Source organism: Zeugodacus cucurbitae, chromosome 2 (genome assembly GCF_028554725.1).
Source record: "Zeugodacus cucurbitae isolate PBARC_wt_2022May chromosome 2, idZeuCucr1.2, whole genome shotgun sequence".
Lineage (NCBI taxonomy): Eukaryota > Metazoa > Arthropoda > Insecta > Diptera > Tephritidae > Zeugodacus > Zeugodacus cucurbitae.
In genome coordinates this window covers 47,927,587-47,999,675 of record NC_071667.1, presented here as the reverse complement: position 1 = coordinate 47,999,675, position 72,089 = coordinate 47,927,587, and the positions used below count along the sequence as shown (strand labels likewise).

Below are 72,089 nucleotides of genomic sequence, written 5' to 3'. Positions count from 1 at the left end.
TGCTATAAAACGATGCTAATTAATTTTCTGAATTTTGAAACAACTTTGATGACACCTAATCTAATAATCAACTATAAAATGTTGCTAAATGATTGGCAGACGAGTACATAAAATGATAAAATAAATAAATATTGTTATTTCGTTGAATAGGGAAATTCATTGAATTCGCCGCTGAGAACTGTGTAATTTAAAAAATCACCACTATAAATTGTTATTAGATTAAATTTAAAAAAGCCGAAAACTAACATCGTAGCGACGAAAAGTGAACCATTCAAACACATACATCGAAAATAAGCTGACGTATATACGTACGTGACGTATATTTTCTACGAGCGAAGAGAGGGTATATATTGCAAACAAGACAATGGCGAATACAAAAAAGGAATAATGTCAGGTTTGTATTTTTATGAAAGTGTAATACACGAATGCAACAATTATACGCTGTACAATAAAGTAGAAATATTCGGTTACTCCTGAACTTACTTTAATTGTTAAATGTGAAATTTGATTTGCGGCCACCTATGTCCTTTTTGATTTTGACCATGTCAAGTTTTAACTCATCGTATAGTTCTGCTGTTACTTATTTTTTGCCTTTGTTTCAATTCTGTGTTTTCTCATAGCTCGTTTTTATCTACAAAGTAGATTGCTAAAATTTGAGCTCTTACAATTCGTGTGAATATGTAGAGTGTAGATAATTCAATACCCTGAAGGCAATACAAAACAGCTACTGTGCCATGCAAAGAATTTTCAAACTATCGAGTATATCTATTATTGCTAACACAGGTGTATGTATTTGTCAACCAATTTCTGAACTGTTTTCGCCTTATTTCTTGTAATAAGCAATATATCAACCCCAGAATTTCCTTCATTTATATACCAAAAATTATTCTCCTTTTTCGAATATAACGATATATATTATATTTATTTCAACCGTTATTTGCTAGCTCTTTCAGTTGTAAAACCGTTGGTCACATATGCGAGTGGTCATTTATATTGTTAAAGTGTCCAGTTGATTGATTAAGATTCGTATGTGAATTATATACAAGTCTCCGCCACTGCAGACTTGTGCGATTTGCTCAAGGACTATGGCTTTAGTGCTTTTGTGAATGCGGTCAAATTAGTTATTAGAAATTTCAAATGAAAATAGTTGTAGCTCTTATATTATAAAACAGTATTGCGACGATTTTTATATTAGGACCGTTATGGTTAATATAGATGTTGTTCAGTTTTTATTACTTTTCAACACAATTGTGCCTAATTTTTTACGGATCTCTCACACAAAAACAAATATAATTGAAGAGACTTGCAAGTCTTATCATTAGACATATAGCATTAAATCGTACTACTTAGCGCGAGAAATGGCTCGACATCAAGCCACAAAATTATGTATGTATGGAGTATTAAACTATAAGCAATACTGACTGTCATGGACTGAGAAGACTATGGTATTATAATGTAAAAATATTTTTGAATTTAAATATGGCTTTCTCCCTCGACGTAATCTTTATTCATTAACTCAGAAGACTTTTCCTCAGGATTAATGGACTAAACTGGAATAAATCTCCGTATTATTTCTGTTCAAGTAAGTAGTTAGTACAATTTAGTATTTGAGATAAACGCAATAATAACATGAAATTTGGAAGGGTAGTTATTTTGTAGCTTTTGTCAAAGTAGAACAAAATGTAAAAATATGTTTAAAATTAGTTATTATTTATAGTTGTGTAATAAATAATACCTATGTATGTATGTATATTTATCGGTTTCTATGATAGAATAAATTATTTGAATTCCGCAGCTTGACGAAACCATTGGCAAGCCCCCACACCATAGGTAAACATGCTTAATATATATTTTCCATGTGTACATGAATATGAAATTTCTAAGCATTCTTTGACTTATTTTTGGCCAATTACGTGGTTTTATTTTTACACATTGTAATATGAATATGCTGCATTGTGGTTTTCTGTTCTAAAAATATTTGCTTCAACAGACAGCAGACAAAAGAAATTCCAAAAAATGCAAGCCAAAAAAAAATGTTGTCTATGGCGCTTTGTCATAAAGAACGAATTTGAAAAGCAGAAGGAATTTTGTGTGTTTTTTGATTACGGGCATTCAAAGGTTTTCATGTTTATGTCACCACAAGGGCTTTACTAGACTAAATGGTAATATGATACTATACGATATTAATATATTACTATACGATATTAATATACATATTATATATATGTACATATAAATATTGTAGAGTAATAAGGGATGGTATTGATATTGGTCGCATTAAAATTTTTAACATGATATGGGAATGAAGGGAATGTTTTTACCGATTCCTTCTATTTAAGTTACCGAGCCATATTGTACTAGATTAAAACTTCCACTTTCTTTAATTCATATCACGTTGATTGGCCGATTAATACGCTATAAAATCAGCCACTGGAATCTTCATCTCAATATATGAGAAATATGTAATTTTACTAAGAGTTAATTAGAAGTTATATTATGTTAATCAAATTATATGAGATCTAGACGAAGTATTCAACTGATTTTATTTATTTTTGGCGCTAGGGCTCACTATTATTACGAAAGGACGCCTTTTTAATTTTAACCTATTTTACCTATACTTCCGGTAAAAAGTCAAATATGGGCTCTGAGGATCTTATGTTCGATATGTGGGGCCAGGCTAGTTATAGTGTAATTTTTAAGCGCGACCACACTGTCAATGCTGTGTTTGTTCAAAGCTTTATTGCGTTATACTTATATACATACATACATACATAGTAAATTAAAGGATCAGTTAGACTACAAATTTGGGTTATGTAGGAAGTAGCCGTGGTTGAGAACCGATTTCGTCAATTTTAAATATGTGACATTAGGATACCGAGAAAATACTACGCATAAAATTTAATCATATGACGATAAAGTGAAATTTTTCCAGCAAAGTTGGATAATACAGTTTTACTGATATATACAAAAAATATTTTCGGGCGCGGGGCCACGCTCTGTTTTCGAAACTTTTGGAACCAAGGATGGTAGGAAGGCAGCAAAGGCTTTTTATAGCATTAACTTTTTAGAGCTGGAATCAGATTTTATGTAAATCTCCCGAGATCATACTCTTCACCCAGATTTGATACATCCATGCATGACACCGCTTTTTGTACTCGTTAGATTGTCCAATCCTTCTTCATCAATCAATTTCATACATAAAATTATTGGAAAGTGCAACTGCTGGTTATTCTTTAAAATTTATTAAAATATTTCACAAATATTTTTTTATTAAGCCCAGTATTAGTAAGAAATGTTGATATATGTATGAATACATAACAGTTAAATCACTGTTTTAAAAATCAGCGGCACGATTGGCAATTCATATACGTTTACGATAATGTTAAGGAGATACACTTTCGTTACCAACAGCAGTGTCCCTAGGATGTACATAAAAACCAAATATAACAAGATGCAGCATAAGTTTTTTTTTCGCCGAGTGTACAACAGTAATAGATACGTATATATAATACTACATATGCACAATTATCGATCCTTACAGATGTATGAACAACTACACTTTAACGTTATGGAATCGATAGCAAAAAAAAAAAGAAACTGTTTGATTAATAGTGCCACTTTACCAACAACTCATGTTTATCGACACTTTTCCAAACATTTGTATTGAGTTTTTATAGTGCATAATTTGTGGAAATTGTGGCAAGAATAAAAAAACGAAATGACCAATTCGGGGAAAATTAAAGCAATCAAGCGAAATGTCAAGATCAAGCTATAAATGCAATAAAAACGAATTTAATGTCAAGAGTGATAATAAACGATTTGAAATGGTAATCGTAACAAGAAGTAAGTGTATGTAATTTATACCATATTATAAAAAACTATGTTCAAAAAGAAGCATAACTTATTTCTACGCGCGTTTGACAAATTTAAATTATATGCTTTTTAATAAAAAAAAATCAATTATATATGTTTGAGAATTTGGTAAAGAGAAGAAGTTAATAGGAAGTAAAGTATTTTCTATTTATCATACATTTTATTAACGTAACAAATGAAATTATCTAAATGTACATATCTCAAATATACTTTACACTTCATCTTCGCTGTTGAGTATAAATAAGTAGAGTATGTTTTTTGTTGTGATATCTACTATTCTTCTAACCTGAAACCCTTATTCAACAAGTAAGCAAAGGCTAAGTTCGGGTGCAATATATTGCTATATTTTTATTAAGATAACACACAATTTGACTCATATATCCGGCATAAAGTCCAATAGAAAAACGAAAATCTTCATACATAGTATATAGGCTGAGGTAATTCCTGAACCGATTTAATTCATTTTCATCACCAACATACATTATATCTAAGATTATATGCTCATTTAATTTGGCTAAGATATTTCGTTTTAAAAGCAATTAATTGATGCCATAGATCATATTCAGTATTTGTGTAAAGTTTTATTTCGCTATCTTCATTGACTCCTTATGTATATATTATAAAGTGAAGGAATAAGATGGAATTCAAAATTGAGTTATATGGGAACTGGTCGTGATTATGAACCGATTTCATCCAATTTCTACACGTGTCATATTATATACCGAATTTCATTGAAATCTGTCGAGTAGTTCCTGAGATATGGTTTTTGACCCATAAGTGGGCGATGCCACGCCCATTTTCCAGTTTATAAATAAATAAATAAAGTTTTTCGTTAGTGAGATAACCCACTTTTAGAAATTTTCAACCTATCCTTTGTATGGGAGGTGGGCGTGGTTATTATCCAGATTCAACTATTTTCATTGTGTATGGTGGGGTACGTAAGGTAACCGACTGCAGAAAGTTTGGTTTATATAGCTATATTGGTATGCGAGATATATACAAAAAACTTAGTAGGGGCGGGGCCACGCCCACTTCCCCAAAAAAGTTACATCCAAATATGCCCCTTCATAGTGCAATCCTTCATACCAAATTTTATTTATGGCTTAGTTTTGGCACTTTATGTGTTTTCGGTTTTCGCCATTTTGTGGGCGTGGCAGTGGTCCGATTCTGCTCATCTTCGAAAGCAACCTTCCTATGGTGCCAAGAAATAAGTGTGCCAAGTTTTATCAAGATATCTTAATTTTTACTCAAGTTACAGTTTGCGCAGACGGACGGACGGACACACAGACTTTCGGATTTGAACTCCACTCTTCACCCTGATCAGTTTGGTATATATAACCCTATATCTAACTCGTTTAGTTATCACGTTTTATCAAGACTTTCACGAACAGTCATATCCAGACGGAAATCATTAAGAATTAATGACAGTACTTCATACAACATTCTTTCGTTTGAAATTTCGCGATGGTTTTTCGTTACGTTATATTAGAGAATATGAAGTAATATAGAATGCGCATCTCGTACAACGTACACGTTGTATGGCGGGTCATACTGGTACAACCCGCTAGTTTGCTGTTATCTTTACAGAAAATTCAATGCACAGAAGCCATAACTGTAGCCGAATGACTCCTCGTTTCCTTGCTTCGTTTCTCACATTTTTACACGTATAACAAAAAAAAAAAATTATAACAAGTAAGGAAACGCTAAGTTCGGGTGCAACCGAACATTTTATATTCTCGCAATTTATTGAAGAAATTTAACCAATACATATATGCGGAATAAAGCTCACCGTATTTTTGAAAAACCTATAATTAGGTATATGGAAATGTTATGACCCGATTTTAAGAATTTTTGGAACAGAGGCACACTATTAGAAGAAAACAATTTCCTCTGAATTAAATTGAGATATCTGAGAGATTTACCCATATTTTCGATTAAAATTTATCCATAGGCGGTGAGTTCAACATGTTCGATATCTGGGGCCTTGAAAAGTTATGGTCCGTTTTCTACAATTTTTTCACAAGTGAAGCCAGTGATGATATGCACTAATATAAGATGGATTTCAAAATTGAGTTATAAGGAAAGTAGTAGTGGTTGTGAACCGTTATGTGAACAAAACTATAATACTCTCTTTAGCAACTTTTGTAGTATAAAAATGATGGATATGAAGGAATATAAATAAACGTACATATGTATGTGATATGATTTATATGTCAGCTGTAAAATTAAATTTATACATAAATATGTATTAATAGTTATAATCATAATTTTTTAGTCATTGCGACAAAAACGAAAACAAACAATACTTTATTATAAATTTTATATAAATTAATTAATTGTTTCAATTTTAAATAAAAAATAAAATATTAACATCTATTGACCAGCAATAATTTTTAATTTTCTTTGTTTCGAACTTCCTTTTTGCACAGCCCAAATGCAGTGTTTTCTTAAAAGTATTAATAACATAACATCTAAAATTTCTAGTCTATGGTTACAGCACTCCCCACTGAACCATTCGGGAGTAGAATTTTTGCATGATTCTAACATGAAAGCCTTTATGCCTAATTTCTCAGGCTCTAATTTAAAAATTTGTTGAAAAATTATGACATGTTTTACACTAGGTGCAACGAGATTACCGAAATCTGTAAGTGATTGATAGCTTTTGTGAAAAATGAACAGTTCACTAGAAGCAGTTAAAACTTCATCTTTTTCCTTAATTCCTCGCAACGTTTTTCACATTTTAACCTTGGAATGATTTTGTATGCCACATATCCAACAAAATATCTAATTGATACCAGGCGACATTTTTGATACCAGGTTGAAGGAATTTTATTGGAGCCCACCGATTTAAAGTACTTATGTGTAGCAAATTTAAATTTAATTTATTCCTTAGAAAGGAATAAGTTGACTGTGAAATATAAAATATATTTTGTGCCAAATATTTCACATTATCAGAATATTCCTTTGGCCTCGTGCTTACCAACAGCTTGCAAAATGTTTTGGGCTCAGAACTTATATTTTTTAAAGAGTCAATTGAGTTTTGCAACATCCTTAAATTTGCCTTTCTAAATTTCAAAACATGGAGTTCCTTTGTTCTCAGCTTTGCTTTGATTTTTCTAAATTTCTTTAATAAATCGCTGTATTTTTTTCTATAAAAATTAGATATTCTTGTATTTTCGCTTCGAGGGAATATCTGGTTCCACAAGGTCTTCTTCAGAAAATAAATGATCTTCATCCAAATTTAATGTTGGAATTGCATCATTTTTTAAATATTTTTTTCCCGATGAACGTGTTGCTGAAGTATGTGTATGTGATTGGCGTTGCAACCGTTTAGCCGGTTATAGCCGAATCGACGATAGTGCGCCACCTCTCTCTCTCCTTCGCAGTTCGGCGCCAGTTGGAGATCTCACTTTCAGGGCTGGAGCTTTTCGTCCATTCACACACAACATGACTTAGCCAGCGTAGCCGCTGTCTTTTTATTCGCTGAACTATGTCAATGTCGTCGTATAACTCGTACAGCTCATCGTTCCATCGTCTGCGGTATTCGCCGTTGCCAATGTTCTGAGGACCATAAATCTTGCGCAAAATTTTCCTCTCGAAAACTCCTAGTGTCGTCTCATCTGATGTTGACATCGTCCAAGCTTCTGCACCGATATCAATAGAGAAGATCAATGTAGAAGATTGTACCTTCTCTATTTAGCTCTGCAACTCTTATAATTTTTTCCAGCATCAGGTTAAAGAAGTCGCACTATAGTGAGTCACCTTGTCTGAAACCTCGTTTGGTATCGAACAGCTCGGAGAGGTCCTTCCCAATCATGACGGAGCTTTTGGTGTTGCTCAACATCAACTTACACAACCGTATTAGTTTTGCGGGGATACCAAATTCAGACATCGCGGCATAAAGGCAGCTCCTTTTCATGCTGTCGAAAGCAGCTTTAAAATCGACAAAAAGGTGGTGTGTGTCGATCCTCTTTTCACGGGTCTTCTCCAAGATTTGGCGCATGGTGAATATCTGGTCAGTTGTCGATTTTCCAGGTCTAAAGCCACACTGATAAGTTCCAATCAGTTTGTTGACGGTGAGCTTTAGTCTTTCACACAGTACGCTTGATAGAACCTTGTATGCGATATTTAGAAGGCTGAAGTGATTATGACAAATATAATGTTTTTTGTCATAATCTTCATTTGCAACATTGCATTTTTCCCGCCAAATTTGATCGAAAATAAGATCGGCAGCGTGAAATTTAAATAATTTTAAATTGGGCCAGTATCTTTTTGATTTTTGGCAACTGCGCACACAACATTTAATTCCCGACCTTGCACTATTTTTATTTGTCCATGTAGTATTTTGAATTGCGGCCATAACGTTGCAATTTCAATATAAATACAAAAACAATTAAAAATTTGGAGTATGTATACAAATAAGTATATTTGGAACAAGCCACGTAAAAATATTTGTAAAAATTTTAAATTGGGATCAACCACGTCAAAATATATGTAGATATGTATACAAACAAAAATCAAAATTTGTTTCAAGCGCAAGGGAGCATACATCCATTCACGTAGAAGATCAATCGCATATTAACATATGCACACATGCTCTAACCAGAGCATATTCAAAAACGAAAGTCAATTCAATGCTAAAATTCTTTTGAAATATACACTGCAAAGCGTCATTGCTTCTGCATTTTTGTTTTTACTCGTAAATACAAAAACAGACTTGATCGCAAGTACAAACCATTGCTTCTTTCAAAAAGCCAAAAACAAAAAACACGACATATTACGAATACTCAACAAGAATTTACGAATAGGCGCGACGTCGGGGCAATGTAAAGAATATGAAATTTAACATAATTCCGTTGTTCAAGTTCTGCTAACCAAATTCCCCCTGTTGCTTACCGCCCACACCCGAAACTGAAATTTTGTCATTTGCCATGATGCGCATTCTATATTACTTCATATTCTTTGGTTATATGCTTTCTTCAATTAAAAATAGGTGAAGTCGAGCAGAATGGAAATCTATAAATAAACTGTGGAATTAAGTCTTTAATTCCAAGCATTGCTTTTAACTGTCACCCTTATGTTGTTTACTGGCAAGTATAACGCGGTTTATTTACATATTAATAATATTATAATTTTCCCAACTAACCCCATATTGAGACAATTTAGTGCTAATTAAATTATTAATTTTTGTTGTAATACAAGTTATGCGAAGTAAATCATATTGCACTATTTACATTATTTATTTGATTGCTTTTAATTTAAAGTTTAGATACCACCCATTTGGATGTTAAATTCCTTTTCTATGTGTCCTGTAATTAAAATTAAACAACAGATGCTTTGCCTTTTTACTATACGTGTCTACTTCACTAACCGTCATTACCACAGGCTTCATTAAAAACTTTAAACTTAATGTGAATAGAGTTCGGTTATTGCGAAGTTAAGCTGTTGCAGTTGGTAAATTAGTTCAAACCGAACATTAGTTAAATATGAGTTGGATAATCTTTATTTTTGTAATTGAAGTGGTATGCATACATTAATAAAATTATATATTCTAGGGTTAACATTAACCCATTACAGAGATCATTATCAAATTAATCATTTCATACTTATCACATATATAAATATGTGCCAACACTTCAACAAGGTGAAAATATGCTGTCCTCGAAATTAAGCAGTGAAGATGTTATTTCTCAAGACTTAAAAGATTTTTCTAAACGAACCTTTCACTCCACTTTGATTTAATAAATACCAAAATTGGTTCCTAATATGTATGTTAGCCTGATGAGACTGAGAGCATTATATAATTTAATGTTTGGTCAAAATGCGAGACCACAAGTTATTAATAGAAGAATAACTACTTTAACCCAGATCTTCTTCATTTTGAAATTCAAATACATTTTCGATTCGGAATATTATTTTATAGAAATCTTATGCCAAAAATTTTATCAAAATGATTTGTAAAATTTTGTTAATTATAACCGAAAGTTTGTGTCACCAGGAATATTTCAAATATGATAACACGATTGCCGGATTTTATTTAGCGTATATCATTAAAGAAATGTAAAAAGAAAGAAAATATTTAATTCTGATAAGATGCCACAATAGCAAATGTAGAACGAATTGTGAACCTGGTATTCAATAAATAGTTTCTGATTTTTATTGAAGTTTAGTAAAATATGTTTAATGTATATTATCCATATTTAGTTGTTGATTGTTCTTTAGATAATGTTTCATTGCACGAAGGTTTCTTCAATATCCATATTATTGCTTAGCAATGATATTGCTATACGAAGTTCGTCTCCAATATTATCCCTTAAATCCCTTATGGTACTTTCGACACTTTAGGACAATGTGACACGTTGAACATAGGCGCCAGGGATGAAATGAAATACATGTAATTAATTCTAACGTCTGATTACTGCCATATACATATCGCTCATTTACATGAATAGTAAAAAAAATCGATTTTTGAGAAAAGCGATTTAAAGTTTTCAATTGTCCCCTATTTAGCAAATATAGAAAAATGCCATCAGTTTATGGACAAATCTTATGGCGCGTAATATATTAAATACAATGCTGACATAAGTCGGAATGAAAATTGTATACAATATGTATGATGAAATTGTGCACATTTCCGCATACTCAACTCTAAAATCGTGTTTTTGAGTTATGGCACTATTCATGTAAAGGAGCGATATGTATATAACCGAAATCGGTATAAGAAATACCTCAAAAATCATAGTTCGTTCAAACCATTTTAATTAACTCTGCATTAAAGACAATTTATTGCCTTTAAAGTTCACACACCTAATCAAGCGTTGGTCGAAGTATTCAAATAAAAACCGTCTGTGTACAGTTGGAGTCGTGCTAAATGAAAAAGGATTCAACGTTTAGAAAAAGTCGTATCACTACATATGGACGAAGATTTTGATAATACGGACTCAATATGGCGTATACTATATTTATGATATACTCGCACAATATGCTTGGGTCAGAGATGACGCAGCCACAAAATTGACAATATGTTACAACTTCGTCATATATATCATATATAAAGACATATATTTATAGTTCGTATGAGTAGATAAACCTTTTCGGCAAGCGTTTCGTGACAGTTCGTGTGAACGTGTCCAAAGGAATAGTCAAAGAAAATGGGTTGTGTCTAGACATAAAGCAAATGTCAACCCGTCTAAAATTAAATATTCTCAGTTTCAGTATTTGTTTATTTTGGAATATATAAATAATATATAAATAGTAAGTAAATCAAATTTCCTTGAATCCTTCATTAAAATGAATGTCCACAAATTTTTAAGCAGGTGCACAAAATGTCAAGGTTATATAGTACAAAGATACGCATAACACAACAGGCATGCCTTCGAGCCCACCAAATGTAAAAAAACGAAAACAAAATTTGGTACAAAAGATCATCCTAGGAAGGAGCATATGAAATGAAATGGTGAAAATTTTGTGGAAAAGTGGTCCCGCACCAACTAAGTTTTTTTGTATATATCTCGTAAACTGCTAAAGCTATATCAACCAAACTTTCTAAAGTCGTTTCCTTCAGGCTCTTCATTAAACAGGATAAAAATTGAAGAAATCCGATTATACCACATCCCATACAAAGGTTATGTTGAAAATTACTAAAAATGCTTTAATTCAGTAAGAAAAAAACCGGAAACCTTTAATTTCATTATAAAGATGTTACAGAAGAGCTGTACTCAAAATGGTATACATAATTTTAAATGGGTATGGTTCCGTCCACTTATGAGTCATAAAACCATATCTCAAACTTTAACTCTTTCAGTCACGCTTTTAGATTAAGAATATGTTGAATGTTTCGATTATTGTTTTGGCATTATCTACATCTGAAATATCACTGAAAGTATCATCATCGAATATGACGCTAACCGGTCGCACCTTGTCAAAAAAGGTACAAACATTCATGATAATTCACGCGATTGTCGGTAGATGTCGTGGATTTTATTATATAATTCGGAAAGAGGTGGTTATTGACACTAACCACCACGACAGAAAGAGTTAAAATATCTTCCCAGCTTCCCAATGATATGTTGTGAAAATAGGCCAAATCGCTTCACAACCACGTCTACTTCCCACATACCAGAACTTTGAAGTCGATCTGAATCGTGTACTCTACAATATATAAATATATAAGCACTACTGAAGATATCGGAACAGAACTTTACACAAATACTACATTTATAATGTGGCATCGCTCTTCTAAAAATCGGTGAAACCGGGTTATACTTTTGCAAGGCCACATATATCGAACATAAGGACCTCGGTGCTTCTAAAAAATATTTACCGACAAGTAAGAAAAGGCTAAGTACAGGGGCAACAGAACATTTTATATTCTCGCAATTTTTTCCTATATTTTTATTAAGAGAACACACAATTCGCCCCTATAATCTGCGTAAAGTCCAATAGAATGACGCAAATCAACATATATAGTATATGAGAGCTGAGCTAATTTCTGAACAGCTTTCACTCATTTTCACCATCAACATACATTATATCCAATATTATATGCTCACTTAATTTGGCTAATATATTGCACATATTAACCGTTTTATAGGGTATTATGTCCATCGTATTTTTGAAAAACCTATAATTAGGTATATGGGAGCACAAATCTTGCGCAAAACCTTTCTCTCGAAAACCTTGACTCATCGGATGTTGCCATCGTCCACGTTTCTGCGCCATATATGTATCAGGACGGGAATGATAAGCGATTTGTAGAGTTCGATTTTGGTTAGTCGATAGAGGACTTTACCTTTCAATTGCCTACTCAGTCCAAAGTAGCACCTGTTGGCAAGAGTGATTCTGCGCCGAGGGTGACATTGTTGGTGTTGTTGAAACAGGTTCCTAAGTATACGAAATTATCTACGACTTCGAAGTTATGACTGTCAACAGTGAGGGTCCTACATAAGAATGCTCAGGTCTTGAATATCTCTTTCGCTTACTCATAATTTGTCTCCTCTTTCCTTTATCCGTTATCATGAAATTTAACATGAAGAAAATATAACTTAACTTGGTGGACTCTCAACTTCGACTGTCCTCGTCAGTTCGGCACTAGTGGGTTGTCTATCTTATTTTGGTCAGGGTTGTATTATTTAGTAATTAGTACTATGTTCTGGACCTGGTTGACCGTACGGTCTAGTGTACCACCGATCCCACATACATATGCAAATTGGGTATATATATTAAACTGATTCTATGTTAATAACCATTTAGAGTAATTTGTTGCCGTTATTTAAATTGTAGAATTTATAAATTGCAGCTGTTTGATGATGAATTTAACCTATGCGATTTTTAAATAAAAAAGTAACTATATATACATGTATGTATGACAATAAATATATTCATATATTTATGTAACAAATTAAGTGGCATGTAACAAAAATGTTTGCTATAAAAGTTAAAACATAATATAAAGAAATTTTGAAGAAATCAATCAAACGAATGGCACATTAATTCTGATTTGTGGAAAAGCAATAAGTCTTCGCAAAAGGACACTTTGTGACTAATGACGGTGCCTACAAATTTTGAGTCATAAAACATATTCATCAATCAATGGCATAATCATCGGTGACAAGCAAATTTTTTCTGAAAGGTGATAAAGGGTTGTTGTCATTTATAAGCAGCTTACTGTAAGAGTTCATAGAATGACGAAAAATGTCGTTTACCTTTGAAATAGCTCTTTTGTATTGCATTGTGTATAAGACGAACCTGTACGAAAATGTAATGTAAATGAAAATGAAATGTACTGTTCTTTTCTAATATACCATGAATAGTCTGCACTACTTTTTAAACTAAATTAGTGACAGCGATTTATTTCCAACATTGTATTTGTACCGTCAATTTTTATGGATGACTTGCTTAAGTCATAACAAGTTAGGAAAGGCTAAGTTGGAGCGCACTATATATTGCTTTCAACCTTTCTGGTATATATGTATATGCAACAGTTTTTGAAGAAAATAAGTTTATGGAGTTATAAGCGAAAACGACCAAATTTTAATATTAGGTACCAAAATTTTAAATAGTTTAAAATTATTCAGATAAAATTAAAATTATTCGAATTAGTATTCACGATAAAGTGTAATCAAACACCTCAAATATTAAGGATACTATAATTAATATTTGTGGCACTTGATATCTATAATTTCGAATTTAACTCTCAAATCAACTGTTGAACTAAACAGATTTGACATTTAATGTTCAAATTTGTCATTCTTGGAGTGCAAACAGTCCTTCCAAGTTAGCAATACAACGCCGAATATGAAATGGCATTCACCATTTTTATTTAAATTATTCGAAACTCAATTAAAATCGTTATCAATGAAAACATTTTTGCCGACAATAATATAAAACTTCCAAAAGGATTCTTGAAATAAGAAACCGCGGATCGTTAACGCATAACTGCCTTCCCTAAATAAAACAATTTGTATGGCACATACCTAAATAACGCGACGGCGACGCTGAGCGGTTGAAATTTTCTATTTTGAAAGAGCGTTCCGAAGTAAAGTTGGCTTCGAAAAACGAAGTTTCCCTGTACAATAAAATTTCACAACAAGAATTCAAGTAAATATTTTAATATTTGACGTAAAGTAGCCTCTTCTATTTAAGTATGACGCATCGACGTTAACACTGAGCGATAAAAAACGTTCCGCCAACGCTTTTATTTAGGGAAGGCAGTAAAGCTTTATCCTTTTCTGGTTTCAAATTTTCGAATAACATTGTTACATATTTCTATAACTGATTATAGTTTATTTAATATATTTTGAAGCTTATTACTCAAGTTTAACCGTATGAACTACTTCTAAAAAACTTTTCCTTACTACTCGAATATTTACTAAAACATCTTTGTATGATTTTTCCTCACTCGATCTTAACCATTTTTAACGAAGCTTAAAATACAAACATACTCTCAACTCAATGATGAATAGCTCTCCAACGAAATTCTATGAAATAATCTTGAATATAAGGTGCTCACTATGGGCCACATCGTGGCGCTAAGTGAAGCACAGCACTAGCATTAATTTATAACACGACATTGCATCAAATATGTCTTATGATGGCAAAAAGCGAGTAAAAGTCGTGCGGAAGACTGATAGTTCCCTTTTACAGAGCATGCAACTGGAAGCATTCTTGCATACCTTTGCTATGTGTCCCGCGCTTCCGTATCGTGTGCATAAAGAAGACCGATCAGTCGGGTTGGAGCAATTACCTGCCACGTGGCCCAGTCGAAAACATCTGAAACAACGGGAATTTGAGTGCCACTACGGGTTTTTCGTATACTTTTAATGTTGGCTTTGTCCATATCATGGATTCCAAACTCATTTCTCAATGCCTTGAAGTCTTGAGTCGTTATTTCGTCGAGGTCTTTGCACACCCCCTCTAGCGCGCTTTTGAACATTTCGGCTCTTTTATCTTGTTCTTTAAGTTCGATTAGTAAATCTCCTTTGAGAGTTTTCCGGATATGTGTTACATTTGCTCCAACTTCCTCAAGGCCGCTGTCAATTTTTTTTCCGAAGAATATCCACATACGGCGAACTATCCTTTTTGGTTAATATGAAGGCGTCTGGTTTCGACCTTATTTTATTCTCGTTTTGTCTCCTTTTTTTACAACTTCAACAACCCATTTTCGCTTGTATTGGGTTCAGCTGTAGTGTGTCCTGGTGTTATTTCCACAGTCTCCCTATAAGTTACTTTCACCTTTTCAATCAGTTTTTTTTGGTTTTTTCGTGGGTGGTAGATTACCCGATTACTATCGCAGCCTTTTTGGGGTACTTTTCTCTTTAAAGATATGATATACTTTGGAAGCTCTTCCCACCATAGTCTTATTCCGCATTATTTTATTATTATTTTCTCGCAGCTTCCGCGCATACTCATTGTGTTGCTGACTATATCACGCATAGCTTGGTTAAAAATGCATTTGTCCAGTCATCATATGTTCCAGCTCTTTTATTTTACGACTCGGCTGGCTAAAAATATTCATTGCTTCCGAGTTATTCGGTGGTTCGGCTATTTTTAGCTCTTATTTGCTCGATTAGAAATTGCACAAGTTGAAGTTGATCCAGCAGCGGTGGATACTTCAGTTTTGCCATTAGGAGGCGTTCTTGAAATTTTAGAATTCCTTCTAAAAAATTCTCTGGCGTAAGCCCTAAAAAAAGAGGCCTTGTTCTGGCAGGAAAATAGTTTAGCACACCTGTCGGTTTGTGTGTTCAGTCACCTGTCGCTAAAACCTTACTTATATTTTAGATAATTGGCAACGCCAAATCCAAAAAGGAAAACGAAAACGAAAAGGGGAGCAGCTGTTCCACCAAAACAAAACAGCAGATTAGATGGAACGCACGTTTGTTACAAATTGCTGTTTTTAAAGGAAATTATGTTAAACAAAGTGTTAATTTTACTAAATTTGCTGAAAAAAGACAGGTAAGTGCAAATGTATTTATTACAAATAAAACGATTTGTACTTATCTATTTCAGCAAGTTAGTTGTCCCCGGACAACGTCAGCATGCCTGATGATTGGAATCTCAGTGTTCTCTGCTCAATACACAAAAAGGGAGACCCCACAATTTGCGCCAATTACCATGGGATAAGTCTCCTCAACATCGCTTATAAGGTTCTGTCGAGCGTATCAACAACAGACCAGATATTCACCATGCACCAAATTTTGGAGAAGACCCGTGAAAATAGGATCGAAGCACACCATCTCTTTGTCGACTTTAAAGCTGCTTTCGACAGCACGAAAAGGAGCTGCCTTTATGCCGTGATGTCTGAATTTGGTATCCCCGCAAAACTAATACGGCTGTGTAAGCTGACGTTGAGCAACACCAAAAGCTCCGTCAGGATCGGGAAGGAAGGAAGGAAGGATCTCTCCGAGCCGTTCGATACCAGACGAGGTTTCAGACAAGGTGACTCACTCTCGTGTGATTTCTTTAACCTGATGCTGGAGAAAATAAGCTATAATAAGCAGAGCTAAATAAAGAAGGTACAATCTTCTATAAGAGTCTACAGCTACTGGCGTACGCCGATGATATCGATATCATTGGAAACAACATCCGCGCCGTTAGTTCTGCTTTTTCCAGACTGGATAAGGAAGCGAAGCGTATGGGTCTGGTGGTGAACGAGGGCAAGACGAAATATAACCTGTCGTCAAACAAACAGTCAGCGCATTCGCGTCTTGGCTCCCACGTCACTGCTGACAGTCATAACTTTGAAGTTGTAGATAATTTCGTCTACCTGGGAACCAGCATTAACAGCAATAACAATGTCAGCCTGGAAATCCAATGCAGAATCACTCTTGCCAACAGTTGCTACTATGGACTGAGTAGGCAATTGAAGTCCTCTCTCGACGACCAAAAACCAAACTCTTCAAGTCTCTCATCATTCCCGTCCTACTTTACGGTGCAGAAGCGTGGACGATGTCAACATCCGATGAGACGGCACTAGGAGTTTTCGAGAGAAAGGTTTTGCGGAAGATTTATGGTCCCTTAAATATTGGCAACGGCGAATACCACAGACGATGAGCTGTATGTGTTATTCGACGACCTAGACATAGTCCAGCGAATAAAAAAACAGCGGCTACGCTGGCTAGGTCATGTTGTTCGAATGGATGAAAGTGCTCCAGTTTTGAAAGTATTCGATGCAGCACCCGCTGGTGGAAGCCGAGGAAGAGAGAGACCTCCACTCCGATGGAAGGACCAGGTGGAGAGGGACCTGGCTTCGCTTGGTATAACCAATTGGCGCCAAACTGCCAGAAGGAGGGATACGTGGCGCGCTGTTTTGGACTCGGTTATAACCGCGTAAGCGGTATCTACGCCAGTCAAGAAAAAGAAGAAGAAGTTGTCCCCATAATAATAAAGCCACGTGATCCGAAGGCCTATAAGCTAAATATGTGTATTTGCTAAGAAGCGAATGCGAGGGAACACGTTTTCGAGTGACTTTGAAGTATCATAACGCTTCCAAAAACTAGGTATGTAGTTAACCTAAAATACATACAGAAATAAGTGTGAACTAAATAAAGACGAAACTGAAAATTTAATTGTTAATGTTAATTAAATATAGCTTTATGAAAGGAAGAGTAATTATATAAGAATCGCTCATCTTCAATACCTACACCAATGAGAAACTACACATAAATAAGGGACATAGTTATCGCTTTTAAAAGCATATTCATTTAAATAATATTTAAACATACGAAGTCAACGATATTTTTTCTACAATTTTAAGTTCATTCTCTGGTGTCATAATTTGTAATAAAATTCAGCTTTATTGATAAAGTCATTTACTCACCGAAAACCCACTTTGTGCTAGTACCCGTCAAACTACGCGCCAGGCAAAGGTGGTGACAGGTGGTAATCTACCAAATTCGGACCATTTTAATTTCTGAAATATTCAATTATTTTATGTAATTATGGAGTGGATATTTAGGGGATTTAGATGCCTTGGTGAATATTATACTAAGTAAATATAATAGAATACATATAGGAGCTATGTATTTGCTTTGCTCAAATGTGTACTATAATTCTAGGCGCGTACTAACATAGGTATAATAAATGAAGTCTTTTTGGGCGCACTGTTTCATTTATTTTCTACAATTGATAAGAAATTTGGTATCATAATGACCAATGATGTTTTTAAATACGAAAATAATATTGGTTTTAAATACATAAATATATTTTCATATACTCTCGCAACAAATGTTGCTAAAGAGAGTATTATAGTTTTGTTCAATAACGTGGCCAAAACTAAACGAGTTAGATATAGGGTTATATATACCAAAGTGATCAGGGTGAAGAGTGGAGTTCAAATCCGAATGTCTGTCTGTCCGTCCGTCTGTGCAAGCTGTACCTTGAGTAAAAATTAAGCACACTTATTTCTTGGCACCATAGGAAGGTTGCTTTCGAAAATGAGCAAAATCGGACCACTGCCACGCCCACAAAATGGCGAAAACCGAAAACACATAAAGTGCCATAACTAAGCCATAAATAAAGCTATATAAAATTTTGTATGAAGGATCGCACTATGAATGGGCATATTTGGATGTAATTTTTTTGTGGAAGTGGGCGTGGCCCCGCCCCCTACTAAGTTTTTTGTACATATCTCGCAAACCAATAGAGCTATATAAACCAAACTTTCTGCATTCTTTTTTTTTAGCCACTTCCTAATACAGTCCAAAAATGAAAGACCACTTCCTAATACAGTCCAAAAATGAAAGAAATCGGATAATAACCACGCCCACCTCCCATACAAAGGTTAGGTTGAAAATTACTAAAAGTGGGTTAACTCACTAACGAAAAACGCCAGAAACACTAAATTTCACATAAGAAATAGCAGATGGAAGCTGCACTCAGATCTTTTTACAAAATGGAAAATGGGCGTGGCATCGTCCATATATGGGTCAAAAACCATATCTCAGGAACTACTCGACCGATTTTAATGAAACTTGGTTTGTAATAGTTTCCTTACATCCCAATGATATGTTGTGAAAATAGGCCAAATCGCTTCACAACCACGCCTACTTCCTATATACCAGAAATTGGAAGACAATCTGAATCGTTTACTTTACAATAGATAAAGTAAGTACTAGTGAAGATATCGGTACAGAACTTTGCACAAATAGTTACTATGTTAATAGTGTGGCAGCCCCATTAATAAATAAATTGCGAGAGTATAAAATGTTCGGTTACACCCGAACTTAGCCCTTCCTTACTTGTTTTATATACTTATAGTTAGTTGTTCAGACACCAAAAATCAAAAGCAATGTTCTACAAAAACAACAAGCGCCAAAAATTTATGTCGATATGTTTGCATGCTCATACATATTCATACATATTTACGACAAGCCGATTTTCTACCAACAACGCGATGTAGCGTCGAGCAGGCGGCCTTCAATTTTTCGACACATCGAATTTTACAGAGTCGATGTAATTATAAATGCGCAAAATATGTATTGGATAGTATTTACTTACTATTAGCAAATATAAATAATTAAATGTATTGAAATATTCTACTAATATATGATGCCAAATATTAATGTACTACAATTGATTTTAGTAAGAATCAAGACATAAAACATTCCATAATAATATAAGTCAAGTACATGGACCTCTTTGCCTGCGAAAACGGAGTTTCTTAGCATAAAAAAATGTTTATCAATAATGTCATTCAATTGTCAAAGCTTCGTGGTCATATTGATGATTTCTCAGATAGAGTGTTTAAACAGTCAAACATCTTGATGTTATCAAAAACATTTATGAACGGCAACGAGCCTCCAGTATCCGTACCAAATTTTGATTTCGTTGTAAGATTTCAACGAAATGAAACAAGAAATTCGGGCGTTGCTATTTACCACAATGAACAAGACAAATGTCATTTAGATATAAAGGCTTCGTACGCGAGTGATGCTGATGTGACGATATCAACATCAACAAGAATTGGCGATTTGTGTGCGGTAGAATGCAAAATGAACCCTAGCGATAATCATAATAATAAAAAATTGAATTTAATTGCCATTTATGTATGTATATCACCAAATTCATCGATGAGAGATATAAAATTGTTCATCGGTAAAGCTTTATTACCGTTGTCAACTGCAGGTTCGCAAGCTTTTGCAGATATTATCGTAGAACCAGTAAAGTATAGCGAACAACCGGTATTCCTTGCGGGAGATTTTAATGTAAATTTCTCATTGCCAGAAGCTGAACCATTACTGGCATTCCTCAGAGAGAAATTTTTATTAGAAATGATCAATGGAAGAAATGATCCTTCGACAAAAGGAGCTACGACTATTGATGCGGTATTCGCGAGAAATATAGATAAAATAGATGTAAGACATTTCATATCGTATTTTAGTTATCATAATCCAATTGTAAATACTATAGATATCAATCCGTCAGAACCCAGAAATGATAATTGATTTGGACTTTGGTTTATAAAATGTGCGTAATAATATGTGAATTTAAGAAAGTGTCTCCCGCTAGTTTTCTTTCATACAAAATGATATGCATTTCTTGGAATATCACTAAGAAGTATAACTTCATCCGCGCGTAGGGACTCCACTCACTATTTTTAATTTTGTCTCCAAAATATTAAGTCTAAGTATATTTACTGCTGGCAGCTGCTGGCTTTTTTGGGAGAGGAAAATGTCAAAGTTACTCTCACAGCTAGCAAAAGTAAAGAAACAAAAAACTAGCGGAAATTAGCAGATAGACATATGTAAGCTTTTTTAGCAACTACATCAACACAGTGTTTTATTTTTGATTTTTCGTTTTTGTTTTTGTTTATTCGCTATTTATTAGCAGATGTTTAATTTGTATGAGTTTTTTTTATAATGGAGACAAATCTTTTAAGCTGTCCTTAATGGCTTTTATGCCATTCTCTATTGACTCTAAGCAACAGTATCTGTTTATTAACTCCTCCTCTTGTTGCTCTAGCTTCGGACTTGTTGTGCACCACTATTTTTTCAACTTCACTTCAAATATTCCTTCAAACAACCGCGTCGTTTCTATGTCGCTCTAAATTATAGCAACGACAAAGAACGACTGTTTTTATGTCGTTTCTATACTCGATTTTAATTGGGGAATCTCAATTTATTTTCGATAACGCCAACAGGAATGCCAAATAGGCGGTCTTATGTCGTTTTAAAACGATAATGACAACGGGAATAGGGGCGAATTAATTATGATAATTGTATAACTAAATATATAAATTTTTTGATGTATTTAGACTTTACATACAAAAATCAATTATTGATTGAAGTAATGAAGATGATAAAGTGATCAGGGTGAAGAGTGGAGTTCAAATCCGCCCACTTATTGGTCGAAAACCATATCTCAGGGACTACTCGACCGATTTCAATTAAACTTGGTTTGTAATAGTTTCCTTACATCCCAATGATATGTTGTGAAAATAGGCCAAATCGCTTTACAACCACGCCTACTTCCTATACACCAGAACTTTGAAGACGATTTGAATCGTTTTCATTACAATATATAAAGTAAGTACTATTGAAGATATCGGTGCAGAACTTTGTTACTATCAGAACTATGTTTAAATACTATGTTATATTGCTTGCAAGGCTGACGGGAGATGGGTTGCAGTGCAGTTGTTGTTGTTATTTTTGATTAAAATTTTTAATAATATGATAAAAAAGAGATAGAGCGCATCAACTAAAAATTTATTATGTTTTCAATACTTAATTGATGTTGCATTTTTATTAATAACTTCAAAAACACGATTTGGCATCGAGTTCACTAATTGTTTCAGTTTCGTATGATCAAAATCTTCCCAAGTTTCTTTAATGTCCAATTTGAGCTTGCATTCGGTCCAATAAAGGGACTAAAAGGAATAAAGGTGTCCTTCAATTCAATCAAATCAGGATTGCAATTCAAATCAGGATTGCACGCTGGGTACTTGATAAGTGCAATATTATGCTCCTCAAACTGTGAATGGCAGCGTTATCCTGTTGAGAAATGGTATCTTCATCCATTTTGTCATCCAAAAATTAAATGAGAGCATAGTCCAACATTTCGGGGTATATTATGAGTCCATTTTCGGCGACACAAAGCATAATTTTGTAAACCCCTCGATTAAAATGCCTCCCAAACCACAACCACCAGCAAAGTTTATTTTTGAAAATCGTGTCAGCAACAACTGTAAGAGTATGGACTATCTAAATTTAATATTTTTGCCTCCCAAACCACAACCACCAGCAAAGTTTATTTTTGAAAATCGTGTCAGCAACAACTGTAAGAGTATGGACTATCTAAATTTAATATTTTTTCATCGGAAAAAACAAAATCATCCAACTCAGTTGTCCACTGCATGTGTTTCCGGGTGAAGTCTAAGTGCACTTGTTTGTATTCAGGCTTCAACCAGGCTTGCATACCGGTTTCTTCCATTTTAACTAATTTCTGTTATGTAAAATCTGAGCACTAAGTTGTCACTGAAAATTATACATTTTTTTTTTGTGCAGTTAAATTTTTTTTAGTGGTTTGATTTTTAATTTGAAATATCTAGCGAATATTAAGTTTTACATGGCCCTTCGTTGGATTTTTCACGCCATTAAAAGGTACTGCACATATTTTTGATTTATTGCATGTATCGCAATTTGTTTCATAATTAATGTCTTTTTTATTTAGTCCACGAGCCATATCCATTATGCCACATCATATTGTTCAACATATTTCCTGGAACATTCATTTGCGCATAAAAAATAAACAACTTATTTTGCAACTGGGCTCTCAATAGAATTGACCCTTTCGTGTTTTTTATTTCAACACAAAACTCTTTGAATAACACCGAGTATCTATATTTCATCGCTTTGCTCACTGAATAAAAGTTAATTTTGAGTGAAGATACAAATAAAACCTCACGTAATTCTAAAGCACATTCTTTTGTCCTTACCTTGTCACCGTACCAACACCTTGCGAGTAAATTAAATTGTCTGCAGCTAACATTATTTTTTCTTGTTTTTCGACAAAAGAAACAAACATATTTTAATCGCAGCACATATCGACGCACCAAGCATGTTTATCCTTTTTAACTCCACTGTTGCTGCATACACAGTATACGAAAGCTCATTATCTCCTTCATATTGTTTAACACCTTGATTGGTTTGTTGTTTTGCTTTTCGCTTATTGCGCTATTGAATGTCCTCTCATATCCTTTGCATTTGCCTTTGAATTCATTTGATTTTGTATTAGCTTTTGAATTTCCGAATGCTTAGTTTCTACTATGCGCATATTCTTTTACACGTGCGTAGACCGTTTGCGCCGATAGCTCAAGATTCAGTTGCCGTTCTTTTCTGGCACCTTCTTCACGCTACTTGTGGCAAAAATATTCTGCCAAATTTTCCAGACCGTCATATTCCAAGCCATCAAAATCTTTGCGAGAAAAACATTGATTGTTGTGCAAATTATTCCTAATAAAAATATTATTATAATCGTAATTGTTATAACTTTTGTTTATGAATTACCAGTGAAAAAAGGCTGCGAGGAATCTAAGTCAGGTGTGTCATCGATTTCAACATTAGCCGCATTATATATAAGGCCTTCATTACGTCCCAGTATGTATGACCTTAGGCGATATTTAAACTCCAGCTGGTCGGGGTGATCATTTAGACCTCCCTTAGCGCGTATTATACCAAAAAAATTGTATAATACATCCTTAAATGGTGCGTTAGAATGTACTTTAAATCGTAATGCTCTTATAAGTGCGTAAATAAGCCTTTTAGCGCATTTTTTGTTTGTATAATTCCTGAAAACAAGATTTTTATTTATGAATTATAAATACATATGCATATGTATATATTTACTTCAAATATATTTACCTCTTTGAAAATACAGCATACTATATTTCCCAATAACCCTCAAACTCATGATCATATCCGTCATTTCAGTTATTATTGGATTTTGGACATCTAAGGCGAGTCCATAGGCATGACATCGCGCTCTAGAATCTGGACGTGGCACTCTGACGTCCAAATTTGTTAATTTTATTTCATATAACTTACCAGTTTGAAGAGGTGATGACATTGTCTCCAATTTTTTCCATTTAAATAGTCTAAGCTAATGAAAAAAGTTGTGTAGTCACGTTTAAATGATTAGCGGGGATCTTGTGAGTTATTGACATCTCTCACTGACTCACTGACAGTAGCACCAATATCCTTTTTCACAGGCTCCCCATTTAACAAAAATCCTTTAACAAGGAAATGATTTCGTCAAAGTTTTATTAAATATGTTGAATTATAAAATAAGTGATATTTACCTGGGTTTGTCTTCGTTAACGTCTAATTCTGAAAAAAAGTGCTCTGTTGGTACTTGCTAAATCACTGGCGATCCCAACCACGGTATATCCACACCGCTTTGTTTCGGTTAAAATTCCCTTTAATATGGTGTATATTATTTTACAATTGAAATCATAAAATATTGGCTGCTTCTAACGGTACATTAGACCTGTGGACAAAAATTAATATATCAATTAATAATATAAGCATATTATTAAACTTCTCTTACCATTGCAAATTGTACATACATAGTTGACAGGTTTTAGTGTTGAGGTCTAATGACTTATCGTAGCAATACGACCTTTTCACTTTCATTTTATCGGAACTTAATATGAATAATTTTTGGATATGATCCATCCAAAATTTTAAATACAGGTTTGATTAAACCTCTGCTAATTTCAATTTTTTTAGCCCATCTTTGTACTGTACGCACTGAAGGTAAGGGAAATCCATTGCGGTACAGCAGCTTTCAACGGTATACTTTCGCACTTGAAGCATACAATGTTTGTTCCATTTTTGTAACTTTAGATTCAATTTAATTGATTTGTCCAGTCATGAAAATTATTTTTAAATTTTCTCCGATGTTTTCACATTCTTGTGATTTATCTTTCAATTGCTTTTGTTATATAACAATTTTATGATTATATTTGCTGTCCTTCTGCTCATCTTTCTTTTTCAAAATTACTAATCTCTTTGAAAGTTTTTTATTAACTACAGACTGGTATTCTCCTTCCTCAATTATTTTCTGTTAGGATATCATACAAATTAATTTAATTACTTTTATAAATCCCCATTATTAATACTTACACTTCTCTACGTAGGTATTCCACTTCCTTACAATAATAATTATACATATTATGCGAGTCTTTAGATGTTGGGGGTGCTACGGATATATTAGTGTCTTGGCTAGAACCACTTGTGAATGTATAATTTATTTACAATAGCCTCAGGATCAAAAACATTATTTCTAAGAATGAGATCAAAATTATATTAATGAAAAAATATTTATTTTTAATTTTCAATAATAATTACCTTCAGTTTCCATATGTTCTCCTTTGTTTATTGGTTTCAAGATGATCAGGTAGTCGTTTCACAGTAGGTACTACATCGCGATTCTGCAACAGTCTATTTGCAAATCCTTAAATTAAATAACGTTTAGTATGATCCCCGCAAATAATAGAATATTTATAATCAAAATTGTCTGCATTATTTGAAAAAGTTAGCCGTTTTCTGGCCTGTTTTTTGTTGGTTGGAAAAGTGAAATAATTATTTTTATACAACTTATTATTTTTACTGTTATTACAACCAGGCACTGACTTCAACGCTTTGTTTTGGGTTTATTGTTTTGTACTACCGTGAAATGCGTCAGTTTTTCTTTCGCTGTTTGTTTCGTTCGCGTGTTCGGGGGTCTTTATTGCGTCACGTTACAGGTCATTAACCCAAAAAAAGCTAACTGTAAACGAATGGCGTAATCTTGTATTCTATCATTATTGTACCAATTCGAAAAACGAAGTAAAAAAGATAACGCGACATGCTTTGATTTGCCGACATACTGCATCCAAGCAACTTTTTATACGATGAAATTTTTTGTAATGGATCACAAGGCATATGCACTTTTCGAAGTTTCTTCCATACCTCCGCCGACGTTTTATAAGACTTTATGTTCGTAATTTCTGTTGGTTTAATACACAGAATTATGTATATTTGAGAGTTCTTTTTGGTCAACATCACAGCAAAAAATCAAAATTAGTAGAAATAAAGGCATAGAAGCGGTGAGTGTTAAAACACTTATAAATATTCATATTCACGGAAAAGGGAAATCGCGAAGAGCGCATTATTTTTCAGCTCTCCCTTTGATACCTTCTTGGATCCCACGATCCACAATCCACTCGTAGAGAAATTCCTGGGGATTTCATCCTGAGGAATTTCCGAGTATAACATGTCCAAGTGTATAGCTGTAGAATTAGCTGAGGAAATATTAGCTAAATCCAAAGCAGCGTACACCATCACTGGTAACAAGGAGGATTGTAGCCCGTTTACAAGGAGCAACAAAACCCGCCGATCGCCTGATCGACAAGGCACCACTAACAATGAAAGTGTAAGTGTAAGCGAAGGAGATAACACGCTCTCTGCCCTAGGCACTCTCTTAGACTAGTTAATCTTGCTCACGCATGGCCAAAAGCAAAGGCACGTAAATCAGCACATGAAAAACATAATAGATAAGATTTCGCAATTGCAAAAATAAGCAATAACAGAGGTTAGAGAGTCGGCAATTCACCCGATCGTCCAGGCGAAAAGAGATCGCACTACACTCATTAATGAACCAATGACGGAAGAGCAGGCCCTACATCAAAATAAACGATCATGTATTAATTCGCCAAAAACACGAGCAAGAACAAACTTAATTGGTCAGTTTAAACGATCAATAATAGCAAATGATGTCGCTAATACTGAAAGGTTTGAAGGCACTGCAAAGTCGTCATTAAGCACGCAGCCAACGAAAGGGCCCGATAATAACAAAACAAAAACAAATCCAATGGAGGAACAGTGGAATATAGTAGCTAAGAAAGCCAATAAGAAGACCGTAAAACTGACAAAAACAAACCCCAAGCGATATTTAATGGCAATCTTACATATGCGGAGATTTTACGGAAAATTAAGTCCGACTCAACTCTCAGCGGATTCGGAAATATAGTCACGAAGATACGTAAAACTCAAAGTGGAGAAATTTTGCTACAACTTAGCTGAGCAGTGATGCCAACCGACCCTCAAGACAACATGAGGAAATGCCTTGGTGATCAAGCCAATGTCAATCTCCTGACCCAAAAGACTCTACTCGAGTGCAAAGACTTGGAATAAGTCACAAGCAAGGAAGAAGTTCTCTATGCCCTACAGAGAGAGTTAGGAAATTCAGCACTGACGATTTCGGCAATCAAGAGCTTAAGGAATTCCTACGGAGACACGCAAACAGCGCTCATTAAACTCCCTGTTGAGGCAGCTAGACAGCTTCTGCTGAATAAGAAGCTGAAAGTTGGTTGGGTAAATTGCCGTATACGGGAATATAGACAACCGCAACGATGCTTTTAATACCTTGATTTTGGACACACTGCAAAAGCGTGCAAAAACGGAGACAGGTCCGGACTCTGCAGAAGATGCAGCGAAGGTGAGCATAAGGCAAAGGACTGCAACAGCAAGCCCAAATGCCTGCTCTGCTTGAAAGCAGGTGCAAATGAAATTGATCACTTCACTGGAAGCGTCAGGTGCCCAGTTTACCACAAAGCGGCTCAACAGGTAACATGAAGTTTTTTCAACTTAACGCAAACCACTGTCAAGCACATGACTTGTTAAAAAAGTCGTTTGCCGAAAAGCAAATCGATGTGGTCCTATTAGGCGAACTATATAAAATCGGACAAGACGTAACCTGGATTAGCGACATGCAAAATAAAGCAGTTATAAGGAAATGTAACCCTAACTTCCCACAATTGGAATCACCCTTCTCTTCCGATGGATTTGTTCGAACAGCAGTTAATAATATTAATATATATATGTAGCTGCTACCTACCTCTCAGCATCAATGATGAAGAATACAAGCGCATTATAATCTGGTGGCCGTTGCTCGATGCAAAACAAAAGTAGTAATAGCTGGCGATTTTAATGCCTGGGCTATCGAAGGGGGAGGCAAGAGAACCAATAGCAGAGGAAAGACCTTACTAGAAGCCTTTGCCTCTCTGGATCTTGAGCTCTAACGCAGGTAATCAATGCACATTTAACAAAGGTGGCCGAAAATCGGTGATAGACCTAACCTTTGTACACTCAAGTCTAGTTCGTGGATATCAATGGGAAATTAGTGATCATTACACCTTTAGCGATCACTATGCCATTATATTCGAGATAAATACTACACTCGCACGACAGTGTTTACCGACTATGAATAGAAGTATCTGGCGACCTAACACATTCGACCCAGACTTCTTTGAAGAAGTATTTACACCCACTTCTCTTAGCGATAATTTGTTAAATACACAACCAGCAATTAAAAACTTGGGTATTATTCTTGATAAAAGGATGTCCTTTAAGGAACACTTAGCTTATACATGCGAAAAAGCCACAAAAGTGTGCAGAGCTTTGACTCGTTTAATGCTCAATACTCGTGGGCCAAAGCAAAATAGAAGACTACTACTAGCTGGGGTTTAAGTCCTTCGCTCTGTTCGACGCCCAAATATGGGGGAAAGTCCTCGAAATAAAATCATATCGTCATGGCGTTTTTTCTATATATGTCACTTGCACACTGAGAGTAAGCTCCGCATTTCGTACAGTATCGGAAGACGCTGCTCTAGTAATTGCGAGCAACCGTGGAAAATGTAGAACACACATTCTTCCATTGCCCGAAATATAACCATGACAGGCAACATCTCAAAAAATCGCTTGGTACAGACCTTACTCCTGATAACCTAGTAAACGAAATGGTCAAATCAGTAGAGAATTGGAAAGCTGTTTGCGAAGCCAGAAACATGAAATCACAACTAGCCAGCGAACAGCGGCGGAGAAGTGAGCTGTTAAATACAGCGAACAACTACGACTTGAACACACTAACATTGTCGTGACGGGAAGGGTTAGCGACGAACAATGTACGAGACGGGGTATTAGACAAACAGAGATGGGGCCAAGCAAGTGCAAATAACGGTATTGGACGGTAGGAGGTTTAGTTCGGATTAAAGATCCACACTGACATGGGTTTCAGGCTTTCGATGCTTCCTTCTCGAAAAAACAAAGTCTGTCAAATATTAAAATACACATTAAATCAAATATTATGGGCACAGCTTTTTAGACAACAGCACGACTTCGCTGGCCGCTGTAGAGCTGCCAGTAATATGTATGTGAAATGAAAAATTATTCAAACTTCTAACAAGTATGATGTTTTTTTGCAAGCAGAAGCGTAAAATAGCTTTGATATATCATTTCTAATAACAATCGATTACACGGGTCAACACAAAATTTGACCATAACTTTAAAACAGTAAATTTCCATTTCTTTTTATCTAGGACACCGTTTTAACGATATTTTTTAAAATATGTGATTTTAATTTGTAATTGAAAATTAAATCACTTACAGCCGGTTTCACGAAATTTTTGAATTGAAAATTAAGTTCCATTTAATTTTAATTATACTCTCGCAACAAAGTTGCTAGCAACAAAGTTGCTAAAGAGAGTATTATATTTTTGTTCACATAACGGTTGTTTGTAACACCCAAAACTAAACGATGTTATATATACCAAAGTGATCAGGGTGAAGAGTGGAGTTCAAATCCGAATGTCTGTCTGTCCGTCCGTCCGTCCGTCCGTCTGTGCAAGCTGTAACTTGAGTAAAAATTAAGATATCTTGATGAAACTTGTCACACTTATTTCTTGGCACCATAGGAATGTTGCTTTCGAAAATGAGCAAAATCGGACTACTGCCACGCCCACAAAATGGCGAAAACCGAAAACATAAAAAGTGCCATAACTAAGCCATAAATAAAGCTATGGCAATAAAATTTGGTATGAAGGATCGCACTATGAAGGGGCATATGTGGATGTAATTTTTTTGAGGAAGTAGGTGTGGCCCCACCCCCAAATAGGGTTTTTGTACATATCTCGGAAACCAATAGAGCTATATAAACCAATTTCTGCAGTCATTTCTTGTAGCCACTTCTTAATACATTCCAAAAATGAAAGAAATCGGATAATAACCACGCCCACCTCCCATACAAAGGTTAGGTTGAAAATTACTAAAAGTGGGTTAACTCACTAACGAAAAACGCCAGAAACACTAAATTTCACATAAGAAATAGCAGATGGAAGCTACACTCAGATCTTTTTACAAAATGGAAAATGGGCGTGGCATCGTCCACATATGGGTCAAAAACCATATCTCAGGAACTACTCGACCGATTTTAATGAAACTTGGTTTGTAATAGTTTCATTACATCCCAATGATATGTTGTGAAAATAGGCCAAATCGCTTCACAACCACGCCTACTTCCTATATACCAGAACTTTGAAAACCATCTGAATCGTCTACATTACAATATATAAAGTAAGCACTAGTGAAGATATCGGTGCAGAACTTTGCACAAATACTATGTTTATAGTGTGGCAGTCCCGTTCTAAAAATCGCCAAAATCGGACCATAGGTTTTTAAGGTCCCATATATCGAACACGAGGACCACGGTGCTTCTAACCTAATATTATGGTTTCCAACTTTCAATGGACTTCATACAATATATATGACGAATATGTGGGTCAAATTGTGTATTATATAATATTAATTAAGTTAAATAAATAAATTGCGAGAGTATAAAATGTTCGGTTACACCCGAACTTAGCCCTTCCTTACTTGTTTTTCTCTATTATTTGCACACGCGGTAAGGGGCAATAACCCTTGTTGGCAGAAATTGTAAATTACTTACGCGAATGGACCGAGAGAATAAAGAAAGCAATGTGATTATACTTCTGTGGTTTAATCAGGAGTGGCTTGCAAATTCATATTCAAATATAATTTTATGTACATTCATATATAGTGTATTCTTAAAATATAACCCTTGTGCGAAATATTTGACTTGTAAATTAAACATATAATTTCAACACATTCCATAGCAAATTTGCTCTACATTAACATTATTCATCCCATTAGGTAAGATATTTTCACTAGAATAGAGTATACGAGTATATCTGCTTAGAGAGGAGATATTTACATTACGATCTATGGTAAATATGCTACACTTGATGTCATTATAATGACGTTCAATACATATGAAGAACAGGTGGACGCACATCAACCAAATTTGGTTGAAAAAGGCAGAAGTTTGAAGCTATCCCAATAGTAACACCTATTATAAATAACATCAAGTATACAGAATGGTTTAGAATATTTGTGTTTTCGTTTCCTCAGAACTCAGAGCTAAAAGATAAGATGGTTTTCGTGCCGCCAAAAAAGGCCAGACAAAAAAATTGCTTTCCTTCTTTCCAAACACTAAAATATTTACGAGGCGCATAGTAACTGAGATTTATAGCGGTTACAGTTCATTCAGAGGAGCACAAAAAGCAAATTAAATGGGGTCATTAGAAAAAGTATTCACCATTTAGGAATCAAAAGCATAACAGCAATTGTTTACATTTTATATAATTTGATTGCTCAATGCCTGAAACAAACTGTCCACGTGTTACTCACTCCGTCTGCCCGATCAAGCGATAATTGAGAAATACTAATGGAACTTGGTACACGTGTCCTCATTGTCAATTGTACAGAATAACTAGGCACACTGTTAAATTGGAAGTGAAATTAACTCTTTGTAATACTAACATTTATATTTTTAGTGTGTTAATAGTTTGCTTCATAGTCTAATTCCATATATACATTTACATACAGTATAATACATAATATAATCTGTAAAGTAGTGTAGATGTACAGAATTTATTGCGGTCACCGAATACTTGTGGCCTATAAAGTTTTGCTCTGTACATTTGTAGTAAATTGTTGTAACAAAAAATAACGAAGCTACATATATATAGTCTGATATATGAAACCCATAAATATCATAGAGACAAACTTTAAACTCATTTGTATAAATGTGGTTCTATTTTAAATGTTGTAAGTATATGAAGTACCAAAATTACTTCATAACAATATTGATAATTTACATGATCACACTTGTTTATTATATATGTAGAATCTATCTTTTATCTTAAAAAAATACTTATGTATAACTATAAATGAATATAGTTTTAGATAACGGCAGGACATACTTCAGTGCATTGGGTTAGTTACATATATTTACAGCACACAACAAGCGTTACTTATCTCATTGCGTAAAATCTTTAAAATTATAATAAATACAGAATTTCTGTAAAATTTTTGTAATATATTGAGATGAATTGTCAGTAAATAAAATTACATATGCATGAACAAATAAGTTAATAAGTTAAATAATTAATATTACTATGAAAAACGTTGAATGAATGAATGAATGGATGAATTTATTCTGATTTTCAGCTTGAAGTTCTTTAAATCACTAGATTATTATCGAAAAAGGTCTACTTATATTTCGTGCAGTTGCAATCTCAATCATTCCAATACTGTAAATTTCGATTATTTCGTTGAGTTTACGTATACTTCGATCAATGTACTTCCCCTAAACAATAATATGATAAATATATTAATTTTTGTTAATCATAAAATCCCAAAATATAGATATTACCAGATATGTCAGTTGTTATAATAAGATAATCTATAACATTTTCTTATATTTTATTTATGAAAAAAATCTGGCTTATATATAATACTACAGATAAGTATGCTCTGTGTTTGTTCTCAATATCCATGTTGATACTATTCTCTAAACCTATAAATCACACGAACTTTAGTTTTCAAAGAAACTAAATGAAATAATTATAACATTCCTCAATCATGTGAGTGTCCAATACTACATATACATTATAAATATTTTTTTAATAATCATAATAATTTTTGCAATATTTCATGGAAAACGCTTACCGAAGTGTCGCCTTTCATGATTTCAATTTTGTTTTAAGGTAAATATTTCGTCCGTGCTTATATTTGTTAGTCTTGGTTCAAGAACTACCAACGCTAATAATAGTATAGCGCAGAGTGCAAATCAGAATACTTACATCCGTATTTTTCTAAGAACACATGCCGCTATACATATATTCCATTTATAAAATTATAAAAATGAACAAGCAACTGAGCACGAAAAGTCCAAATACATTTTCCCCCAAATAAATTAGAAACTTTCTAGTTCCCGTAAATGTCTGTAGATGAAACTTTGAAAAGCCAGGCGTAATTCATTTCATTGTATGTATGTTATTGGCGTTATAGCCGAATCGATGAGAGCGCGCCACTCTTCTCTTTCCTTCGCAGTTCGGCGCCAGTTGGAGATTCCAAGTGTATCCAGGTCGCTCTCCACCTGGTCCCTCCAACGGAGTGGAGGCCTTCCCCTTCCTCGGCTTCCTCCAGCGGGTACTGCATCGTTCACTTTCAGAGCTGGAGTCTGGAGTATTTTCATCCATTCGAACAACATGACCTAGCCAGCGTAGCCGCTGTCTTTCTATTCGGTGGACTATGTCTATGTCGTCGTTTAACTCGTACAGCTCATCGTTCCATCGTCTGCGGTATTCGCCGTTGCCAATGTTCAGAGGACCATAAATCTTACGCAAAACCTTTCTCTCGAAAACCCCAAGAGTCGTCTCATCGGATGTTGTCATCGTCCACGCTTCGGCGCTATCTTAATTTTTCGCGCCACTGCCTTAAGCTCTCTCACTGATCTTCTTTGGCTTACCAGTTTGTTTCAACAAATATTCTCTTCCTTCATTTTTGTAACGCCGAACAATGTCTCCTACTGTATTGACTTTCATATTGATCATTTCTGCAATTTTTTTATAGGTTTCTCCATTCTTATGATGAAAAATTACCAACTTGATTTGCTCCAAAGTAGAATTTTTTCCTTTCCGTCCCATTGCAATTTACTGTTCGAAATCAAACTATTTGAAACCTTTCTAGTGCATAATTAATGTTTATTTATAATACCTCAAACAAATTTTTTCATAAAACCACTTTCAGCTTAGTTTTTACAATTGTGAATTCCAATCGCGGGGAAAAACCGAATAATAATGACGCGTCGTTTTTTTAGGTAGCTGTAAAAATTACACCGTTGTGTTTTACAACGTGATTCAAATACCCCAAAAATGTAGTAAATAATAAGTACATTCATCATTCTCTAATCTTCTAAAAAAAATTAACAAATTTAGTACTTTTATTTAAAAATATAGGGGCATTAGCTAAAAACAAAACTAAAACCGAATATTAATGACTGTGACTGTACATCAGGACGGGAATGATAAGTAACTTGTAGAGTTTGCTTTTGGTTCGTCGAGACAGGACTTTACTTTGCAATTGCCTACTCAGTCCAAAGTAACACATGTTGGCGAGAGTGATTCTGCGTTGGATTTCAAGGCTGACATTGTTGGTGTTGTTAACGCTGTTTCCCAAGTAGACGAAACTATCTACTACTTCAAAGGTATGACTGTCAACAGTGACGTGGGAGCCAAGACGCGAGTGCGCTGACTGTTTGTTTGATGACAGGAGATATTTCGTCTTGTCCTCATTCAACACCAGACCCATACGCATCGCTTCTTTATCTAGTCTGGAAAAAGCAGAACAAACGGCGTGGTTGTTACTACCGATGATATCAATATCATCGGCATACGCCAGCAGCTGTACACCGTTTAGCGGGTAATTACTATTCGAATTTATTCATGGTCGGGTAATGAAATATCTATTCCATCGTCATCGATTGGGGAATCAGGTTCCCCATCTCCTGGTGTTGTACTTTCACTGCCAAATCATTTCATTACTCTTACTAAAAATAGTATAGTAGTTTTGGCGGCAAAACGTTACACGTAAATTAAACACCAGTTTGGAATGCTCAAAAACATATGGAAATCACAACACTTATCGAATAGTGTCACAAATCAACAATTCTTAAGCGTAAGTGGGCGTAGATTGGACACACTTTACGCAAACCTGCTAACGAATAGCGGACATGCTATTGATTGGAATCCGTCTGGACAGAGATGCGTTGGCAGAGTAGGGAAAGAGTAATCGGAGCGAGATAATTTCACAACAAGGAATGTTGTATACAGTAATCAAATTATTATAATTAATGTTTGTATTGCTAATATAGAATGAGGTTTACTGTAAGAATATAAGATTTTTCCAGTAACTAGTTGGTATTCTATGTGAAACTTGACCACAATAATTTAAACCAACTATTTACTTACTGTTTTAAATATTAGCCTTCGCTAATACGTTAATTGTTTTATCAATGTATCAACTAACAAATTATCCTAATGAATTGTATAATAAATTAATGCTAAAAAGCATTACTGAAAATATTCAATATAATTTTAATCTTCTTATAAATCAAATCACAAAGTTATTATTATTGGCTTTGTATGCGTTAATGTGGTTTTCAGAATCAATTTGTACAATTCATACTTGACAAGCTTTCATTGTCAGCGGCAATAATTTACGCCTGCATGATTTATAATCTCAAACAATTAGTAATCAATTACTTGGTTAGCACTGGTTAACCTCAAATATATTTGATACCACCTAATGTGGCATTTAACTATAAATATAATATTTCTAAGTGATTGACGGCGAAGAATATACATAAGATATAGTATATGAACACGTTCAAACTAAATTAGATTGTTCTATTTGTAGAGTGCAGTGAAAGTTATATGTATTTTTGTACCATGTATATCGGTTAACATGTGAGATTTGTGGACAAAATTAAGTTAACGTATAATATTGGATATATTGGATATATTGCAGCTTGTTGGCGAAAATTAGTAAAACCGATTTTTAACTGAACTGTAAGCGATTATATTTTATATCTAGATGTTAATAAATGAGGTATCTAATCAAAATGCGTTAATTTGGTATAATAATTGAGTACTATGGTGTCTTAATGGTGAAAATTTATTAAGTCGGTCTAAAAATACTTCTCACCAATAATACCGGTGCTTCGAGGATATAGTGAATATATATAACGCCCCATAATTCTGTATAAAATAATATTTCCCAATTGGTATCGGTACTTTGATTTATACAGTAATATTATTTTGTTTGACTGGATACAAAAAAATTTATTTTTATAATTTGTTTAAGATTAATCGTTTTAATTTTAGTCCTAATATTTAAGTTTTTCCTAATTGTTATAATTCCTATCTGGCAATGCCTTATCTATGCTTACTTTGTTTTCTTTCTTTTATCATCAACTTCTGTTTGCTATGCTATTTGTTTACGCGAATGCTAGGTTACGGTATTTTAAATTCCTACAAACTACTATAAATAGTGTAGGACATACATGCACTAGTCCTTCTCTTTTGATGTCAAGCTATACGGCCAAACCGTCAAATAAAGTAATATCATATTGGAACTCTACCCGCTGTAAAATTAATTATTTAACATTTTTTGGTGCCTCCTGTGAGGACCAATATTTAAATTTGGTTTGTGTTAACAATTGAGTGATTTTCATAGCGGAACTAAACTGGCGTACATCTGCGGTGAATTCTATAAAGCGCATACAAGCACGTGTGTCTGACGGCGTCATGGACGATCTGGATGTTTTTCATCTTCAACAAGAACTCAGATCAGTTGAAACACACTTCGAGCGATTCGTGGAGAATCACAATCATCTGGTTGGAGGAGCTACGCCCACCGAGATGGGTTCACACGATGCGCTTTGGGAAACAGTAGAGGAGCTGTACAAAGAAGTATGCAGTAAACTCAATCGGTTCATCTCATCGTCAAAGGTCGAATCCAATGTCACCGATGGAGCGCGCGATTGCCCCATATCATCGCAGGATGGCCACTTGGTTGATCTTAAGTTAGATCCGTTAGCTATTCCGTCATTCGATGGAGACATGTGCAAGTGGCTAGCGTTCAAAGATGCGTTTGAAACACTGGTTCATCACTCGGCATACCCGGAAGCATTTAAGTTGGGCAAACTTCGTCAGGCAGTCAATGTAGCCTCTGTTCCCTTAATTGGAGGAATCTATTCGGGCGGCTATCAAGAGGTGTGGAATGCTCTGAAGGAACGTTACGACAACAAAAAGCAGCTGGCGGAACTACACGTATCCCGTTTTCTTATCCTTAAGGCAGCTACCCTGGAGTCATCACAATCGTTGCTGTCAATTGTGGACACGGTTCATGAGTCACTGCGTGCTCTGCGGGTGATGGATATTCTTATACATCACTGGGATGCAATAGCTGTGCCAATCGTGGTGACTAAGCTTCCAGCTGTAACCAAAAGGGATTGGTGTATGACATGCACTCCTACAGACATACCACAGTTAAAAGATTTACTGAAGTTTCTCGAAAGACGTGCTCATAGCCTGTCTTCGGAACCATCGACTGCGTTAATGGTGTGTCGGCAACAACGGCCAGTGAGGGCGCATGTCGCGACTACAGATGTAGCGTTGTGTGCTCATTGCAGCTTACCACATCGAATCGCTAAGTGTCCTACAGTGTTGGCTCTCAATCTAGAGCAACGATTTGAGGCGATTAGGAGATTGCAATTGTGTTACAACTGCCTACGTGCAGGACATTCGCTAAGGCAGTGTCCCTGAGGTAATTGCCGAAATTGTGGTCGCAAGCACAACGCGCCGAGCTAAGGTCAATAATGCTTTAACGCTTGGATCTTCAATTACTTCACCAGTATCTAATAACGTGCCTGCTGAGGTGCAGACAACCTCAACAGCATGACTAGCAGAACCCGCCAGGTCCCTCGTTGTCAACCCAAAGCCGATCACTCTTTTAGCAACAGCGCGTGTATATGCCATTGGAGACGCATCGGTGCAGCGAGTGGCCCGGGTCTTATGTGATCCTGGATCACAGGTTAGCTTCGTAACGGACCGACTAGCTAACTGTTTGCAACTATATCGACGAAAATGTAACGTAATGGTAGAAGGAGTAGGTTCTGCCATTAGTACTCAAGTGAATGGCAGCGTGACCTTCACTCTGAGATCAACAACAACTAATTTTGAGATGCGAATTGATGCCTTGGTTTTATCGTTCTCCGACTCCAGCAGTGAAGATTGGCATGAACCAATGGCCATACTTGAAAGACTTAACTTTGGCGGACGACTAGTTTAGTACGCCTGGAACAATCGACGTTCTTATCGGCGCTTTGGATGGGTGGTGTTTGGCCCAGCAACAGTGTCTCATACTTCGAAGGAATCATTGCTCACACTCACCACGTTAGTAGAGAGAGAAGATCACCGTTTAGAAGAACTGGTGAGTAAGTTTTGGCAAATGGAGGACGTAACGGTTGTTGACGATTCGCAAGAGAACGAATGCGAGCAGATCTTCGAAACCACACATAGTCGTACCTCAGACGGCCGTTATATTGTACGGTTACCCCTGCAACGAAATGCAACGGAACTTGGTGACTCGTACACACTTGCAGTACGGCAGTTTCATAGATTGGAGCGTCGCATGGTTGCAGATCCAGTTCTTAGAGAAAAGTACATTACATTTATGAAAGAGTACGCCGCACTTGGGCATATGGAATTGGTACAATCACCCTACGATCACATCATGCGGTCACAACGAAATTCCGCGTGGTGTTCAACGCTTCGGCACCTACCAGCACTGGAGTCTCACTCAACGACACAACTGGTTGGTCCAACGCTTCAGGATTCTCTTAGTAGTATACTTTTACGTTTTCGACGCTATCGAGTGGCGATAACTGCGGACATCGAGAAAATGTTCCGGCAAGTGTTGATTGCACCTGAACATCGCGATTATCAAACGAATCATCTGGAGAGAGTCTCCGGAAGACGACATCCAAGTGTTCCGCTTGAAGACCATCACATATGGGATGGCATGCAGTCCTTACAATGCAGTTCGTACACTGCAACAATGTGCTCGTGACAATTCAACTGTGGTTCCAAATACACAGCAAGCTGCACTTGCTCGAACGGCGATATTAACCTCGTTTTATGTTGATGACTTTCTAACCAGTTGTGAAAGCGCTACAGATGCAGTAGAACTAGCAACAAACGTGAATGCCATTCTCTCTGCAGGGCAGTTCACCTTGAGAAAATGGAATTCGAACGATAGTCAGGTGATGAAGTGCTTAGCTAATGAATCATCTCTTTCTAGTTACATCTTCCATTCTGGTACGGCTTCCGTTTTGGGCCTACGATGGGACGCATTGACGGATCAGTTGTTCTTTGGTGTCGATCTCAGTCAGACAGGAGAGATACCTACGAAACGCCGAGTACTCAGCGAAGTAGCGCGGCTCTTTGATCCTACTGGATTGTTGGCGCCTGTGGTTGTAACTGGGAAAATATTTATTCAGCGGCTGTGGTCTGCGGGCCTATCTTGGGACACACCGTTACCTGATGATCTTTGTCGCGAGTGGCTGAAGTATAGATCACTGCTTCCAGAACTCAATCAAGTTCGCATCGGAGGGTGGATAGGTATGACTCCACATGTTCCAACATCGCTTCATGGCTTTTGCGATGCTAGCGTACACGCATACGCAGCTGTGATCTACACAAGGACGTCTTGCTCCAACGATTCGGTACGTTTCACACTTCTGACGGCACGCACCAAGGTGGCACCACTCAAGGCCGCTACTATACCACGCCTGGAACTTTCGGCAGTACTACTACTGGCTGAGACACTTCAAAACGTGCGAGATGCAATGGGTTTGGCTGATGTTCCCTACTATCTGTGGTCAGATTCTGCGATTGTATTGTGTTAGTTAAAGAAGAATCCAACAACACTGAAACCTTACATATGCAATCGAGTTCGTCGAATACAGGAGCTGACATCCCCCGCCCGCTGGCATCCCCCGCCCGCTGGCATCACATCCGTTCCGCTCAAAACCCAGCTGATTGTGCCAGCAGAGGCATCACACCTGAAGAGCTATTAGTGCACCCACTTTGGTGGCATGGCCCGGATGAGACACACATGATCTATTCTACTAACAATGATACTTTGCTCAGCAAGGACGAGTCAGAAGTTATAGTCGCTGAAACTCGTAACACTAATAAGATTTTTGTACTCGTTTCACATCCATTGTATACACATCGTCCAAACGGACACACTATTTTGTTAACTGAACGTTTCAGTACAATTTCCCGCCTCTTGGGCACAATTGCCATTATTCTTCGTCGGTTACAGCGCCGACGACATCTTCGTCAACCGGTCATCGTTGTGCAGGAACTAGATGACGCATTATACACCATAATCCGTTTAGAGCAAGAGGAACATTTTGCAGATGAAATCCGACATTTGAAGTCTCGTTCAGGTTTGGTATCCTTCTCTCGAATATTGCCTCTAAATCCATTTCTAGACGAGAACCAGATCCTACGAGTCGGAGGACGAATTCATAAAGCCGAATTAGCACATGATCCACGATTTCCGATTATCTTGCCAAAGGCAACGCCTTTGGTGAAGCTCTTATTACAACAAGCTCATGACATCACGCGACATGGAGGAACACAACTCATGCTGCATACTCTTCGTCGACGATTTTGGATCCTCAGTGCCAGACAGGCGGTCAAGAGTTTCATCCATAACTGCGTGATCTGCCGGCGTCACAGAGGGGAAGTGCTAAAGCAACAAATGGCTTCCTTACCCGGGCAGAGGGTCAGAGCAGCACGGCCGTTCATTTCATCTGGTGTGGATTATTGTGGACCTTTCACACTACGTGTGGGAACGAAACGTTCGCGAACGCTCATCAAGACATACCTCGCCATATTCGTATGTATGGTCACCAAGGCTGTACACATTGAAGTTGTAGATGACCTGTCGGCACAAGCATTCCTAGACGCTTTCGTTTCATCGGCAGACGCGGTCCTTGCCGTGATTTATACAGTGACAACGGGACAGCCTTTGTTGGAGCTAACCGACTCTTGAAGGAAGATCTTGCAGCATGGCAGAGTGAGAATAATCAGCGGTTCTTAGCTGACACAGGCACACATTGGCATTTCATCACTCCTAGTGCTCCACATCAAGGAGGTCTCTGGGAGGCTGTGGTGAAGTCCGCTAAGCATCACTTGATACGCTGCGTGGGTACGCAAGTCATGTGGTATAGTCAACTGCAAACATTGGCCGTTAGAATCGAAGCTTCTATCAATTCTCGTCCGATTACACCCCTGTACGACGATCCTGAGGACAAACTTGCCTTAACGCCGGGCGATTTCCTGATTGGGTCGCCGCTCCTGGCGGTCCCTGAATCAGATATTCAACAAGTTCCTTCCAACCGATTGAAACAGTGGCAATGGATACGTCAACTTCATCAAAGATTTTGGGATAGGTGGAGTGAGGTATCTCACCATCTTGCAGAGACGGAACAAGTGGCAGCGACGCACACCGAACATAAGGGTGAAGGATATCGTTCTAGTTAAACAAGAGAACATGCCTCCTTCGCATTGGTGTCTTGGTCGAGTCATATAAGTACATCCTGAGCTGATGGAGCTGTCCGCAATGTCACGTTGAGAACCTCTAAAGGATACATGAACCGAGCTGTCCAGAAATTGTGCCCCTTGCTAGAGAACGAGGATTTCGAGTCGGTAGACTCGACCGGGCAGGATGTTTAAGATTAATCGTTTTAATTTTAGTCCTAATATTTAAGTTTATTCCTAATTGTTATAATTCCTATCTGGCAATGCCTTATCTATGCTTACTTTGTTTTCTTTCTTTTATCATCCACTTCTGTTTGCTATGCTATTTGTTTACGCGAATGCAAGGTTACGGTATTTTAAATTCCTACAAACTACTATAAATAGTGCAGGACATACATGCACTAGTCCTTCTCTTTCTGATGTCAAGCTATACGGCCAAACCGTCAAATAAAGTAAGATCATATTGGAACTCTACCCGCTGTAAATTAATTATTTAACATAATTGTTTAGAGGCGTTGCTCGAAAGATACTGAGTTTTCTCAAGTTCTATCAAGATACTTTAAGTTTTATTCAAGTTATCCTTGCACGGCCAGACGGACGGGCCGATTTCAACTTAACTATTGAACTATTGAAGAATGTTGTCTCAAAATTTCAGCTCATTCGGAGAAAAAATAGACCCATCGAAAACCATTAAGCGCGTAAGAATTTGTTTAAGGATGGCAAGTTGTCCAAAACTTTGAACGCGTTTTTCTCGAAACGCCTTTTTTGAAGACGGTGTCCACGATAACTCAAAAAGTTATGCACCGATCGTATTGAAATTTTGCACACTTGTGCAACATAGAATTGACTCCCAGCCAACGGTCCCATTTTATTTATTTTTTGCTTCATTCGATTTTACAGCCACAAAATGGCGCATTTTTAGGGCTAAAAACGTACTTTTTACCTTGACCGACCGTTTAAATATGAAAAAAAAAATTTCTTTTAAAAGGGCACCGTTGGCTGGGAGATATACTTCTAAAGAACTAATTTTTTTTTATCCCATGTGTTTCAGATGATTCTACGATCTTATATCCGGGACACCGCAATGTGCGGAATTCCGTTGAGTGCCTACTTCAAGTGGCTGCAACTTCGTTGATTTTCAACATTTTGTAAAACTGATTTTTTGTAAAACATATTTGACATGTCACTGAATAATATGATAATAAAACTATTCAGAAATATTCAGTAGTTTTCTCAAAAAAAAAATCTTCAAAAACGCTTTTTTTTGGCCCGTTATCCCATACATGACTAATTTTCCTCAGTCAATCAAAAAATTAATATTCATGAAATCATATAAATTTTACTGAATAGCGCATTTTAAACAGCTTAGAATCGATGACCACCACCATCCACATCCATCACCAATTCGTCAATTGTTTCAAGACTATTTACAAGATAATATGACAGCCATGGTTTTTTATTGTGAATATAAATTATTATACCTTGCTACAATATATCTAAAATAGATTTATTTGCATACTTATACTTCCAGAGACAGGATCAGTCCTGTGGGGACAATCGTATGCCATTTCGTATACGTGACAAATTATATATTACTAGCAGACCCGGCCACACGTTTTTGTGGCAAGGTATACATTAAATTAAGTTGGTCCAATCTTGGCTTCGGCGACGATATTGATTACTCTAGGTCGATTTATGTTACGCAGCATGATGACAACTCACACTACTTTTAATTGCAAAGTGAGTGTTGATAGTTCAGGCAATTTTAAATAGTTTGGGATAATTGACTACGTCATCCTGGTTAGTAGCTGTGTCAATTCTCTTGGACCGAAATCTAAATTGTCGCATTAAGATCATCGATATATTTTTTTTACCACCAATATAGGTCATTCAATCAGTCATTTATGGTTATCATATCTTTCGAGTCAATGAAGTGACAGAAATCTGTTGGAAATGCTATTAATCTATCGAGGTGTCAATTGCGACCTTACCATTTCCAACTGATTCTACAATCCCAATTTGATATTGTTGCAAAAACACTCATATGTTAGTTGTTAATTGGCGATTCTTTATGTGTCACTACAAATTAAATGATTTAAGGCATGCGATTAGCCCGTCAGTAACAGTTGTTCCAGGAATAATTGGAAGAGTCTGGCGTAAATCACCAAAAACGTTCATCGACAATCAAGATCTTTTAAAGTCCTGTGCAGTACCTCCAGCGACTTCTTGAATATTTGGAAAGTCTTCGTTATAGCGCTATTTTTGGCGATTTTGCCGACTGGTGTTTCGTTCATTTGCAATTTAGGAGTAATTTCTAGGCCGAATGTGCCGTTTGTTTGCCTACTAACAGGTGCCAAGATGCCCCTATTCCCGAAAATGAGTGAAATTGGTTCTGGAATTACATCAGCCCTCATCTATACTAATATTATAAAGAGGAAATGTTTGTTTTTTTGTTTGTTTGTGTCGAATAGGCTCCGAAACTACTGCACCGATTTGAAAAATTCTTTCACCGTTGGAAAGCTATACTATCCCTGAGTGACATAGGCTATATTTAGTTTAAAAAAAAAATAGGGTTCCTTACCAAAACTCCGATAATGTAAAAAAAATACCAAAAAACTTTCTTTAATCGCGAATACTGCGAAAAGGATTGAAGATATAACAAAGTGATGTACTACAATTTATTACTTATAAATTCCGAATATATAGGTCAAATTGTGTGTTATCTTAATAAGATTACATCAATAAATTGCGAGAGTATAAAATATTCGGTTGGACCCGAACTTAGCCTTTCCTTAGTTGTTACAAATTGTTTTGGGCAAACGATACAACATTATACAATTGAACAATAACAAAAATATTTTAACAAAGCAACAATGACAAACTTCAAAATATTGTTTTTTTTTCTCTCTTTATATTTTTCTTGTCAACTCGAATAAAATTCTCCTAATTATTATCTTCCTCGCTATTTTTCCACATTTACTCACTCTCTAATCTTTTCCTGGCCTTCCACGAATATTTCAAGACTAAAATTAGCCTGATTGGTTTGGCCGTTCTCGACTTTTTGCGAGACTAACGAACAGCAGTTCATGTTTATATTATATGTACATATGTAACTATAAATTACAAAAACGACTAAAAATCACTAACTCAATTTAGTTATCTGCCTACTGCCTACCCCCTAAGAACGATGGCGTGATTATTTATAGCCTATGACCATTTCTAGGTTATCATCTATCACCATACCAAATTTCATCAAAATCCGTTCAGCCGTTTAGGCGTGAAAGAGTAGCAGACAGACAGAGTTACTTTCGCATATGTATATTATAATATTAATATGGATAATAATAATGTCAATTATATATTTTTAATGAAGACTTATACTAATTAAATGGATTACATATAATAGTGTTTTAGATAGGAGCTAATTGATCAATTAACCGGGCTCTGTTCTATTAAAAAGCTATCATACAAAATAAAATCTAGATAGATGTCGCTGCTAAAAAATATTGAAGAGCTGATGAAACTTTCCTAACTTCTTATGAAAAGCAAAAACAAAAATGTATAACAGCTGATCGGTTATTGAGTAGCCGGTAGTATAAAAGGCAAAAAAAGGGTTTTAATAATAAAATTTTAATTGATCAATTAATTTGACTATCTAAAAGCGCTATAAAGGAGCGGAAAACCCCGTGCGAGAGTGTAATTTTTTTTAAATAATTACACCAATACAAATAATGTATGGTTCTACATAAGTACTCGTAGATATGCCAGATTGATAACCAACATTGTTGGTTGAAATAAATTTATGCACAAATTTAGGATATTGCAAATGTAATTTATAATTAAATCTTCAACATAATTTCTAATTAAAGTTTGCATGCGAAATTCACAGAATTCGTTTACTAGCGCAATTTGAGTTAGTTGGAGCACGCGAGTATATTTGAAACTATTACATTTAAGGTCATTTAGCTTTATGGTCAACGAGAAATGAGGTTGCGGTGAATGCAATTTGTGTTATGCAACTCGCAAAAACCAAAAATGCACTTTATTTGAAATTTTTATGTGCACTTATTACAATAATCTGAACTAAACAATTTGAAAATCCACAATTGCGCATATGTATATGATAAAAGTTTACTTCTACTATTTAAATGAAGTCTATGGATGTAGACAATGATTTTTGATTTGTGACCTATGTATAAGGAAATACGCATATTTAATTTGATAGATAAAAACGCAGTGTTGTGATTAAGTTGTTTCCATTAATTTCTTGAACACATTTCACATATCCTTCTCTCCTCTTCGGATGTCGATGTGTTGTATTAAACTAAAATAATAAATAAATTAAGAAAGTCTTATCAAAACAAGTTATCGAACAATACACGTTCACCACAAAACTCATTTAAAACTCAATAAAACTTGTCTCATCTCTGCCATAGACCTTTGATTTACCATTTTTGACTTTATTTGGTTGAAGTTTGAACTAACTTGGGACTCTTCCGCATTCTTAGAAAAATTTCGCATCTATCACGTGATCAACTTAGTAATATAGTGTAAAATAACATTCGCATGAATTCTGTATATATGCATGTCTATGGATTCAGTTCTAGTATTCTAGTATTCATTGCACAGTGGTTCCGCCATAAGCCAAAAATCAAAAAATATGTCTTCTAAATTGTCCAAACTTCCTCTTTGCAAACCGGTTTTTCCTGAAAATCTAACGGTACTTTCTAAAAATAGAATTAAACGCGTAAATACCTGCATTTTTTTAAAGCACATCAACAATTTTTTTTTAATATCGCAGCAACAACGAACTTCAATTTGTTCTTGTAATTGATCTTGGTAACGAATCAAGATTATTTTTAATGGATTTTGAAGTTAAAAGTATATATTTTAACTTGTGAAATTAATTAAGTCTAACGTGATTTGTGTTTTTAGTGAAATAAGTGTTTTATATCAACTATTTTTTTTACTTTTTTGTGGCGTCTTCTATTTGTTTATATAAAGTTTTAATTGTGTTTCGATCCCCCTTTAATTATATTTTATATAGTATTTAGCAGAGTCTTAAGGTAATAAAGGTGTTAAAGTTGGGTGCGGAAACTTGAGGATGTATTTGCCCTTTGAATTAACTATTTTTAAGTTCAAACTCATTATAATTCGCCTAAAAAAGCTTGGAAAGAAGGATAAATCGTCGTTATATCAATCTGTGTACGGTTTACTAGAGGAGACATTCTAATTTTGTTCTAATTATAATTTCCGTTGAATGGCAGTGAAAAAATAAACTGTATTAAATTTTTCTTCTTGACTGGCGTAGAAACCACTTACGCGGTTATAGCCGAGTCCACAACAGCGCGAGTTTTAGGTTTGTTCGAGCGGATGAATAAAAATGCCGACGATGTTACTTCTATGACATTATATTTTATTCTCTGCTGTTTCAAGTTATGTTCTGCTTATATAACTACTAAAGTGATTACAATTTTCTTAATCTATTTCTTTGTTTTGTTTATTTTCTTATGAAATACAATATTTGTAAAATGTAATCTTATTTTCTATTGAATGCAAAATAACATGACTGTGGTTTACCCTTTATTGTTTCGGTTATCATTACAGCCAAACATAAGGACCAAAACATATTTGTATGCATTTGCATTATGTTCTTTATCTCTACTTGTTATCTTATATTTTTTGTAATGTTTACTTGTTTTTCTTTAATCTTTTATTTTGTCCAATTTACAATATTTTGTTGTGTGGTGTCTGGTTGGGATGATAGTGTACACATAACTCGCGCCACGCATCTCTTCTTTTGGCAGTTTGGCGCCAATTGGTAATACCAAGTGAAGACAGGTCCTCGGAGTGGAGGTCTCCCTCTTCCTCGGCTTCCACCAGCGGTTACTGCATCGAAAACTTTCAGAGCTGGGGCACTTTCGTCCATTCGAATAACATGACCCATCCAGCGTAGCCGCTGTTTTTTTTAATCGCTGGACTATGTCTATGTCGTCGAATAACACATACAGCTCATCATTCCATCTTCTGCGGTATTCGCCGTTGCCAATGTTTAATGGACCATAAATCTTGGCCTTAAATTAGGGTGTTAATATATACTAAGTTTAGTATTATAATTATTTCATTAAATACTATGTTTAGAAAATTCTTACGATCTAAACGGAAGGTCTAGAGGATGAAATCTTTGCAGAGTTCTTGTGTATTCGCCATTGTCTAATAAGTTCACAGTGTGTGTATTGGGATGATAATTTAATCTTGATATGTACCTTGAGCCATATATTTTTATTTCATCAGTCACCATAGGTATTCTAAGCTCATTGTGGAGATTTATATTTTTTATAAACCACGGTGCATTAGCAATTAGTCTAAATGTTTTTGACTGATATCTTTGAATCACGTATACGTTGGATTTACTTGCTGTACCCCAGATTTGAATGCCATAAGACCATACTGGTTTCAATATAGCTTTGCAAGCTAAGTTTCGACTTTGGACCAAGCAGCCAATACATTTTTATACTCTCGCAACAATGTTTTATAGTTTATAGTTTTATAGTTTTGTCCACATAACGGTTGTTTGTAAGTCCTAAAACTAAACGAGTTAGATATAGGGTTATATATACCAAAGTGATCAGGGTGACGAGTAAAGTTCAAATCCGGATGTCTGTCTGTCCGTCCGTCCCTCTGTCCGTTCGTGCAAGCTGTAACTTGAGTAAAAATTGAGATATCTTAATGAAACTTGGAACACGTGTTCCTTAGCACCATAAGAAGGTTAAGTTCGAAGATGGGCGGAATCGGACCACTGGCACGCCCACAAAATGGCGATAACAAAAACACAAAAAGAGCTATAACTAAGCCATAAATAAAATTTGGAACATAGAATCGTATTAGGGTGGGGCACATTTGAATGTAATTTTTTTGGAAAAGTGGGCATGACCCCGCCCCCAAATAGGTTTTTTGTATATATATTGCAAACCAGTAAAGCTATATAAACCAAACTTTCTGCAGTCACTTCTTTTAGCCCTTTCCTTATACAGTCCAAAAATGAAAAAAATCGGATAATAACCACGCCCACCACCCATACAAAGGTTAGATTAAAAATGACTAAAAGTGCGTTAACTCACTAACGAGAAACGTCAGAAACACCAAATTTTACATTAGAAATGGCAGAAGGAAGCTGCACTGAGATTTTTTTACAAAATGGAAAATGGGCGTGGCGTCGCCCACTTATGGATCAAAAACCATATCTCAAGAACTACTTGACAGATTTCAATGAAATTCGGTATATATTATTTTCTTGACACCCTGATGACAGTGGTGGAATATGGGCGAAATCGGTTTACAACTACGTCTACTTCCCACATAACTCAATTTTGAATCCTTCTGATTCGTTCACTTTATAATGTATACATAAGAAACCGATAAATATAGCGAAATAAAACTTTACACAAATACTGTATTTGAGCTGTGACATCATTTGTGTTTCTGAACGTTGCCTGAGTCTGTCAGTGATGACGCATATCCCAAACTGTGGAAAAAATAAAGTGATAATTAAGAGAGATTAGGAGTATTTACATATAACCAATTCAGCACACATTAGCTTCACTTCGGAAATGCGTGCTAATGAAGAAGAAAAAATATTCAGTTTGAAAACCAGTTTGATTGTAATATAAATTTCGCCTGTAATACAGAATTACGGGTTTAAAATCATATGTGATTGGCGTTGCAACCGTTTAGCCGGTTATAGCCGAATCGACAATAGTGCGCCACCTCTTTTTCTCCTTCGCAGTTCGGCGCCAGTTGGAGATCCCAAGTGTAACCAGGTCGCTCTCCACCTGGTCCCTCCAACGGAGTGGAGGCCTTCCCCTTCCTCGGCTTCCTCCGGCGGGTACTGCATCGAACACTTTCAGGGCTGGAGTGTTTTCGTCCATTCGGACAACATGACCTAGCCAGTGTAGCCGCTCTTTTTTTATTCGCTGAACTATGTCAATGTCGTCGTATAACTCGTACAGCTCATCGTTCCATCGTCTGCGGTATTCGCCGTTGCCAATGTTCTGAGGACCATAAATCTTGCGCAAAATTTTCCTCTCGAAAACTCCTAGTGTCGTCTCATCTGATGTTGACATCGTCCAAGCTTCTGCAACGTAAAGCAGGACGGGAATGATAAGCGACTTGTAGAGCTTGATTTTGGTTCGTCGAGAGAGGACTTTACTGTTCAATTGCCTACTCAGTCCAAAGTAGCACCTGTTGGCAAGAGTTATTCTGCGCTGGATTTCGAGGCTGACATTGTTCGTATTGTTGATGCTGGTTCCCAGGTATACGAAATTATCTACAACTTCAAAGTTATGACTGTCAACAGTGACGTGGGAACTAAGACGCGAATGCACCGACTGTTTGTTTGATGACAGGAGATATTTCGTCTTGTCCTCTTTCACCACCAGAGCCATACGCTTCGCTTCTTTATCTAGTCTGGAAAACGCAGAACAAACGGCGCGGTTGTTGCTTCCGATGATATCAATATCATCGGCATACGCCAGGAGCTGTACACTCTTGTAGGAGATTGTACCCTCTCTATTTAGCTCTGCAGCTCGTATTATTTTTTCCAGTAATAGATTGAAGAAGTCGCACGATAGTGAGTCACCCTGTCTGAAGCCTCGTTTGGTATCGAACGGCTCGGAGAGGACCTTCCCGATCCTGACGGAGCTTTTGGTATTGCTCAACGTCAGCTTACATAGCCGTATTAGTTTTGCAGGGATACCAAATTCAGACATCGCGGCATAAAGGCAGCTCCTTTTCGTGCTATCGAAGGCAGCTTTAAAATCGATAAAAAGATGGTGAGTATCGATTCTTCTCTCTCGGGTCTTTTCCAAGATTTGGCGCATGGTGAATATCTGGTCCATTGTAGATTTTCCAGGTCTAAAGCCACACTGATAAGGTCTAATCAGTTCGTTGACGGTGGGCTTTAGTCTTTCACACAATACGCTCGACAAAACCTTATATGCGATATTGAGGAGACTTATACCACGGTAGTTGGCGCAGATTGTGGTGTCTCCCTTCTTATGGATTGGGCAGAGCACACTGAGATTCCAATCGTCAGGCATGCTTTCTTCCGACCATATTCTGCAAAGAAGCTGATGCATGCACCTTATCAGTTCTTCGCCGCCGTATTTGAATAGTTCTGCCGGTAATCTATCGGCCCCCGCTGCTTTGTTGTTCTTCAAGCGGGTAATTGTTATTCGAATTTCTTCATGGTCGGGTAATGGAACATCTGTTCCATCGTCATCGATTGGGGGCTCGGGTTCGCAATCTCCTGGTGTTGTACTCTCACTGCCATTCAGCAGGTCGTAGAAGTGTTCCCTCCATAATCCCAGTATGCCCTGGACATCGGTTACCAGATTACCACCTTGGTCTCTACATGAGGATGCTCCGGTCTTGAAACCTTCGTTAAGTCGCTTAATTTTTTCATAAAATTTTCGAGCATTCCCTCTGTCTGCCAGCTTCTCAAGCTCTTCGTACTCACGCATTTCGGCATATTTCTTTTTTTGTCTGCAGATGCGTCTCGCTTCCCTCTTCAGCTCTCGGTATCTATCCCATCCTGCACGGGTTGTGGTCGTTTGCAACGTTGCGAGGTAGGCAGTCTGTTTTCTCTCCGCTGCGAGACGGCACTCCTCATCGTACCAGCTTGTTTTTTGTCGTTGCCGAAAACCAATTGTTTCGGCTGCAGCGGTACGCAGTGAGTTTGAGATGCCGTTCCACAGTTCCCTTATACCGAGATGCTGATGAGTGCTCTCAGAGAGCAGGAATGCAAGTCGAGTAGAGTATTTCGTGGCTGAAATCGAATTTTATGACTTTGGGAAGCAAAAATTTATAATATAAAACTATGAGATAGGTTCACAAATTAAGCTACAAATTTTTTTTCATTTATGCGAAATTAGTGCACGAGCTCATTTAAACCAACATTGTGGGATATTACTATTCACGGATATGCATACAATTAAAAGTGGTTTGGTTTCATACAAAGGAAAAGTTAGTTAGAAATTTATTAATGAAATTCATTATGAAAATTAAAATTTATTTAAAAAAATTAATTTGTAAACAAACACATGGTCTCCATGGGAAAGCTAATTGTAACAATCATATTAAAAGCTTTGTTCACATAAGGGTTGTTCGTAACACCTGAAATTAAAAAAGATAGATTTAGAGTTATATTAAGAACTCTCATAAGTTCTGTTACCAGTTACTTCAGGCCGTAATTAAAATTGAATGCTGGACGAAATTGCTTCTTTACAAACATATTTAAATGTTTGGAGAGGATATATAGACCGTTTTATGAAAGACGTTATTGGGTTAACGTGAGTTATTACGCTTGTGTTATTTGGTGAATATAAAGGCCTTAAATAATGTGTTATAAGACCTTTACATCAAATTTAAAGCGAAAAAGAAAGCCATTATGTCTTCAATTATAATAAAATATGATGATTGGGAGTGGCTATAAATTGGGAAAGATTATGTGTGAACTGACCACCTAATATACTTTTTACAAAACCGCTGAAAGATATATATATATATATAGAAAGAGCTTTGCAAATAATTGGTGCAATTACAATTTTAGTCAACTATAAAATGTTTAATAAATTTTCTCATGTAACACATAGGGTTTCATCAAAATTAATATAATTTGTAGCTAATTAAATGCACATTCTGTTGCTCCAACAAACGAAGCCAATGGAACAATGACAATGCTCATATGAAACTGGTTTTATTCACGCACGGTTTGTATATTTTGTACTTGCTTTATAAAACGTTCCTAACATTATTCCTTCACTTTATTCTATATAAAATATGATTTGTTACGTATACGCAATGTTGTACACTTTTCCATAGACTGATTGAAAAATTGAATGCATGATTTTACCAAGCGCATTTGAATGGTTGAGTCTGCGTTGAAAAGCATTTGTTCTCACTCTCTTTTCATGACTTATTTTATGCTAATAAAAAATTGCAGAATTTTGTTATGGTTATTTACATTACTGACTTTATAAATTGCAGACGTTTAAACGGCGAATTAAATGTTTTTTTATTGAATTTCCTTATTAAATTTATTAGCCCCTATTGTTGTAAATTTTGACTATTGGAAATGCGAGTTTGTCATGTCTTTCATTTCATCCCATTAGTCTTGTGAGTTGGTTTGGTTTGGTTTCATTTAACTACTTTTAATAATATCAGCATGATTGGCAGGAATCGTAACCTTTTTTTTTTTGAATTTCTATATTTCTTATCCTAAACCGGATTACTACCTAGCAATTTTTACTTCATAAAGTATATTATAAGTATAAGTGAAAATATTAAGGGATATTAAATTACGTTTTAGAATTTCGTAGTATTTGAGAAAGCTAAAATCGTGGACAGTTTGACTATAATATTATTTGAAGCTCATTTTATCTGGTGAACACGAATCAAAGACATTGTCACAAATGCCCTTACTCAACTCATCTTATGTGATAATTTGTTCCACGACTTATAAAAGTTATAAAAAAAAGTATATTCAACAAAGTGTTCAAGCTAAAAACCAAACAGCCGCTGTTGCAGCAAATTGCCTCAAAATACGTACAGAGGAAGAAAAAATGCAAATTATGATTAAATGAGTATTAATGGCTGTTTTAAAGTTCCGCGTTATTCATGTTGACAGATGAGTCTACAAATTTGAAAATAATTTGGTTTATACTTGTTGCGCATATATTGACAATAACACGTCTCGAAGAGGTAGAAGTAGAAAGAAAATGCAAGAAATAGGGACCGTATTGCTGGCTTTATGTGGTTGCCGTTTTGAATTTGTAATGACTTTAAGAAGTAAAAATGAAATTGTATAAAAAACGAGAAAAACATGCAGGCGTAAAAATTAATTGAATATTCATGTATAAGCGATCAGGACCACCAAATTAAACTAGTTTTTAAAACACAAAATCAGCCTCCAAATACTTTAACTTTTTCCTATCTGCCAAATTATTTATCGTTACCTTTTAGCCCACATTCAGCCCTTTATTTGGCAACGGCGAATAGTGCAGAGGAAGAGAAAGAGAAAGACTTCCTTACATTCCATTGAAAATAATATGAGGAGAGCGTCCTGGTATCGCTTTATATTTTCAATCGACGCCTATAATCCCGTAAGCGGTGCCTACGCCACTTACACACATACACAAACGATTTTAGTTTTATAATAACTACTCAGAATTATTTGTATACGTTCTTCAAATTTTTAAAAATTAATACTTAAATATTGTTTATATTGCTTGGCTTAACTTCGGAAATGCCTTCTGTGAGTAACACAATTCATGGCAATTTAAACTTATGACTTGTGTTCTTTCGAAATTATGAGTATTCTAGGATACTCTTTCTCACTAAAACAAAGTATATAAGAATGATTGATTGTCTTTCTAGCTCTTTGGAGAAATATTCGTTCGAGTATTTTCGAGAATATTGTCAGTAAGCTTATTGGTCTATATGAAAATAACTCATTTTCCGATTTGTTTGGCTTTAATATCATTATAATTTCAGCACATTTGCACTGCGTGGGGAAATGGCTCGAACGAAAGCTACTGTTAAAAAGCAAGACCAAATCCCTGAGACTTTGAATTTTTTATCCGGGAGATTTCATACTGGACCTCTGAAAGTTTTACATATGGTATAGGTTTATCCATTGGACATGGGCAATCGATATATGCTTCAACATCTTGGCGTTGGAGTGTACTGCTAAAGTTAAATGGTTGAAATATACCTTTAAGATGGTTAGCAAAAGCGTGTGCTTTGCTTAAATTTGATCTGCACCAAGTATTGTTAGCATCTTTAACCGGAACCTGACTTAAGGTAGGCCATTTTAAGTATTTGGTTGCCTTCCAAATGTTATACTCGTCAATATTGTTTGAATCAATGTTTTTTAGATATTCACCAATCGAATCTTCTTTAAGTTCAGCTAACTTAGTTTTAAGTTCCTTGATTGCTTTATTAAGAGCTGTTTTGTCATTTGGATTTCTACTGTTGTGCCAAATCCTTCGAAGTGGCCTCTTGAATATGGTTGCCTGTTTCTTTGCTTTCGAAAAGTTTTATTCGTACATTTGCTTGAATGCTTGCATTTGAAAAGACAGCTTCGTGTATTTTGTTTGTATATATCTCCACAGCATCATCTAAATCTCTAGCTGAGTTTATCTCCATGTTGAGGTGTATATTGGACTCAAGTCTAGCTTGAAAAAGTTTTATATCAGACCTCTTGTGTAGTATACGCTGCTTCTGAGCAGTGAGTAAAGTAGGCAAATTTAAATTAATAATGAGAACGGAGTGGTCTGAGCTAAGATCATAATTATTGACTATTTCGAGCAGGTACCGTCGATTCCTAAATGAACAGCAAAGTCGATTAAATCAGGAGTCTTACTGGGATCTGTGGGCCAGTAAGTGGGACTACCGGTAGACAGAACATCAACATTTTTTTCTCCAATACATTTGTATAGGTCGCGACCTTTGAGTTTAGTAAGACGAGATCCCCACCATGGATGCTTGGCATTGAAATCCTCACCGGCTAGAAATCGACTACCCAATTTATTGAAAAACGAAATAAATGTGTTTTTACGATATTTATGCTGAAACGAGGAAGTAGATATAGTGCAGTTATGACAATTCCCCCATTAAGGCTGGTGATTTCAACGGATGCCTCTTGAACAGTAGGTAAAGATATCGGTTCTAATATGTTATATTTTAAAGTTGACTTATTTATAATCGCAGATCCACCATGTGCTTTACCATCAGGGTGGTTACTACTAATCTATGATTGCTAAGTCCATTGGCGTTCCAAATTGCCATTTTAAGACTTAATTGCATAATTTTGCAACATGAGACGACATCATGGTTATTAGCGTTGAGGTTAGCTCAATTTGTTTGGAAATCAGAGTTTCAAGTTTTTCTAAATTGTTGTTGTTGTATGTAGTAGCGCTTTGTTGCCCCCTTGTGATGTCTGCGCAGCTGAAGTTGTTGTTGAAAAACGATTGTTCAGTATTAGACTGAGTACCGACATTAGCTTTAGGATTATTATTAGTATTAGTTAGATTTGATTGCATCTATTTTGCATACTAGCGCCTGATAAACTTGACATCCCTTGTAGTTAGCAGTGTGGTTTTGCAAACAATGTACACATTTTGGTGGAGTACCAGCGTCTTTTTCACATAGAGCGGTCTGATGGTTTAGCCCGCACTTCACACATCTGAGCGATGACACTGAACTAAGTCGTTAAATTTACGAGGAGGCTCGATTTTGACTACCGCACTACATAAGCGATTAATGTCGAATACACTTTTTTTGTTTGGCGAAAGCTCTAGGTCAGCAAAAAATAACGACATTGAAATTTTTGTTATTTTACTTTTTGCATTAACAATATTTCTCACAGTGTGGCCTTTTTCAGCTAAGTCAAGCATAATGTCGTCTATGGGTATAGAAAAATGAATGTTTTTTATGACAATTCTATAGCTTATCTTCTTTTAATTGATACGTGTTGATATTATTAGCTTCTAAGTAAGTCACCAGTTTTCTATAAGAGTCACTGTTTGAAAGCATAACTCTGACTTGTCCGTCTCTGCCAGATTTGCATGAAAAATTTTCACTACCAATTAAAACTGAGAAACTGAGAAACTGATTATCATTTTATTTATATCGTTTACTTTTGGTATGAAAATAGGCTACTCGTAGTAGTCTCTGTATTTTCCTCATTAGTCTTATCATCACTATGTGTGTCATGGTCTTGTGTAGATGGGTCTAACACTGCAAACCGGTTTGTTGCGTTTTGATTCATGTTCGCTTTTGGTAGTTTTTTTAATAGATTCGGATATTCAATATTTTTACGCGTTATTGCTTTGGGTTGGTACGCGCTTTGCCAACTTCCGCTTTTATCACACATACCGACCGTCACAACTTCAACAATTTTGCGTATTACACTCACTAAACTCTGTCTGTGACCGCATTCGTTGAATTCACCATAGGACCTGACGTGGGAAATTGAACTTAAGTATATTATTATTATGAATGTATTTATATGAAAATAATTGGTATCTAGTGATTAAGCCACTAAAAACTATTTATTCATACAGACATATTTAACAAATTATTTTAAATATTGATGTCTAGACTCTATACATATTGGTTATGTTGGCAAAAGATCTAATATTTTTAATATTCATCCAATTTATGTTATAAATGATATCTGAAATTGTTAAATATATATAACGTACATTTATACTCTCGCAACAAATGTTGCTAAAGAGAGTATTATAGTTTTGTTCACATAACGGTTGTTTGTAACACCCAAAATTAAACGAGTTAGATATATATTGGGGTGTATATACCAAAGGAATCAGGGTGAAGAGTGGAGTTCAAATCCGAATGTCTGTCTGTCCGTCCGTCCATCTGTGCAAGCTGTAACTTGAGTAAAAATTATGATATCTTAATGAAACTTGACACACTTATTTCTTGGCACCATAGGAATGCTTTCGAAAATGAGCAAAATCGGACCATTGCCACGCCCACAAAATGGCGAAAACCGAAAACACATAAAGTGCCATAACTAAGCCATAAATAAAGCTATGGAAATAAAATTAGGTATTAAGGATCGCACTATGAAGGGGCATATTTGGATGTAATTTTTTTGGGGAAGTGGGCGTGGCCCCGCCCCCTACTAAGTTTTTTGTACATATCTCGCAAACCAATAGAGCTATATAAGCCAAGCTTTCTGCAGTCGTTTTTTTCAGCCACTTCCTAATACAGTCCAAAAATGAAAGAAATCGGATCATAACCACGCCCTCCTCCCATACAAAAGTTAGGTTGAAAACAAGTAAGGAAGGGCTAAGTTCGGGTGTAACCGAACATTTTATACTCTCGCAATTTATTGATGTAATTTTATAAAGACAACACAATTCGACCCATATATTCGGCATAAAGTTCAATAGAATAACGAAAATCATCATAAATAGTATATGGGGACTGAGGTAATTCCTAAACCGATTTCACTCGCCAAGATACAACGTATCGAAGACTATACGCTCACTTAATTTAATATTACTTATAATTAGGTATATGGGATCTGGGGGAAGTTATGACCCAATTTTTACCATTTCAGGTACAGAGAGAAACTGTTATAAGAAAAAAATTCAGAGGGAATGAATTACATTAAAATATCTGAGGGATTTACCTATATTTTCGGTGAAAAATTAACCTTAGGCACTGAGTTCTTCATGTTTGATAGCAGGGGCCTTGAAAAGTCATGGTTCGATTTTGACAATTTTTCCACAAGTGATGTCACAGCTCAAATACAGTATTTGTGTAAAGTTTTATTCCGCTAGCTTCATTGGTTCCTTATGAATACATTATAAAGTGAACGAATCAGATGGAATTCAAAATTGGGTTATATGGGAAGTAGACGTAGTTGTGAACCGATTTCGCCCATATTCCCGTGTCATCAGGGTGTCAAGAAAGTGTTATGTACCGAATTTCATTGAAATCGGTCGAATAGTTCTTGAGATATGGTTTTTGACCCATAAGTGGGCGACGCCCTAACTAACGAAAACGTCAGAAACACTAAATTTCACATAAGAAATGGTAGATGAAAGCTGCACTCAGATTTTTTTACAAAATGGAAAATGGGCGTGGCGTCGCCCACTTATGGGTCAAAAACCATATCTCAGGAACTACTCGACCGATTTCAATGAAACTTGGTTTGTAATAGTTTCTTTTCATCCCAATGATATGTTGTGAAAATAGGCCAAATCGATTCACAACCACACACACACACACTTCCTACATACCAGAACTTTGAAGACGATCTGAATCGTTTACTTTACAATATATAAAGTATATAAAGCACTAGTAAAGATATCGATGCAGAACTTTGCACAAATACTACGTTTATAGTGTGGCAGCCCCATTCTAAAAATCGCCGAAATCGGACAATAGGTTTTTAAGGCCCCATATATCGAACACGAGGACCTCGGTGCTTCTAACCTAATATTATGGTTTCCAAATTTCAATGGACTTTGTACAATATATATGACGAATATGTGGGTCAAATTGTGTATTATATAATATAAATAAAGTTAAATAAATAAATTGCGAGAGTATAAAATGTCCGGTTACACCCGAACTTACCAAAATGGCGAAAACCGAAAACATATAAAGTGCCGTAACTAAGCAACAAACAAAGTTATCAAAGTAGAATTTGGTACAAAGGATCGCACTAGGAAGGCGCATATTTTGATGTAATTTGTTTGGGAAAGTGCGCTTGACCCCGCCCCCAACTAAGTAATTTGTACACATCTCGTAAACTATTAAAACTATATCAACCAAACTCTCCAGAGTAGTTTCCTGTAGTCTTTTCCTTATACAGCCTAAAAATGGATGAAGTCAGATTATAACCACGACTACCACCCATTCAAAGGTTATGTTGAAAACTACTAAAACTGTTTTAACTTAATAAGAAAAACCACCAGAAACTTTAAATTTACACGACCCTAAATTCGGTTGGTAGCATTTCCTAGCATAGCATCCCAACGCTATGGTTTGTAAATTCCCATCCAAATCGCCAAATCTCTCAGATAATCTACAGTAATTCAAAGGAGATGCGTCCCATCTACTAATGTACGTATGTGCCAAAAATGGGAAGAAACAGGTCAATAATATCTTTAGCCCTCATATTCCCCATATACGGATTATCATATATACGGTGGGCTTTATACTGTATATATTAGTTAATATGTGAGATATCATAGCAAAATTAAATGAACGTAAAATCTGAGATATAATATAGCTTGATTTCAAACATAGTTGAAATCGGTCCAGGAATTACCCCAGTCCTCATATACTACATATAATGATTTTTGTTATAATAGTGGACTTTTCAAATTATGTGTTATATTAATAAAAATAAATAAATAAATTGCGAGAGTATTAAATTTACGGTTACACCTGAACTTAGCCCTACTTACTTCTCTGCACTATTTAGGCTGACTTCGAAAGTTCTATTGTGTAAGTACTAGTGTATAAAAAATAATGTTATTTAATTAAAGGAAAACTTCAAAGACTGTTTCTTTTTTCCAAACAATTTTTTTTGTAAGACCTATTGTGATAATAACATATCGTAATAATGGGCACTATTACATATTTAATGCTATGTAAAGCAAAATGAGCTAATTATACCAAAGCATACACAGTACGAAAGTAGAAAGTTGTAGTAGCTATTTGAAATAATCCTTCAATCACTTTGATCTTTCCAACAAAAACATCTCATTTTCAGACTCTAGGAATGGACAAATAATTGCATAGAGTGAAGTGAGAATATGCTTGTAACCAAATCTATAATATCTAAATAATAGAGTCTTTGTTTAGTCCAATCAAATACTCTTCTGCATCACTCTCCAAAAAGTAATAGAAGTAATGCAGAGGAGAACAACCACCCCAACTTCACTTATCACCGATCACCTTTTACATAACATATAGAGAAATAAATAGAAGAACAAGTGAACAACCCGCACTAAAACAAAGTGAATTTCACAAAAAAAAAAAACAAAAAACCCGCGCTTAAAAGAATAAGTGAACTAATCATATAAAACACAACACACAAGTAAAAAACCCTCACCCGCGCCTTTAAGTGAAAACACACAAAAAACCCGCGCTAACAAAGTAATAAAAAACACAAATTCACAAGTGAAAGTGAAAAGAAAAACCAACACCCAAGAAGGAAGAATCACAAATTATACAGTACACAACATAAAAAGGAATACAAACACAGGTCAATATAGTTATGATGTACTAACACTAAATTATAACTAATTATACATAAAACAATTAACCCAAATTGTTAACACATACATCTACATATACATATATACAATTTATGTACAAACCCATACGCTTTATATATGCATAATACACAAAAAATTTATAACGTTTAAACTCAACCCATCATTCTTTTCTTCAAACGGAATCGGCCTCATCGTCGACTTAACTCGACAGTCTTTGTATGTAATACCTAAAACAGACATGTAGTACATATTGTAGTATGCTTCAGAAACCATATGTGTATCACCGGTTTTCCGAATTTTGTTTGAAAGCAAATGGTGTTTTGTACTACCACAGAGTTCTAGAAACCATTGAAATTTTGTGGTGTTGTGAAATGTACTACAATGGATTACATTGAACACACTGAAAGCTTTAAGCTCTTCTGTCACCATCATATTTTTTCTGACATTTTGACATACAGAAAATAAATTAAATTCAAATTTAATTGAAATCAAAAAACAAAATTTGAAAAAAAAATGATGTGAAAAATATGTAATATGTAATAATTATATTGGACAATAATATTTTAAGATTGCTAATAATTATATTTTGCTTGAATTTATTTGTATCAGCTGATGGATCTACTATAAACATAGTACAATACTACATGTGTGTCACTACGCTGGTATATGGTTTCTTGAGCTTTTATTGTAGTACACAAACCAGTAGTACAGAAACCATTTGTCTGTCTTAGGCATAAGATAATAAGTACTCCTCCAATTGAGTTCAGAACTCAAAGTGACATGCTAAGTATGTATAACTAAGCTTTATGTATAACTAAAGCATTTTTTTAAATTAAATGCTTAAATTTTTCATTTGTTGGCATTTAAATCTTGCGTGTTTGATGCTTTGGTATTATATATATGCGAGAGTTGATAATAGTTTTTAGAATGTATACATGTACGTACATAACTATACACCTTCCAAGTCAATTGACAGTGATTTCCAAATATCATTGTGACTCAATTTTCAAAACACCTTGATCTATTTTTGAAGTGTAATGTTTTGTACATTTTTTCTTAACTAGACCTTAATTTGAACTGGATTAAAAAAATATGCTAAAAAACTTTTTCGTAATTTTGTGTCCTATTGTGTACTTAAGTTGCTAGCCTTAACTAGCCTTATGCTAGTTTCCTGCCGAGATTAAGTATCTTCATCCTGACAGTCTTATGGTGTTCCATCTACAAATGGCAAATGACAAATTTTGTACCAATTCGCACTTAAGAACACATTTAAACTTTAGAAAAACTTTTATTTTTAAGTGCTATAAATTACACCTTCCGATCAACAAGAAATCAAATAGGTTCGACTGAGTTGGCTTTTATTCCAATATTAGCTGCCATCGGTTGGTCACTTCTCTGCTCGCTATCTTTGGGCGCAATATTGTTGTATTTACAACCATGTAATAATATCGACATTAATGTTTTTTACTCATCTAAAATAAATTTCTCGTTTTGTAAACCTACAACTTTAGGTATTTCCTTGTTAAATATAGTATATATGTACATATATCTGGACATACAAGTAAGTATACGTGTTCGCATATATTACTACGTAATCTGCTAAAAAAATTGTTTACATTAATTATTTATATTCACTAACCCACCTATGAAATGCAACAAATACTACATATTAGTATCAAACGTGATAATTTTTTTGAAATTTTTACCCTATTTAAAGCAATTTTGTGATTCTTCTTTGAATAAAGAACAACAATGTTTTGCTTATTCAGTAAAGGACAATGTAATCACAAGTATCAAAACACAAAAATTGAAATTGTCTAGACAAGCATACATATTGCGCACCACAAACTAGACAGTCTGGCACACACGCAAAGTTTAAAAATAAATTCGCCGTTGTAATTTAACAGTAATTAGTATTTCTCAACGAAATCGATTAAATGTTTTTGGCGTGTGATAACAGATAACAAATAAATCAATTAAGGCACTTTCAGTTAATCGTTCTATGCCAGAACAAACGGTTAAAATGTGCAATTACATTTTATTAAATAATTCAGAAATATAGACTTTGTTGGACTTCGTTCAACTTTTATTGAAATAAATATTTATTTCTGTGTGATTCTTCAGTCATTTCGCTTTATCTAGTAGTATCCTACTGTAAGTATAAATGCGCATAAATAATATTAAATGTGTGTATTAAATATAATAAAATGAATGAGAGCTTTCATTTCTCCTCTTGCTCCTGGAGGCAAATATACATATACATACATATAAGGTAGCCTCAACTAAGTTAGCAATGTTAATTGCTTCATGTAGTTCGTAAATTGAATGAAATCTTATAAGTGAATTGAATTTTCTACAACTTTAATTAAATTTGTTGTCACTATGGATGTGCTAAAGAAAATGGCTTTCAACTAGGGTTGCTAAGTGAAAATTACCAGATTCACTTGCCAATAAATAAGAAAAAATAATAATGGACAACTGTTGTGTATAATTTAATATTGTCTTTTTCTTCAACAAATAAAAAAGTGAAGGAGTCTCTCTCCTAAAATTGTCATACAAAATTAATTTGAACAATTTGTCAGAGATTAAGAATGATATTTTCTTCATTATTATTTTTGAGGACACGTTGGCAACTTTTTATAAAATATTAAATTGCATGCAGATGATCTCATTACAGCTATACGATTTTTATTCTCAGATATTGGACTATAAAAGCTATTTATATGAATAACTAGCTGTTACCCTGTGCGCTTCGCTACACCTAAATCGATTAAAACTCTTAAGGGTTTTTACTTTGTGTTTTATTTATTGTTGTAAAACTGTTACTTATTTATAAAACATGTATAAAACATATTGGTATACAACATTTTTGGTTTTTACACCTGGCGCGTAAATGAATAAGCACCTTGGTGTTCCCACTCTCGAGCATGCGACGAACAATTGGCCGTGGGAGAAGCACGGTTCTTCCAAATTGACGTCGCACACTTGAAACGTTTGCCCTTGCGATTTGTTTATGGTCATCGCACTGGGAACTGCAAGCGCTTAAATTCAAACGGCATGTCCGTTGGAATCATGGGAATGGGTGGTAAGAGTACGACTTCATCTGCTGCCTTCCCATTTAGTATTGTTGCTTCAATCAAATTTGGCCACAATTTTTTGACTGAAAGTCTTGTGCCATTACACAAAGTCGGTGGCTTCAGATTTCGTAGAAGTATAATGGGTAGCCGGCTATAACCGGCTAAACGGTTGAACGGCAATCAAATACATAATATGTGAACCGACTTTCAGGACCAAACGATGCGGTGGCAGACCGGGGGGATCCAAAGAATTCAAGAATTCAGTTGGATAATTGACTATTTCATGTTGATTCAAAACGCTATCAATCTATGTTCATGTTGTATATGTTGTAGCTTCTCCTGGCAGTTTTTCTTGAATGGCAAAATTTATTTCGTTAACGTGTACATTTTTCGGTGCCAATATTGCGCGTTCACTTAAATAATCGTGGCGTTGATAGTGTTGAACAATATTCGGAAATACACTTTCAATCAATTCTTCTTTCGATTGTAAAAGTGTACAAAAGTTGTTCGGCAATGTGATCAAACCGGTATCATCGATTGGTATTTTGCCTTCGCCAATGTCCAACAACTGCTTCGAAAACGCCGCTGCGAATCGATCGTTTTGCAATTGGACTCGCATGTTGATGGTAAGAGTCAGCCTTTGAACATGTCTCCACAGAACTGACGATTTTAAACATGCGTTTATTTCGTCGGCAGGAGTTGATCGAGGAATGACTGGCAAAGTTTGCCGAAAATCGTCGGATAATAAGACTAATGCTCCGCCAAAAAGTTGTTGCTTTTGGCGTAAATCTTGCATTGTTCTATTGAATGCTTCTAATGACTTTTTGTTAGCCATTGGGCACTCATCCCATAGAACTATTCCAGCTCTTCGCAAAACTTTTGCAATTGCTGAATTCCTCGATATGTTGCACGTTGGTGTTTCAACGACTTGGATGTTCAACGGTAATTTCAATGTGCTGAATGTGCTGTTCGACCGCCATCAAGCAGAGAACTTACAAGTTCTCTGCTGCTCGACGCTACATCGCGTTGTTGGTAGAAAATCGGCTTTTCGTAAATATGTATGAATATGTATGAGCATGCAAACATATCGACATAAATTTTTGGCGCGTGTTGTTGTTGTAGAACATTGCTTTTGATTTTTGGTGGTTGACAAACTTACGTGCACGCATATACAAATGTAAGTTTGTGTGTTTGTTCAATGACATATAAACATATACATATGTATGTTTATGCATAATGTTGCTGTTGCGCAACATGTTGTATGTTGTATTTATCGCAACTTTTCCGAACTCGTATAAGAAGTATAACTTCAAAAAAATTAAAAATATTTATTTGTGGAGATGTGGGTGGGATTCGAACTTAGGCAAAAGATCGGAACAAGCTTCTGTAAGAACAACACCTATAAGAGTCCAGCTACGAACGATGCTTTTCTCACATCTTTTAAGTTGGAGTTAGATTGAACTGGTATGGGAAGAAATTTCTAGTTGGATTATAAGAAGAGGAGGAGGTGAATATCCTCACCCACCGTGGAAGGAGGTGCACCTGTTTGACATAATTTCTATTGGTAAAAAGGGGTAAATCTGTGAGAATTTTCAAATTGGGAAATTATTTGTGAAATAAAATTTAAAATTTAAATTAACAAGTAAGGAAAGGCTAAGTTCGGGTGTAACCGAACATGTTATACTCTCGCAATTTATCGAAGAAATTTTATTAAGATAACGCACAAATTTACTCATAAATTCGGCATAAAGTTTAATAGAATAAAAAATCGTCCTATATAGTGTATGAGGGCTGAGGTAATTCCTGAACCGATTTCATTCAATTTCACCAGCAAGGTACACTATATCCAATACTATACGCTCACTTAATTTTGCTAAGATATATCACATATTAACCAATACATATATGCGTAATAAAGCCCAATGAATTTTTGAAAAACCTTTAATTAGGTATATGGGAGCTAGCGGATGATATTTTTGCGAAACCTATAATTATGTATATGGGAGCTAAGAGATGTTGTGACCCGATTTTAATAATTTTTGGAACAGAGACACACTATTGGAAGAAAACAATTTCCTCTTAATTACATTAAATTAGTTGAGAGATTTACCCATATTTGAGGCGCTGAGTTCAACATGTTCGATATCTGGGGCCTTGAAAAGTTATTTGTGAACCGATTTCATCCATTTTCCACACATGTCATCAGGGTGTCAATAAAATATTATATACCGAATTTCATTGAAATCTGTCGAGTAGTTCCTGAGATATGGTTTTTGACCCATAAGTGGGCGATGCCACGCCCATTTCCCATTTTGTAAAAAGATCTGAGTGCAGCTTCCTTCTGCTATCATTTCTGTGAAATTTTGTGTTTCTGACGATTCTCGTTAGTGAGTTAACGCACTTTTAGTCATTTTCAACCTAACCTTTGTATGGGAGGTGGGCGTGGTTATTATCCGATTTCTTTCATTTTTGGGCTGTATAAGGAAACGGCGAAAAGAAATGACTGCAGAAAGTTTGGTTTATATACCTTTATTGGTTTGCAAGATATATATAAAAAACCTATTTGAGGGCGGGGTCACGCCCACTTTTCCAAAAAAAATTACATTCAAATATGCCCCTCCCTAATGCGATCCTATATTCCAAATTTTATTTTCATGACTTTATTTATGGATTAGTTATAACTCTTTATGTGTTTTTGGTTATCGCCATTTTGTGGGCGTGGCAGTGGTCCGATTCCGCCCATTTTTGAACTTAACCTTCTTATAGTGCCAAGGAACGCGTGTTCCAAGTTTCATTAAGATATCGCAATTTTTACTCAAGTTACAGCTTGCACGGACGGACAGACGGACAGACGGACGGACGGACAGACAGACATCCGGATTTGAACTTTACTCGTCACCCTGATCACTTTGGTATGTATAACCCTATATCTAACTCGTTTAGTTTTAGGACTTACAAACAACCGTTAGGTGAACAAAACTATAATACTCTCTTTAGCAACTTTTGTTGCGAGAGTATAAAAATGCCGCGAGTTCGGAAGTATTGTGTGCGCGGGTGCTCCGGTGATAGCACAACTGGCAATTTGTTCATTTGGCCGAAAAATGTACATATGTGAGTGATATTGTCAGTGCTAATAATAAATTCTTCCAAAATGGACTTATTCTAACACTTAAACTTCTATTTGGTGCTGATCAATAATTTTAAACTTTTTTATATAATTCAACATTTTTTCAATTTGCGCATTTCTTTTGAATTTTTTCAAGTTTTATTTTTAATTCTAGTTCGATGTTATTTGATTTTGTTCTTCTTCATATATGTATCTTCTTCATGCACTTACAAATCCCCGATGTTCGTTATTTAAGGTACTCAATGTAAAAAATTGTATTGTTCGTCTATGCGTTGCTACTATATGTATATATACATACATATATTAGATAAATATTATTATATTGTGTATATATATTATAAAAATAGGGCACGAAGAAACCCGTACCTGCAGTGCTGAAAGATGTTTATCGGATGGAAATAAAATCCATCCCCCGAGGACGAGATTGCCTTCAGCAACTGGGTTTTAGCTCAAAAAATGAATGCGCCATACTCCAACCGTAATAAGTTATTTGTTTGTGAACGTCACTTTGATAAGAAGTACGTCACAAATAAAGGACTTAAGGAAGGAGCTTTCCCTTCATTAAATATATTTGTCGAAGCTTTAGGCGATTGTAGTAGCAATTCTTCAAACAGGGTCATTCAGCCTATTAAACATAACTACTCCAATATAAAAGAGGAAGATGGTTATTTGAGTTTTAAGGAATTCGAATTGTATTCGGACCTCGAGGTAAAGTGCAGACGTTTCGATGTGTCTTTCATCGTGGAAGACCATAATTTCTCCACATGTAACCGCGAGTCTTGCGCTCGGATTTTGCGGGCTTATAAAAGGAATGCCCACAAGCAAAATAAAAAAATGAATGCGCTTAGACAGGAGATTAGTGGTTTAAAAGGAAAAATTTCCGATTTAGAGAATAGGGCAATTATTGCATCCAAAAATGCTACTGAGGATGCAATAAATTTTTCTAGGATGATTGTTAATTCATTCAACACCAATACTGAAGATCAGAAAACTTTAGCGCAAAATATTAACTACATATACATATGTATGTCAACGAAGGCATATAATTTCATGAGAGAAGATCTTCAGTTTGCGCTGCCACATCAAAAATCTCTACTGCGATGGCGCCAAATGTTGCGGCAGGTATAGATGTTAGGGTTATAGAAAATTTGAGGAGTATTGTCCATGGAATGTCCGATGTTGAAAAAATTTCTGCAATCGTTTTTGACGAAATTGCTATAAAAAAAGACCTAGTGTACAACAACAACAGGGATATTATAGATGGTTTTTTAACAAAGGCGATGACAAGGGGGAAATAAATGTTGCCGATAAATGTTGTTTTTTTATGATAAAAAGGATAGCATCCAATTGGAAATATGTGGTTTCATACTATGTGGGTTTCATACTAATGGGCTATCTGCAGTAGATTTAAATAATATTCTTATGAAAAACATTGAAGTCCTTGAAGGCATAGGACTCAATGTAAAAGCGATCATTTGCGATCAAGGTCCGGGGAATGTCCGTTTATTTAAAGATTTGAAGGTAGATAGGGACCACCCATTTTTCATAAACAATGGCAAAAAAGTGCACTGCCTTTATGACTATTGCCATTTGACTAAGTCTGTCAGGAATAATCTGTTAACATACGATTTGGAAACTATCGATGGTTTAGCTAGTTTTAATATTATAAGGAGATTGTATGACATCGATAAGGTTAACCCTAATTTTAAAATTTGTCCGAAGTTGACATCCACCCATGTGTATCCCAACAATTTTGAAAAAATGAGCGTCTCCAGAGCTACACAGGTGTTCAGCAATTCAGTAGCTGCTGGCATCGATATGGCATTCCAAAAGGGATTATTGGGTTCGAGTCAATATATGTTCATACATATATTGAAATGTGCCAAAGCGACACAAATGTTTGTCCAAAGAATGAACGACTTGTTTGACAAGCTCGACTGTAAGAGTCTCTACAACAAGAAACCGTTCAAGTGCCCCATGTTTCGAAACAAATTTTCATCAAAGTTTAAGAGGTTGAATGATCACCTGCAGTTCATTTCGCAAATTAAATACCTTGACAGCCGTAATATTAATTGTTTTGAAGGTTTTGTTATAACTATCAAAGCAATGATGAACTTAACGACAGACATTTTTGAACACCACACGGACGTACAGTTTCTTTTGTTGGGGAAACTTAATCAAGATGCTCTGGAAAACTTTTTTTTACAAAATTCGCGCATGCCAGGTCATGAACACCAATCCATCGGCCTATGGTATCTAATTCATAATCGCTCGTCTTATCTCAAAGAAAATATTGAGACGCATGTTTCAAAACATTAGCCCAAACTGCGAAGACTATGACGACATGAATCTTGATTGGAATATCAGTGAGGAGGATTCTGTCTCTCTGTCTTATACATTCTTTGACAATGGGCAGCTGTAAAGTTACCACTAATATGTGAAATGTAAAATTATTAAAAGTTATAACAAAGATGACATTATTTTGCCATTTATAATAACAATCGATTATTTAAAACAAATAAATCGACAATTTCTACATTTTTTGTACAAATAATTTCTCTTTAAACTAAATACATACAGTCAGAGTCATTAATATTCGGTGTTGTCATACTCGTCTATTCAAACTATTCCAAAAATTAAAAAAAAAATTAAAATTTGGTTTTATTTTTTTTTATTATGTAGATCAAATCAACAGTAAATAATATACATAAAAAAAATAATACAGAATTCCATTCTTAAGAAAAAAAAGCAAATAACTTCAGGTACACATAAAACGAGCCTTCATTAATATTCGGTTTTTTGGTATTTAAGGCACAAAATTATTCGAAAAATTTTCATCAAATCAACAGTAAATAATATACATAAAAAAAATAATACAGAATTCCATTCTTAAGAAAAAAAAGCAAATAACTTCAGGTACACATAAAACGAGCCTTCATTAATATTCGGTTTTTTGGTATTTAAGGCACAAAATTATTCGAAAAATTAAAACCAAAAAACATTAGTATTTGGTGGGATATCCCTTATGTTTCAGCACCTCATTCAAACGATTTGGCATATTTTCAACAATTTTAGCCGGCGAAATTTTATCTCATTCCTGTTGCAGCCTAATCTTCAGGTCGGTGACTGACGAAATCGTCCCACAGATTTTCGATGGGATTAATGTCCGGTGATTGGGGGGGTGGATGGAGTACTTTGGGGCAATTATAAAGTAGCCATTCTTGTACTAACCGAGATTTATGTTTCGGGTCGTTATCTTGATAAAATTTGAATGACTCTAAAATACCGAGTTTTTCTGCGCTACTTTTTAAATTGTTTTTTAGGATATTAAGATACGACTCTTTGTTCACTATCCCATCTATAAAAACTAGTTTCCCGACCCCGTTTACTCCCATACACCCCCACACCATAACGTGACCATTGCCATGCTTTACGGTAGGCCTCAAATTTTGCGGATGTAGCTCTTCGTTAGGTTTTCGCCATACTTTTACACGTCCATCCGAGCCAAATACGTTGAATTTACTCTCATCAGCAAATATAACGTCATTCCACCAAATCGTTGGTTTAGAAATATGGTCTTTGGAGAATTTTATACGTGCTTGTCTGTTTTTTAGCTGGGCCAAAGGCTTACGTCGAGCAACGCGGCCATTATACCCCCTGGCATTAAGAGTTCTTCGAATGGTAGACGACGAAACCTCTTTACCAAATTCTTCCGCAATCTCAGTGGCAATTTTTGGTGCACTTAAACGTGGATTAATCTTAATTTTTCGCACCACTGCCTTAAGCTCTCTCTCACTGAGCTTCTTTGGCTTACCAGTTTGTTTCAACAAATATTCTCTTCCTTCATTTTTGTAACGCCGAACAATGTCTCCTACTGTATTGACTTTCATATTGGTCATTTCTGCAATTTTTTTATAGGTTTCTCCATTCTTATGATGAAAAATTACCAACTTGATTTGCTCCAAAGTAGAATTTTTTCCTTTCCGTCCCCTTGCAATTTTCTGTTCGAAATAAAACTATTTGAAACCTTTCTAGTGCATAATTAATGTTTATTTATAATACCTCAAACAAATTTTTTCATAAAACCACTTTCAGCTTAGTTTTTATAATTGTGAATTCCAATCGCGGGGAAAAACCGAATAATAATGACGCGTCGTATTTTTAGGTAGTTGTAAAAATTACACCGTTGTGTTTTACAACGTGATTCAAATACCCCAAAAAAGTAGTAAATAATAAGTACATTCATCATTCTTTAATTTAAAAAAAAAAAAAATTAACGCATTTAGTACTTTTATTTAAAAATATAGGGGCATTAGCTTAAAACAAAACTAAAACCGAATATTAATGACTCTGACTGTACATATGTAAATTTTATTGAAGTGGAAGATTTTAGTACGGCAACAATGAAATTGCTGTTTGATATATCGCTGCCGTCTTCAAAATGTTCAAGACGCTGGCTTCAAAGCGACATTTGTAGCCAGCCGTCGCACATAGGGATTTCCGTGCTTGAAATTCAAAAAATGGCATGTTGTCTGATTTGAATGAAAATTTCACAGTTTGTTACCAACTATCTATACATTATTTTCCCAAAGTTTTAGGATTCTATCTGCATTAGTTTTTTGTCCAGAACTGCCCAAAGTTGGTGAATGTGGAGAACATCAAAATTAGCAAAAAATTTCCTCTACTAAGTCAAATCATTGATACAATAAAAGAACTATTGAAATTCAACTTTATTATTATTTTGCATTTATAATATGTACATACATATGTATCAAAGAAAAAAATTGCCTCAAAATCCATTGAAAAAAATAATAAATAAAAAATTTTGTGGAAAAACATAATTTGGACGTCAAAATTTCAATGTTCTTCAAATTCAAAGTGGTGCATCTTTTTAGCGCTGTCTACCGCTGTCGACATACATATACCGAATTAAAGCCTAAAGTCTCAGCTAAACGATAAAAAAAAAATCAGCTGCCCCAAATTGCCCCCTTGAAAGAAACAATGAGATACCATAAAATGGCAAGTTACCGCCCAAAAGTATGCAATACATAGCGTACTTTATAAACGTTTGCCTTTGAATGCAATTGTTTTTGGCACTGAATTCTAAACATTTTGTTGCTATTTTTACCGTAATATTGAATATTGTTGAACAACAATATTGATCAAATTACATTAATTTGCGAAGTGTGAAAGTGATTAGAGGTCAAGTGATATCAAGTGCTGCAATGGAATGTTTTAAAATTTCTTATTTAAGAATATGTGAACTTTTAATGGATACCAATAGTGATATTGACATATGTAGTTGTTGAAATTATTGCGTCTAATATTAGAAACATGACTCAAGTGGATGTTGCGAAATTTGAAACATTTTTAAAAAAAATTTTGTG

At 35.3% G+C, this 72,089-nt stretch overlaps 3 protein-coding genes across 3 annotated transcripts; all 3 read left to right on the top strand.

Moving 5' to 3' along the window:
* Positions 1 to 36,859: 36,859 nt before the first annotated feature.
* Positions 36,860 to 37,879, top strand: LOC128921886 (uncharacterized). Its single transcript, XM_054230787.1, has one exon. It carries the CDS (start codon positions 36,860 to 36,862, stop codon positions 37,877 to 37,879), a length of 1,020 nt encoding a protein of 339 aa, XP_054086762.1.
* A 685-nt stretch (positions 37,880 to 38,564) lies between these two features.
* Positions 38,565 to 40,023, top strand: LOC128921877 (uncharacterized). Its single transcript, XM_054230736.1, has 2 exons — positions 38,565 to 39,080; positions 39,214 to 40,023. Exons 1-2 carry the CDS (start codon positions 38,565 to 38,567, stop codon positions 40,021 to 40,023), a joined length of 1,326 nt encoding a protein of 441 aa, XP_054086711.1.
* Positions 40,024 to 40,058: 35 nt separating this feature from the next.
* On the top strand, positions 40,059 to 41,183 carry LOC128921870 (uncharacterized). Its single transcript, XM_054230688.1, has one exon. It carries the CDS (start codon positions 40,059 to 40,061, stop codon positions 41,181 to 41,183), a length of 1,125 nt encoding a protein of 374 aa, XP_054086663.1.
* Positions 41,184 to 72,089: the final 30,906 nt, after the last annotated feature.

Coding starts and splice junctions, on each gene's coding strand:
- LOC128921870 (XM_054230688.1), top strand. CDS start 40,059: ATGCAATCGAGTTCGTCGAATACAGGAGCTGACATCCCCCGCCCGCTG.
- LOC128921877 (XM_054230736.1), top strand. CDS start 38,565: ATGGAGGACGTAACGGTTGTTGACGATTCGCAAGAGAACGAATGCGAG. Junction 39,081..39,213: donor AAACGAATCATCTGGAGAGA/GTCTCCGGAAGA, acceptor CCAAATACACAG/CAAGCTGCACTTGCTCGAAC.
- LOC128921886 (XM_054230787.1), top strand. CDS start 36,860: ATGGACGATCTGGATGTTTTTCATCTTCAACAAGAACTCAGATCAGTT.